This window comes from Camelus bactrianus, chromosome 24, assembly GCF_048773025.1.
Source record: "Camelus bactrianus isolate YW-2024 breed Bactrian camel chromosome 24, ASM4877302v1, whole genome shotgun sequence".
Taxonomy (NCBI): domain Eukaryota; kingdom Metazoa; phylum Chordata; class Mammalia; order Artiodactyla; family Camelidae; genus Camelus; species Camelus bactrianus.
Window position 1 is genome coordinate 13,219,528 of NC_133562.1, and position 72,089 is coordinate 13,291,616.

A 72,089-nucleotide genomic window follows, 5' to 3' on the forward strand; every position below is an offset into this window, starting at 1 on the left:
GTAGATGCACTCATCTATTTATCCAAACCCCTACTACATGTATCTCCAGTCTTCAGAACACTAAGTGGGTCAGAGAGAATGATGGGGCACCATCCATCACAGTCAGCAGCGATGACCCTCCCCTTCCCCTCAAACACACACACACATAGACACACACACAGACCCAGACACACGCACACACATGATTAATCACAATTAATTCCCTCCAGGGTAGGATGCCAAGTAGTTTTAAGAAAAACTAATTTGAATATTAATATTTGGAGATTTACACTTGGATTTAGTATCTTGGTTTGGGTTTTTGATCTAAATGTATGCATTATATTCCCTACTACAGCAGAATATATATCATAGTATATAATATATGAATAAAATACATTATAAAAATAAAATTAATAATTTGTAATTAAAGTTATTAAAACAGTATTATTTAATGACTAACAGAATCTTGTACTATTCTACATATCTCAGCATTCTTTCTACATGTAACCTCTGCCTTAATAAAGACAGATATATGAAAATCTGAATTAAAAAATACAAAGAGATATTAGTTATTTCAAATAAGATTTTTGGTGGCAATTGTACTGGTAGTATCTGTTTATTTGTAGACTATTAAGCACTGTCAGAGATAATTCATAGAGCATCTTAGGAACTCTTTTTATTGGAAAGTAATCAAATATCAATAAGTAATCCATAAAATTCAGCATCTAAAGTTAATTTGAAAACCACTTTTGTTTATAAAAATTCTGCATAGATTTTTAGGAATATGCTTATTACATAGAGTAAAATCTTACATGAAAATATCAATATAGAATGTACAAACAGAATACATCAATAGTCACTCAATTCTACTTTTGCTATTCCTCACATGAGAATTGTTTGACATTTTGTGCTACAAATTCAACTGAGCCTCCTCGATACAATCTGTGAGAATAACCATGGGTTAATGAAGGAACTGATCAGTCTGCGTTAGTCCATAGTGCATGCGGAAGTAGCTATTAGAGACACCATGGAAAGAACAGCTGGTCTGCTCGTTGTGGGGAAAAAAAATCTTGTTTACTGGGTTCATTCCAAAGATGCTAACTACATGGTCCCCAGGTGCACTGGTGGTGGTTGTTTCCTTTACAATCATTCTCAACTGTGATTTTAATGGACTCATATGGACAATATTTACTGCCCAAATTGGACAGTACTCCCTATATACTAATTATATTCAGCACAAATGAAAATCTTCAAGTATTGTTCAGTCAATGATATTCTGATTACTGAACAGCTGCAGTGAATGTTTTTCACTTTTTGTATATTGTATCTTTTTATTCCTTTAAAAATAAATAACTCTTATAAATATAATTCAAATAAACACTAGAAATCTGATGATATCCAAAATGCAGGGGCTGTTGCTTATGGTAAACTCACTATTTACTATACTATTCAATGAAAAATATAGTAATTATTTTAATACTTTCCAGTTATTATTTATTTTGCCACTCTTTCTCAAAAAAACACAATTCTAATATAAGGAAACCCACGGATCAGTTCCAATTTTAATAGATTTAAATAAAATTATTTTTTCTTCTGACTTTATAGACAGTCATCCTTATGGAACTGTTTGTTCTTAACAAATGAAACAATAGAACGATCAGAGGGACTCAATTCAATAAAACAAAAAATTAATTCTGTTGCTATTTTTTGTATCAATAGTAAGAAATTAATAAGAAAATGTAATGCTTTGTGCCTGTGCATTGTGCTTCTAAGAGGCAACTGGACACAAGGTCTTTGAACAGGATCCAGCCTTTTGTAAAAGTACATAGTCCTAAATTAAGGATATTACCTTGATAGTATAAAAATCCAAAGCAACCTATGATAGTCAAATCTATACTATCCTCAAAAAACTTTTAAATAACACAAAGGTGTTCATAAAAATCAAGTCTGGATACAGGTCTCACATAGCTTCTATTTAGAGTCAAGGCTGTGCTTTCTAGAGATCTAATGCCTTTGAGATTACTCCATGAGGGATCTCCAACTAAAAATTCTGTCATCCTTTTCAGGTGATGAGAGTGTGTGTGTGTGTGTGTGTGTGTGTTTCTGGTAAAGAACTCTCCATGAATGGCCCATATCAAATGACCACTGTCAAATTATATAACTAATGGTACAATGTAACAGCTCTACACACAGTCTTTGAACCATGGCCATATTTATTATATAGTCCTGCCTATTTTGCAATGCTCTCCCCATTTCAACAGAGACATTCTTCATCTTAAGTGTTTATGCTAATCAACTCATAATGTACAATCATTCTAGACTTGCAATTATCAGACTACAAAACATTGCTTTACAGCAAACTGTACACCGATAATGTAGAAGTGATTAATCTCTCTAGTATTGTTCATTTGTTGCTATGGAAATACTGCTCCTCTACAGAGCTATTAGTAAACATTATATTAAGACTGCTGCCAATGACAGAGTCAACCTTGGCAAACTCTGCAACAAATGCAAAGCAGCATCATTGCAGTCATGCTCTGCCAGGCATGCACACATCACAGGGGGCTTTTTATCAAGAGGATTTTGTTTCAGTGAAAAAATAAAATTTCTATTATGAAACATACTGATAGAAAATTGACTACACATTGGAATTTATTAAGAATGCAAGCAATTAAAATGTATAAATAATTTATAATTCAAATCATTTTTCTCATTTGTTCAAAATGCCATTTTATATGCATATCCTTATAAAAATTGAGTATTTCTTTGACTACAGTGAACAACTGACACATTTCTTTCTTTCAAACTTAAAATAAAAACATATGATTCTTTCCTTCCTAGAAACACTGCAATGATATAAAGTAGTGTTAATATTTGAATAAAAATTAATGTAGTACATCATATATGAGCTTAGGAGGGGCAGAATCTCATGTTATCATATGTAATACATTTGGTCACATTCGATTGAAGTGACACGTGGGCCGAAATAGTTTTCTCATTTCCGTTAGGACTCATAACAATATATTTCTGTAAATACTTTTCACTCATGGCACAAAGTGAAGAAAAATATTTTCAATTGCCATGAAGTATACCTTGCTGTCAGAAAAGCTAATTTGATAAAATGTCTCTAAACAAATACAGATTCAGCTTATATTAATCAAGTTAAAAGGTTTAGTATATTTTTACTTATTACTAGGAGGTTGTTACGATTGCCACTTGACAAAGTAGTCTTTGAATTTAAGATAATATGCAATAATTTCAAATCAGTGAGCTGAATATATTAGAGAAATAATAGCATTCATTGCTTTGGTGCCTTTATTTTTTTCAGTTTTATTGAGGTATACTTCACAAATAAAAATTTGTCTATATTTAATATTTATATTTACTATTTATGTAAAGTGTTCGCAATGTGATATTTGATATTTGCATGTATTGTGAAGTGATTACCATGATCAAGCTAATTAATATACCCATCATCTCACACGGAGTACTTTCAGTAAATTTCAAGAATATAATACGTTACTGCTAACTATAGTCACTATGCTGTATATTACAATCTTCAGAATTTATTTTTCCTGCATAACCAAAACTTTGTACCATTTAGCCAACATCTCTCTCATTTTACTCATCTCCTTCAGCCCCTGGCAACCAGTATTCTACCCTCTGTTTCTAGGAGTCTGACTTTTTCAGATTCCGCATATATTTGAAATACTGCAGTATTTATCTTTCCATGTCTAGCTTATTTCACTTAGCATAATGTCCTCTGGGTTCATTCAAATTGCTGCAAATGGCAGGATTTCTTCTTTTTTTAAGACTAAATAATATTTCATTGTGTGTGTGTGTATATATATATATATATATATATATATATATATATATATATATATATATATACATATTTTTTTCTTTATCCATTTATCCAACAACAATGGACACAAAGTAGTTTCCACACTTGGCAATTGTGAATAATGCTGCAATGAACATGGGGGTATAGATATCTCTTTGAGATACTAATTTCATTCCCTTTGGATATTTTCCCAGAAACAGAATTGCTGTATCACATGGCAATTCTATTTTTAATTTTTTGACAAGCATCCATACTGTTTTCCATAATGGCTGTACGAATTTACATTTCTACCAACAGTGAACCAGTGCTCAAAAAGTGTACCCAAAGTACACCTTGTCTCCACATCCTCTCCAATACTTGTTAGTTCTTGTTTTTTTGATAATAGTCATCCTAACAGGTGTGAGGTGATATCTTACTGTGGTTTTGATTTGCATTTCCCCGATAATGTTGAGCAAATTTCATATACTTGTTGGCCATTTGTATTTTTTTTCAGTAAAGTCCTTTGCCCTATTGTTGAATAATTTGTTTTTTCACTATTGAGTTGTTTGAATTCTTTATATATTTTGAATATTAACCCTTTATTGGGTGTATGGTTTACAAATATTTTCTCCCTTTCCATTGGTTGCCTTTTCGTTCTGTTGATTGTGTTCTTTCCTTTGCAGAAGGCTTTTAGTTTAATGTAATCCCACTTGTCTATTTTTGCCTTTGTTGCCTGTGTTTTGTGGGTCACATCTAAAAATATCGTTGCCCCAACCAATGTTAAGAAGACTTTTCCCTTTTATTCTTCCAGTAGTTTTATAGTTTCAGGTCTTACATTTAAGTCTTTACTCATGAGTCTAGTTTTGTATATGGTATGAGAGAAGGGTCCAGTTTCCCTCTTCTGCATGCTGATACCCAGATTTCTCATAACAGTTTATTGAAAACTATCTCTTCCTAATTTAGTTGTTTTGGTAGTTTTAATAATGTTAAGAAACAGATTTAATGTTTGTAAACTGGTGTTGAAATTTAAACTGGCTGAAATCATTAAATACAGTGGTGTGCCTCAGTCTTCTGTCATTTATTCTTTCACACATTCACTCATTCATCATTAAGTAAATGTTTGAGTGTCTACTTTAGCTTACTTTTAAGGATGAACTAGATAATCTGCCAGCTCGTAAAGTACTCAGGGTCTAGTAGAATCAGAGAGAGACAAATTAGATAATTGGTGAATCACATGTTCGAGATAGTTTTATACAGGTTGCTTTTATTTAGTCCAAAAGAATAAGTTAGTAATAAACTTAAATTATCTACAACACTACTGATCACGTAATTAGTTAACCATTTCAGAATTTAAAAAATAATTATTTAGAAGTTAATATGAAGGTCCTATTTCGAAGTTTTTAGGGGAAAATGTCATAATAAATAGATTTAGCATTCCAAATTAATAAAATAAAACTGGTTTTCATGATCCACTATTAATTCTACCCAACAGGATAACATTTGTGTTTATCCCCACAATAATATTTTAACAGGTACAAAGCATTGCCTAATCAATAAATTTTTATTATTAAAAGTTATTTTAATATTAACAGATGATAAAATGCCTATTACTAGATTAATCAAAAGAAAATTTCCAAAATCATTTGAAGTTTTATATCACAGGTGTAAATGTTTCAATTCATTACAGTTAATGAAGGATGGTGGGTCCGGAAAAGATTTCATATCAGATGTAGTCACGGTCATTTGTTCTGTTCATTAAATCATTCATTATGTTATCATACTTGCACAAATCCTTCAACTTTAATATGTTAATCCAAAACCAAATCTTTAAGAATTTGTGTCAAATGATACACGATACGTAAAAACTATGTTTTAAATGTTTTACACGTATGCATACACATATATACATACACCACACACATATATATTATATACATATATACACATATATACACAAACACATACAGATAATATATACATGTGATTTCTTGACTGCAATATTGTATTATTTAAAAACTTTTAAGCAACATGCTTTAAGGATTTTGTTCACCTACTTTTGTGGTTTAGTGATATTTACATTTAAATCAATTGTAGTTAATTAATAAAATATAACTATCAGATTTATTGAATAAATACTATTAAAGTCAGCTAATATTTGACAGCAATCAGCCTGAAAGTGAGGAGAAATAAGCTTTCAAGATCTAATGTGGACAGTGAAACTCATTTTCATCTAATAAGCATTAATGTGTGACAAAGTTGCTAGATTCCCAAAGGCATCCTGGAACACATTTCATCTGGCTACATCATTATGGAAATTCTGACCTTTGATCTTAATTGGTCATTCAGATTTTCATGATTACAGTCACAATTTTGGTTAGATACCACCCACACCAGTGTTTTGAATAAAATGTTTGCACATATAGTTTCGGTTTAGTAAATCAGGGTGGCGTGTGACTAAAACTTGTCAGAGGCTGAAAATAACTAGCACTCATGGTGGGGTATTTACCAGTCAGAAAACCCTTCTTGGGAATAAAGCAAGTGAAGCTGTAGGAAACAGCAGATTTTCAAAACTTAAAATAATTGGCAAGCAGGTAGTTTTAAATCCAAAAAATAACTGAGAAATGTCTTCTCACACTTGATGTAACAATGATGATAAATAGCACCCAAATGCAAAAAATGAACACAAGGGCTGAGACGGTGTACCGTCCATTCTTAGACAGGACAAATGGGCCCCATGCAGTGAATAGGGTTAAATAGGTGAAACTCCGTAGTGTGATAAAGAAGAAATTTCATAAATATAAAAAAATTTGAGTTGTTTTAATAGCACTTAATGGTTGGTCAATATGCTTATTTGTTTCATATCTGAGTCGGAAGAATAATACAATTTCATTATATGAAGAAGAGGAAAAGTTTTATACTTTATTTTTGCTAGTTCTCTATGGAAAATTCACTTGACACTATGGAAGTACAAAATATTATCATTATAAAGCATTATAGCTAGACAAAAAAAAAATCTGACTTTCAGGATTGATCTCACACACAGCTCAAATCAAATATTTTTGTTTCTTCCCATTCTTCCTTTAATTTCTTCTCAACATTCCCATTCTCAATGGTTCTCAAACTAAGTGTGGATGAGAAAAGTCTGAGGATATTTTAACAGATATCAAAGTCCTTCCTTTCTTCCTCCTTCCTTTCACTAGCTATGTATTTATTAATCAACTTTATTGAAATATAGTTCACATAACATGCAATTTATTCATTTAAACTGTCCAACTGTGTATATTTTAGTATATTTATAGAGCTGTGCAACCATCAACACAATCTAATTTCAGATTATTTTCAAATGCCTCCCAAAAGGAAACTCTTACCTATTTGCTGTCACTTCTCATTTTGCCATAATCTGAACACACCAGTCCTATGGAACCATTCATCTACTTTCTATCTTTATAGAACTGCCTATTCTGGGCATTTTAAGTAAATGTAATCATGTGATATGCAATCTTGCTATAAATGCCTTCTTTCACATAGCATAATATAGTCAAATTGTAGCATTCTTCTTAGTTTCTTATGGAGCCATAGAGTCCCATATGCAGAGAGGGGCTATAAGGAGAGTGGCAGTAGGAAAATGTAAAATAGCCTTAATGTCATATCAGGACAGCTAGATCCTACCACTAAGTTACTGAGTACCTCCTGACGTTCAGTATGTAGTCTAACCTCCTGACGCCTCAGTGTCCTTTAATGAAATTCAACATTACTTAATAAATAGCTTTAAAGGAATAAGTGAAGAAACAAGTGAATTTAAGTAGTTTTAGTAAATAATCCTAAAGGTTTCCTTCAGTATCATGATTCTATAAATCTTCTCATTGTGGGAAGTATTATTAATTATAATGTGATTGTGATCATTACTCAAAAGCATGATTCCCAAACTCAGACCAATGAAATGTCCAAAGCCTGGGCTCTTTCCAAGGCTTACTGCTGTATTCTGGTTTCAACATTAGTTTTGCCAGTATTATTCATCTTCTGCCTCTTCTCTCTGGATCTTTTTTGTCCTAGACCATATGGATGGTCAGATGAAAGATTTAAGTTTGACAGGACACTTGTGAACAAAAGGGGAGAAAATACAGAGCTAGGGCTCTATTTTATTAGTACATAACTGTATTAGTCCATTTTCATTAAAGTCCAAAAGAGTCTAACACATCCACACTATTTTTGTGTTGAATGTGACAAAAATATGTTCTCTTGGCAGGTGTCTGTTTCATAGACTTGAACTCCTGTCAACTTTTCTGCTAATTTTTGCTTCTTTGTGACAGTTTCTTACAACTAATGATGTAAAATAAGAGCCATCACAGGGAAGCACTCTGCGAACTAAAGTAGCCCAGCATATTCATGCTTATGCCAGTGAATATGTGCATCTTATGAAGTTGTTAATATATGTCTTCAATGAAAAGAAACAGGTTAGAAAATTGCTGAATAATTCACATCAAAGAGTTCTCTCTCTCTCTCTCTCCCTCTAAGTGACGAATAGAATATGTTACTTGTTTAAGGAACTGAAGATCCCCAAAGTGGCTATTTTCACTGTAAGAAATATTTTCATTTTTTCTGAATGGCTGGATTTGAGATAAAGAATATACTAATTCAACATTACTGCTCATTACTTGGAAGCAATTTTGTGTTAAGCAGGGAGTTAGTCTATGATCTATATATTCTTTATTCCTAGTGTTGAAGCAATTTTGAGTATTTCAAGGACAGTTTTTAAGGAAGGATGGACAATTTTTGGCAATCCTGCTTTAACCACTGCACATAAAAGAAACAATAGTTAAGTTCAGAATGAGGTCATAAAACTTCCCCTTGGATTAGCTCACCAGCCAGTGGAAGCCATTAGATTTTACTTGAATTACACCTCATACCTTTTGATAGTTGTAAGGAACATGGCTGCCACAGTGATCTTTCCATCCACACAATCATCCGGGAGAGATGGCAGTATTCCTTTTTTAAAATTAGAGCTAGGCAATTCTACCTCATTTACATCCTTAAGTACAGCTGATTTGGAATGTTTATGTTATTAATGAATATCTGCTCAAAAGAGAGGCTGGCTGGACACTGAAACAGAGGCTCACTTTATTTGGAACTTCAGTTTTCTGAGTCAAAAGTATACTAATATTTACTTAGAGCTCAATGTCTGCTAATGATGGGCCAATATCTCAGAAAACTAAAGGAAAAAAAAAGATTTTCTAGGGAGATTAGAATACACTGTGATTGAGCAACATGTTCCATTTTTTTATGGAAATGCAGGAAGCTAGTTTATTTTCAGACCACTACTTGGTAACTACATATGCAAAACAATAGGAATTAAATAACCTTAGTACAACTCTCCATAAAGTATAATTTTGGTGTTTTTAAAGCATTACATAGATAAATAAATTTTAGTAACTCAATATTTCATATTCCCCATTAAGAAAGTCAAATGCACATTTGTCTATGCAAAGTTCTAGAGAAATAAAACCAACCTCTTTCATGCCTGACTCCATTCACACCATCACCAAAATTAACTACCGCCAACAACAAAAGTAAACAAGCAAGCAAAAAAAAAAATAATAATAATTTGTAGCCTTTGTTCAATTCACTGTTTCTCACATTTAAAGGATCATGGGCATTTTTAGGTTAAATCTATTAATGTCCCCAGAACACTTCAGCTTTTTCAGAAATTCTGTCTTACAGAGGAGTATTCATCAGACACAATCCCCTCTATAGAAATCACTTACAACAGGAGACCAAAATAATAGATAATAAAATCTTACACCCTTTTATTAGTGCACTCAGAACCAAGAAACAGGATTAACAAGTCTCTAAATCCCCACATGCATGTATTTTGAATTTTATCACTTCAGTCTGCCTTTGCCTCTATTTGCCCACCTATTGAAGGAATAATTGAGTTCTTCACAGTTTGATATTTGTCTGGCACTCATCAATTAGATATAACAACTGCTGGTATTCTTGTTTTACTCACTGTCTTTTTTCTAAGCTATGATCTGCCCACTCATTTCAAAGGGCATCTATTACTTAGGTCATCTGAACCAAATAACACATTACCAGATACAATTTCTGTGTTAAATTCCATGGGCAGTATCCCTGATGGTATAACTTTAGGCACACTGATATAAAATCATTCAGTCAGGACATGAAAACAGTTTGTTGGTAAACACTCTGGCAGAGTTAGTTAAGTGATAGTTTTGTACATCAAGCTATTATGTATAAATGTTATTATTAGTAGTAAAGGACTTAAACTCAGAGCTAAAATGTCCAACCTTATTTTCTAAGTGAAACTGAGATATTTGTATAAAACAATCACTCTGTGTTATGAAATTTATCTGAATTCTTACATATTGAGTTTCATTGGAAAAAAAATTCATCCAAATCTAACAAAAGTCACTATAACATAAAAGCATTTAATAATGAAATGGCCTCTCAAAAATTTCTTGCCACTTACTACGAACTTAGGGCATATTCTTTCTAATGGTGTCAAAATATTTGTTGGTTTCACACATGTTTGTGTTATAAATACAATACTATACATAGCAAAGTGAACAAACAAATCATTTTAAAAGATTCAGTATTTTATTTGGTGATTTTGGAATAGTTTTAAAATCATACTCCATCTCAGTGACTACTTAGAATATGACAGTTTGATCTGTTAATACTCACAGAAAAGGACATCAATGAGAAGTTTCCACAATGAATGGAGTACAAGATTACTGACAGGATCTTTTGAAAATTGATGAACTTTTGTATTATTTTTTGCAGGTGTTAAAAATGACTGCGCAAAATATTAAATGTAAAGTGTGTATGAAATACTGCACACAATATAAACAGAAAGGTAAATTATGTCCTTCTGTGAGTATTAATGACTGAATTGTTCACGTGGTTCTAACATCTGAAGTGTAATTGCTGTTATAATTCCAAATATTAAAATATAAAACAAAACAATTTTAATTTCTCAAGATACTATCCCAATACAACATTTTTTGCATGACTTATACTTTGAAAATTGTTTCACTTAAAATGGCTGCATTTAGTTTAATTTAGTTTCCTTGATAGAAAGTGATTAATCATTTGCCATTAAAAATATAGATAATGTTAGAGCAAACTTCAAAGGATTCATTCATTTGTTTCAACAAATATATCTGAGAACGTACCATGTGCCAAGCTCTGTTCTAATTGTTTTTGATACAACAATAAACAAAACTTTCTTACATTGACTCAGATCTTGTGGGAGACTATAAATAGGTAGGTATATCAAAAGATGGTGTAGGCTATGAAGAAAAGTTAAGCAGTTGCAAAAAACAGAGAGATGGTAGTTGTATTAGTCAGGGTTCTCTACAAAAACAGAACCAATAGGCCATATATATACATATGATATAACATACATATACATTAGATATAACATATACACATACATATATATGTGTATATATATATGTATGACGATTTATTATAGGAAATGGAAAATGTAGGCCAAAAAGACCATGCTCTACTATCTACAAGTTGAGAACCAGAAAAGCTATGGCATAATTCAGTCCCAGTCCAAAAGCCTGAGAAACAGACAAGTCAGTGGTGTAACTCACAGTCAGAATTCAAGGGCCCCAGAACCAGCAGTTCTGATCTCCAAGGGCAGGAGAGGCAGATATCCTAATTCAAGAAGATAGTGAGAGGGTTCTCCCTTTCTTTGTTCTGTTTTTGTTCCATTTGGGCCCTCAAGAGACCGAACGAAGCCTGCCCACACTGGTTAATGTTAAGAGCAAAATGTTAATGGAAGAGTTAAGGCCGACATTTCCAGGGCGAGAGCACACTGAACGTGCTGAGGAAGGGTAGCCAAGGCACAGTGTTGTACAATCTCAGGGGAGAAAAACTGGAGATGGAATCAGAGAGCTAACACGCCGTTCTAAGGATTTTAGATTATATACTCATATGCTGGGGGACCACTGAAGTTCTGAGTATAGAGGAGATATTAATTTTGCTTTAAAAGAAAAAAAAAATCTGGTGAATAGAGATATTCAACATATGTCTCCTTATCTCATAATTCTGAATTGGGAGGAAAGGGCAAAAGCAGGGAGACCAGTGAGTAACTCTTTTAATCCACCAGAAGGAAGACTTGACTTGAGTCGGGGTAGTAGTCACAGAGGTACTAAAAACAGTTAATTTGGGGATATATTTTATTGGGCTTTGGTGATGGAGTTATGTGTGAGCGAGAGGGGTGAGAGATTGCTTTAAATATGCTAGTGGGGAAGAAAAAATGAGACAAAAGAGAAGTGTTTTTGTTTGTTGGTTAGGTTATGTTTCTCTAGGAGGAGACACAGTCATAAGTAAAGACAGAAGGAAGGGAACATCGGTAGCGAAATACTAACAAGGCAATATGAGGAAATACTTGGTTGGATGTTATTTTACAACAGTCAGTTTGGAGAAAGGGAAAAAAGTGGGAAAACGAACTTTGAAGGAAGGGATACTTCCTTAAATAAGAGAGAAGGTGAGAGTAATGACGGAGATACAGAGAACTTAAAAGGAAGACAGCGGGAGAATGAAGAGCTGTCCATACCAGATGACCTCAATCATCTCTAAATCTAGAGCAAACAGGGTAGTGGTAGAGATGTGATGCTGGTTTCTACTTTATAGAATTTCAAATAGATCTGTTTTTTTTCTGCTTTAAAATATCATTTAATTAAAATGGAGGCACTGAGTCTACACTCTACTGAAAAAAAAAAAAAAAAAAGAATAAGAAACAGAACAAGAGCCCACTGAGAGAAGGGCATATTTTGCACATTTCTATATAACTGAGAGTAAAATTTCAGTATGAACTTTGGAAAGAATAAATGACCAGAGAGATTCTATGCCATCGGAATTATACAAATGCTCTTAGAAATGCCCTACTCAAGGTTAGGAATCTTGATGTTACTCCATGTAGACTCAATAATCCATAATCTAGTGTTTGTTCCATGACATTTAACCAACATCCTCTTCCACTTGCCAAGCTCTAGGACTTTTCCAACTCTTTCCAGTTCTTACTGTCATGCATTTTACGAGGGAAGGTGGAGGTTAAAGTTCTCTGCATAGTTTAAGAGCCTACATGGTTTAAGAGGAAGCTTATTTCCACAGAATTCTGTGAAACTGTTAAACAATATTTCTCTTGACCTTTTCATCTTTAGTAGATACATGGATGGACAAAAGCAGCAGACATATTTCGTAAAACAGAGTTTTCTGTGGGTGGGGACCCCATACCATCGGGAGCCCTACTGACTAGACCCAATTATGTTCTAGATATCTTTTAAAGTCTCAATGTCCATTTTACTTTTTTCTCTTCTCTATTATAGGACTGAGTGTCTGGGAGGAGGCTTACTATGTAATCTTAGAAAAGAATCTTTATTAATGGTTGGTAGTTGCTAAGGTGATGCTTCTTTCCACTAGTATGTATTGTAAAGAAGTCTCTGGAAGACACTAGCTAAAAAGAAGTCACACCAAACAGTGGTCACTACAGGCAATTTAAAAGCTAAGGGAGGTCATGTTCTAAGAACAGATGGAGACTAGCGCATCTTAAACTATGTCACATAGTCTCAATTTCTTGTAAAGGTATTTAATATCTCATATCTTCCAGCTCTTCAAACTTGCTGCCCAAGTATGTTTCTCTAGGTAAACTCTCAGCACAGCCCTGACCCCATGCACATCTTTGATAGGTATGTGCATGCTAGCTCAGAGGGAAGCAGCTAGAATTTGATATGCTTCTTCAGAGCTGTCGGCTTTGTTCAGTATAAATTTCTGGAGTATGAAACCCTGGCTGCCTGACAGAGAGTTTTATCCTCTCACTGTCATACTGGTGATCACTATCTTCACAATACCAGCAGGGCCATCTATCTCCTCAGTAGTGAGGGACATGTGTCATAGTAACACTTGATTTCATGAGAATCTTTGTCCTGGTAGCTCAGGAGATGTCCTGATTTCAGCTGACACATGTTCTGCTTTGGCGAGGTTAGACCTCTTTCACAGAGAATCAGAAAAGAAATTTGAAATTACACTTGAACACTTAAGTTCTTAACTTAGGAGTATGTATAATAATCTTTCTCAAGATGTAAAGCTTGCAATGAGATGCAAATGACTACAGCAGCTTTCTTTATTATAAAAGTGACCTTCTGATGTCCATGTTCATATTACCTCTGAAGATTTCTTAAATTATTGTATTAAAAATTAAAAAAAAAATGTTACTCCACGGGTACATGTCTGGCCATTGTTGCACAGTAAAATTTCCCAGGACTCTTTTTGTCTTTTTTTCTGCCTATGAACCAGGTGGGACAAATGGTTTAGCTTAGACCCCGTTCACGTTGACTCTAAGTAATTTAAATGAAACATCCCAGGAGTAATTTGTGAAAACTAATCCCCTCTACAAGAACTTACATTAGGTCCTTGGGGAAGTTTGTCACTTTTATTTGATGTTAGAAGAATTTATACCCTGACAAGTGCAGTATCAGGGCATCACTAGTTGTATCAATTTAATTAAGGTACTGTCAGCTTTTCTCTAGTTTGCACAGTTTAATGTCTTAGTCTTTTATAATCAAGTGGGCCAGAAAATTGGTGTTCAGTTTACTAGCCCCAGCTTGTTTCCTTTTCCTAAAGTGTGACTTGCATATTTAAAGCCATTCTTTAGTCATTTGGTGTTAATGTAGATGGATATATATATTTTAGATATCTTTTTGCATATTTGAGACACTATCAGATGGTCTTCTAGTTCTACCCTCTATATATTCAGAAACATTTAAAAATGAAATCAGTGGATCTTTTGTAATTGGATTGACAAGTTTATTAAATGATATATAAAAATTATCAGACTTTTGGGATATAAAATTTTTGGAGACAGCTCTTGTTTCTTGTGGGAAATGAAAGGCTTATATTATTTGAGGTATGAAATATAACAGCATTTTTAAAATTAAAAAATGGTTCTGTTTGGCATTAACTATATTAATTTTACCAAATTAACTAATGTCTTGTTAATTATGTAACATTACAGACAGCAAAAAGTGTGGAAAGAGTATAGTGTAGAAAGAGAATTTAATTTTGAAGTGAAAATTTTTGTCCAATAAAGAGTGTGTTCTGCAATTAATTAGTTATGTAACACACAGAGATACACACTATTCAATCTGGAAAAGAGCCCCAGCTGTCATTTTTACAAAACTTCATAATACAGGCAATTGTAGACAGAGGATGTAGATGTAGGTCTAGATATAGGTTTAGGTATTGATGGATATTAGTATAGGGAGAGAGAGAGAACAGAGACAGAGAGAGAGATCTAGCAGATAGGTAAGATTTCCTGGCCAAAATACACAGTTAGGTCTTATATGAATAATTAACTCTTTCTAGCCTAACTCCTTTATTGTGTGAATTTTAATAACTCACTTTCATTTGTGTGATATATTGCCATTGGCAATATACGAAAGCTGCTTTTTCACTAGAATAGGACATGGTTACTATTATTTTTCTGGTGTGGACGTTTAGTGGTTAAGAGGTATGGCTATACTTAATTTATATTAATTTAATTATTAGAAAGCATGAACACATCTTTATGTCTTTCCTTTGTGAATTACATGATCAAATGATTTACCTATTTCTGAACATGAACTTTATTTATTTTCCTAATTTCTTTTAATGCCATATTAACCCTTGGCCATATTCTACAAATAGGTTTCTCATTTTAAAGTCAATTTGGATTACATACTATGTACTAAGTTTCTTTAGTTCTTATGATGCCAAAGCCAAGTGTGTCCATCTTTTAATTGTGATACTGCTTATCGCTCTGGATTTTAGTATTTTTTCCTTAAAAAGTTTGACACTTAGTTTCATTTTCTTCTATTTTTACAAAAATTTCAACTGTATCTATTTGTTTAACAAGATTTTTAAAATTTGTAGTGTTATGAGAGGTTAAAAAAGAAAAAAAATTAGGTGTCTTAATACAAATAATTAATATGTTGTTCCATATATTGAATAATCTTTTTACTCCCCATTAATTTGTAATGGTTTGCTTTATAAACACCTAGCTTATAGTACTATATTCCATTTGTTTACCCATCTAGTCTTGTTAATTAGCATAGTTAACCTGCTACGTTTTGGTAGATGGTACTCAATCCATCTAGGTGCTCAAGCTGAAAAGTGGGAATTATTTCTGATATTTTGAAATTTTTCTGATTTTACTTCATGCATTCCCTTTCTTGATTCTAATTTCACACCTCCTGCCAAATCATAAGCACAAATCACTGTCACCTCTAGATACACCCTCTTAACTTGTTTCTTAGCTTTCAATTTTATATTTTTCTGCTAAATTCTCCATAGTGTGTCAAAGCCACATTTTCAAAACATAAATTAGTTATACTGCTTCCTTATTTGCAACCCTTTTATTTGTTCCCTATGGCTTTCTTTGTTTACTCTACAAAGTACAAAACACTGTTCTCCATATCCACCTCTTTTCTTATAAAACATTTATTCCCCACTAGTCACTTCCACATTTTTCTTTACTATGTTGGTTACTTTTATTTAGGAATAAAAGTATTGAAGAGAGGAAATATGTGAATGAATTTATAACTATACTTTTAATCAACCAACACATTAATCCCATTAAAAAAATTAAGCACTGAACTAGTAAGCGGCATCAGAAATTGGAACAAAACTAGTCTTTGATTTCAAGTGGCTGACAATCAACATTGAACATGGCAATAAAAAGGCCATCAGGTCAGTTTGAGCACAGGCAGCGAGAAAAACAAAAGATATTTTCTTCCAGACAATAAGTATTTTTTGAGCATGTGTCAGCATTAGTAAATATGCTGAATATAAAGTGGTGAATTAAATAACTAATCCCAGCCCACGTGAAGCCTGTGAGTACTTATAAAACCTATAAGGTAAGCAGAGAAGGGAGCAAGCTAAGAAATTTGGATTTCATCCTGTAAACAATTGGGTGTTGTGATCTGACTTAAACTGAGGAGAAATATGAAACATGTTTGCAGTTTAAGAATATCACCATTGGAGAAGATATATCAAAGCTTCTGATATTAAGAGCACTGAGATGATTAGTGCAAGTAATAAAGGAGCAGAAGGTGAAATGAAAGAAGATGAATAATAAAGATGTTATGAAAATAGGATAAATGGGATATGGTCAGAGATTAACTATAGGGGATGACTGAAACATTAGATTCATACATAATTTCCAGATTTTTGAATGGGTGGTTGGTAAATGAAGAAGCCACGTAGAAAGAGAGGAAATCTAGCAGAAAGAACACATATGAAGAAAATGATGAAACCAGTTGGGGCATAGCCAGACTCAAGTGTCCGTGGGCATCCAAGTGAAAATTATAAGCAAATTTAATAAACGGCACCTATTTGTTATAGAATGACAGCAGTGTGTGATGAGGATTTCTTGTCCACCACCAGGAGGAAGTCTAATTATTGCATATAAAATGGAAGTAAACTTTGACTTGATGCTATTACAATATGACAATGGCCAGAGATCTACGTTTTACTTTAGAATTTAGATCATCACAAGAACTTAGGCTCACTGGGGACTAAGGTTATTACTGCTTTCTCAGCAGAACTAAATTCTTAATTCTTACTAACGAGACTAACAAAAACATTGCTAGACTAGGTTATTTTTTTTTTCCTACTTACGCTTATTCATAATATTTCCCCTTTGTCATTGAAAATAATTAGTGGCAACAAATTTTCACAATGAACAAACCAGTCAGTTGACCAAGAGAATCAATGACAAAGGAAAATTCAGGTGTCCTCATTTATAAGTGATGGAAGAACATTTTTTTTTCCATATTGAAAAAAGACTTAACTAATGGAATCTACACATCTTCCAAAAGGCAAGGCCTAAAAAGCAGTAACCACATTTAAATTTCATTCCTATCCCCTTTTTTGAAGCAGAAGACAGATAAAAAGAAATAAAACTTTATCTCTCTATTCTCTGTTGTTTTAGTTTCTTGGTTCAATGGTCTTCAATTATTGTGCATTGAGTTATGCATGTTAGTCTTTGAGTGCTTTTGGGTTAAATAAATCTGCTCCTAATATTCTTTAGAACTTGTCATTATAGAATTTGTAGTGATTTTTTCCCTACTCTGTGCAGTATATTAAAACCATTTTATGCTTATTTTATGAAAGCTATGAACATGTGAAGTTTAAAAAAATTGTATATATTTATAATAGCAAAGTTGTTTCATCACCTTAGCAAAAACTGTATGTTATACAATTGGACATACATATCTAGAGCATTTTTGACATTAGGTTTTGGCTTATAAATGTAATGTGCTGAATAAGCATGAAAGGAGTTACAGCTGGTATTTGTTTTAAATGACACACATAATAGGCAGAACATCAAAACAGTGGTTAAACTTCAGCCCAAGTGTTCACAGGTCACTTGTCACAATCTACAATGTCATGGTTGTTTGGGGCCAAAAAAAAAGCAGACTGTATGTGGTCATAGTTTCAGATGTTTCTATAATAGTCATCTCCTTGGGCAACAGAATTTCTGAGGCAGTCCAAAAAACAGCAATTTATCAACAATTTGAAAATAGGTTTGTGACATGATGTGTTTTCTTGACAGTATAAATGCAATAACAGACATAGAATAGAATAATAATTGTAAAGGAAATTATCATTGGTAAGTGCTCTTCCCTGCAATTAATTTCAGAAGTCTATAGGAAAATTTCTGACTGACAAAATGATTATGGGTGGGTGGATGAACAAAATACATGTTACTGCTATTGTCCTGTGTCTTTTTCTACATTTACAGAGTCAAAATTAAATGATGCTTACAAAATAGAAGAGTTTTAGTCATTTCTCTTTCAATAGAAAATGCAAGTAAAGTGGGTAAGTTCTTTAACATTTTAGTAGGTTGCAACACTGATTTAAAAACAGATTGCAAATTTGGAAATTGCATGAAGACACCAAAGCAAAGGTTTCCATTTCCTCCACACACACCCTGCAGAAATTTCCACTGTTCATTTATTTTTTACCCTTGAGACTCATCATATTATGAATAGTTACTTACAAAATAGACATTTAAAGACTGCCGTATTTGTATAGAATTTAACAAAACCCAGTAAGTTTAAAATAGACTTTCTGTGTATAATTTTATTTAACAATTAAAAAAACATTTATTGAGTATGTTTAGTATGTGAATGCTTATATAATTTTTCATTATACTTACTTAAGTGAAAACATATAAGTCATTGGCTAAATATCAAAATGAAACAAATTATAAAACTCTTAACTATATGAATTTCAATATACACCTGAATAAAAACTAACTAGATAATCTAGAGTTAACTTATATGAGATATTGTTCTGAATTTGCAGGAATAGATGTAACATTTCCTTATTTCTTTGTGATGACATGATAAATTTAATTTTTAATATTTTTGATTGAATTTTTATTGAGATAATTTATAGATTCACATATGGTTGTTAAAACATAAGGGATCTTGTGTACAGTTTTCTCCAGTGGTAACATCTTGCATAACTTGTATCTACTTCTATTTCCCTCCCATTTCTGCTCCATATCTAACCCCTGGCAACCACTAATCTGTTCTCCATTAAAAATTGTTTTTTCACTTTAAAATGTTGTATTAGAATGTCACAGTACGTAGTATTTTTGTATTAGCTTATTTTACTCAACAAAATTCCCAGGGGATTCATCCAAGTTCTTATGTTATCAATAGCCTTTTCTTTTTATTGTTGAATTGTATTCCATGGAATAAATGTATTATGGTTTGTTAAGCTATCAGTGGAAAAATATCTACTGTTTTCAATTTTTGGTGATTATAAAGAAAACTGCTATGACCATTAATGCACAGGCTATGATCATTATTGCACAGGTTTTTGAGTAAATATATTTTCTTTACTCTGAGATAAAATGCCTAGAGGTACAATTGCTGGGTCCTATAGTAACTGCAAAAGGTAGCTTATAAGAAACTGAAAAACTATTTTTAAAGTGGCTACACAATGTAATATTTCACTAGCAATGTATAAGTTATCCAGTTTTTCTGTCCTCATCATCATTTGGGCTGTTGCTATCTTCTTTTTATTATAGCCACTGTGATAGATGTGTTGTGACATATAGAAATATGACTAATTGTGTGTTGATATTGTATTCTGTAAGGATTCTGAGCTCATTTATTATTTCTAGGAGTTTCCTTTTAGATTCCTTGGGATTTCCCATCCTAAAAGCCATATCACCTGTAAATTAAGGAAGTTTTATTTCCTCCTTTCCAAACTTTAATGACTTTTAATTCTTTTTCTTGCCTTATTGCAATGCCTTAGTCACTCATACATAATATTTTATATCTGAGTTTATGGCTATAGTGTATTGGGTTAAAAAGGAGCATTACTGATCAGATTTTTTTTTAATGCAATGTTCAAATGGTTTTCATTAAAGTAGATTCAACAAAGTTAATTTATATACATATTTTAATTATAAAAGTAATATATTTTTATATAAAATTAAGAGAAACCTGGGAAAAAAATAAAACCCTTATATTCTTACTATTAAGATGTAACCAATATTAGCCTTTAATTATGTATTGATATTAAAAATAATATCCAAATGATTGTTTTTAAAATTAGTGAAATGATGAAATTGGACATTCTTCAGAAGCTGCTTAACTATTTTTTTTTCTGCTTTATGAATTGTCTGTTCTTACCCTTTGTCAAATTTCAAAGTAAAGGCCTAATGTTTGAGAAGAAGTTTTAAAATTGGTCTCTTCTATAATGCACAGATTATCAAAAGGAAACCTATTCAAAGGGAATCAAATCCAGAAGCTTCAGTTACTTAGTTATTTTGAACTGATCTGAGCTACCTTTAGAAACAATCCTATTTGTATCCTAGAAATCTTTTAATATTGTTAATCACCTCTGTAATATTTTCCTGGTTAAGACACATGTCACCAGGCAGAAATATACCACATTCTGTTCATAAAGAGAAGTACAACCATAAATGGATAATTAATACATTTTTCTTTATATCAAATATTAAGAACATATATGTATTTATTGCTTACTATATGGAACATTATTTCAATACTTTTAATAGTTAATATTACCACTTAAAGCAATAGAGTTATAATTTTTAAAATATTACTACCTACTCATAGCTCTATAATAAAAATATTGTACAATAGATTATAATCTTTATCCAGAAATAAAAAATATAATAGACACAGGACAAAGCACTGCTAGATACATCATAGTCAAACTTGACAAAGCTGAAAAACTGATGGAAATTAAAGATTAAAAACACCATACTGAAAGTAGCCAGAAAAAAAGTCACATTAAAATACAGAAGTAAAGTGACACAAATAAAAACTAACTTCTCTATATTTATTACTGATGCTGAAAGAAGGTTTACAGGGTAAGATATACAAAAATAGCAGCAGTTTGGAGAAAAAATTGAGGATTTTTATAAACTAGAATTTCTTTAATGACTGGATCTAAGTCCCCATAACCTGCCCACCCCACAAAATTATCTGCTTTAATTTGATTAAGTAGTATGTTAAATTAAACATTGAATTTCAGTTTCTCTAAACCATAACTTAGTTGCCTTGAACAAGTTTTGAAAACTCTATGAAAGTTACTTTTAATCTACTAAGGGAATTTGTAGAAGCTTAAATGGGATAATGTACATAAATTACCTAGCATAGTTATTGATTATCATTAAACTGTAACATAAATCCAGTTTTTTAATTAAATAATTTCTAATTTGTTATATTTGTTTTTATTTAAAATTTTATATTTTATATGCTCCTAATTTGTGTTATCTTTCAGATGGATGGATAGCAAATAGATACAGTGCACCTATAAGTTAATGTTGCAATATTAACACAGGGAAAACTGCATAAAACCAAATGTGTATGTTATATTAGTATGAAATATATCAGAATCATTGAATCAGTTCATATTAAGGTTAAAAAACATTGCTCTTATCTATTTGACAATTCCATGCTAGAGTCAATATCCTGAAACGATTAGAGTTCCGAAACTAATGGGGGCAGTTTTACCAGATCTACTATTGACTATGCCACCTGAAATCCCTGTGCCATAAAAATAAACAAATATGAAGAGTATCTCTGGAAAAAGTTAAAAAAAAATGAATGGGGTGAAAAAAATCATGGTTTGAACCTGTCTTCAAATATATCTTCAGAGAATTTTTATGGTTCAAATTTTATGACTTAAAACATAAAATTAATGGATTCATCTAACAAACATCCATGAGCTGGGATCTATTCTTAAACCTCTGAATGTTTTAGCTTAATTACGTCTTTTATTAAAATGACTTTATTCTAAATGAGAAAATCAAACCTACTACGTATATGTACAATTTGCAATTCAATTCTGAAAAAGTTCTTCACTAAAAATAATTAGGTGGAAAATTATCCCCCAAGTGTAAAGCTTAAGTAGGTATCACACAGAAGCTTTTGCTATATGATCCCTCTGCTATTTTCCCTTTAACAAGCAGATAAAGAACTGGGTCTTAAAATGTATTAAAACAAGCAGAAATGAATGACTAAAATTACTGGTGATTTTCTGCAGTCATAGAAAGGCAAACAGTGATAATAACAATTCAACTTTTATTTTCTTTCAATAAATGTATACTGTGTGTGCAGTAGGTGCGTAATCTGTTTTTTTTTCCATTTATGCAAATTTCCTCCTCTAGAAAGGCACATTCTTTAGGTATTAAGACTTCCGCTTTTATACAACTCTATTTGGCTTTTATTAGTATAGTTACATTTTTTTTTTTTCAGCTTGTACAGGGTTGTGAAAATTATTTCTACCGTTTCAGCCGTATGTGTTAAATAAAGGAAGAGTTAAGGTAAATGAAAGTTACGAATGTCCCAGAACTTTAACATGCCTTATGTGAGAATACTTCCTGCCCCTAACTGGTCTCACTTGTCCTTCCATGTTTTCTAATTTAAAGAGAATGTTAATCTGTTTGCTCCATGTAGGGGCATTAATTCAAGCACAGTTATTTGTGGGGAGTATCACTGTGTGATGAAAGTCATCTCTCTTATTGTTTTTGCTTTCTCCATTCGTGTTTATAGAATAAGAAGATCCATCATTTTGGGTAAGATGGGTTACCTTCTTATTTCCCATCTGACTTTTTTCCCTGTGGAGCTGCTACCCCTCAATACAGGCAGCTGAATTCAGTTAAGCCTTCGATATTATTCTTCACTGCCATCTGTTTTCTCCTTTTACTCTAACATAGGTTGGATTGAGCATGGGACAGGAAGTAACATTTTTCCCCCTTCCTATTATCTTACCATTTACAACGGCAATAAATGTCTGCTATGCTTCATATTAGACATTTACAATATGAGAACATTCTAGTTGCTTTAGGAAATGCTGCCGGGTGCAGCGACATTGTGTCCTAAATTACATGTAATTATGGCAGGGTACATTATATTGTAATGGATTGACTTTTGGGGGAGGTTGGAAAAAGAGTCTCATGAGAGATTGAAATTGAATTTCTTTAACTTTTGAGATAGCTAAGGTGGCTATAAAAATGCGTGACAGATTAGGCTACCTCCAACAAAAAAGGGACTCAGAGCCATAAGATAATCTAATTGATAACTCATCTGAAGATAAAATATATGTATATTAATTTATAAAGCTTATATGTTTTCTGATTGAAGGTACTTGTTTATTTTAGAACTCAAAATTCTTTGAGTCCAACTGAATGATAGGAAGTCATTTATACTGTTCACACATAGGATACATTTTTTTCACTGCATTAAGCTATCATGCATATGAATTTTATAAAATTCTATTATAATGTGTGAGCAAAAAATAGGACCCAATTTAGGAAATAGAATCAGATTGGACCTTTGACCTAAAAGTAAATTAATAACCTGTTCAGAGGATCTGGGCAACAGCTAATGTGTCATGTACCCTTGTCCCAAGTGTCTACAAAGAAACAATGTTGTGTACAAAATAAGGAGCCATATATGACTACAATAGTTTTTCCCTGAGAGTTAATTGATATTTTCCCCTGAATGATAAACTCTACCAATGACTGACCAAGATTTAATCATTAAACCAAACAGATTAAGGAAAAAAAAAAATTGGGAGAAAAGGCAGAGAGACTCTTGTTCCTTTCTCCACACATCAGCAATGCTTTTGCCTCTTTGCTGGCTTTCTACCATCACTCATCCTCTTTCTTTTCCCCCAAAAGGAGAAGAAAATAGCATTCATGTCAAATTGCAAATATTGAGTCATACTTAACAATGATCGGGACCACTGTATGTATGTAAAATGTCCACGCTGTTATTCATGACCGCCTCTTCAAACTCTAAAGCAGGCTGACTTCCAGAGGAAGAGTCTGATTTTTCCTAGAAGTGACATTATACAATTAATAGAAAGGCAGGAGGCCCTATTTAGTCCTTGAGCATAGGCCATAGGCCTTTCTCTTTAGATATGCAAAGGTCTGCTTTGGTGCTGGAAACACTTAGCAGAGTAAAGTTAATGACAAAGCCCATTGTTTTCTATTGTCCACGATGCCTCTGTGTATAGGTGTCTATCTCTCTTGGGCAGTTAATGTGGAGTAAAAGCCAAAAAGTACCAAACAACTGAAATCTCACCCATGTTCCTAAAAAGAATGACAATATTTCTATCGTTCTTCAACTGACATCTTTCTAAATGTATATCCATTCAACACTAAAATCTGCAAAATAATTCTTAGATTGTGTTTGCATCATCAGTTACCAGAAAATGGAGTAGTTTTCTTTAGAGTAAAATGATCATGGTGGAATTAGAGATCAATGCATGTATTACATTTTGTGAAAACTTGTAACTATGAGATTGTTCTTGGATCGATCAAGAATTAGAACTTCATTTTTAACTAACTTATTCTTTTGCATTAACCTTTTGAATGATAGTGTGTCATACGCTATGTAATTAATAATGAGAACATTGAATTATTATATCCTCCTGGCTCAAAACATGTTTAGAGAATAGGCTTATTCTTGGTACCAGATAGGTATCGGGTTTAGTGGCACAAAATGGAAAAACAAAACAAAACAAAACAATAGTGGCTGGAGTAAGGAATCATTTATAAAACATGTTAATTTTATTAAATGTTTTATATACATTATGCCAAACTGTACCGTTAATAATCAACCTTTCTTCTGTGCAGACACACAGCTTCTTAGTGAAACATCTCTTTTCATAATTTTGAAATTAGGTTAGTCCTGCATATTTTGTGATCCCAAGAAACCTGGTCACTGCTTACTGCCCCAGCAGTGAGCTCCTGATCTTAGCTGGGCAAATTAGATTACCTCTGCCAGGAATAGTGAATTAAGACACAGAGGCTGATGTTGTATATCAGTGCTGAAGATGCAGCAAAACTGTCAAAGGAAGTGAAGCTGGAAGAGAAGAGCAATTTAAGACTAGAGTCAAGGCCACATGGGAAACAGGAAACTTGCAAGTATTTACCCCCAACAATTACTCTGTGTTTACTGTATCTCCCTAGGTTTCTTCTGTTCATCTGCCCTGTTTTCTACCACTTGCCATCAATTTCTCAAATCAATCCAATAAATTCCTCTATATGTGAGCTAATTTGTGGGATTTTTAAACTTAACAATGCACAAGTGTCCAAATAAAAAGAGAGATAACAAAAAAATTCTGAAAAAAACGTTTTCTTCATTTATGTATAAAAATGGATATATTATCACACTATATAAATTTCTGAAGACCATATCAATAATATGGTATTCTCATTTCTTGCGAAGTAAACAAACTCTTTTTTATTTAATCGCTGACTTTTAAAATTACTCTTGGAGTTTCCTTGGGGTGTGTTATTCAATCTTTCCGTAAACTTTTTTTTTTTTTTTGTAAGGAAAAAAAACACAAAAAATGCATTGAAAAAATGCCAGATATTGGAATTGCATCTGGATTTTTTGATACTAAAGCCCTTTAAATGAGAATTTATGGAGAATCTGAAGAGAACGTCAGGCCAGACTAAAAAGCAAAGTTAATATTTAATATTTAACGTATATCAAAGACATGTAATTGTTGAAAAGACAAACGGTACTGTAAGGCATAACAACAGAAGCAATAAAAAGAGAAAAAAATGGAATCACAACAACTTAATTGACCCAAAATTAGGCAGAAGGAAGGAAAAACAAACAAAAAGAATATAAAATGGATGGGCCTAAAAAGGAAAGAAATATAGCTGAATGCATAAACCTAAATATATTTTTGTTAAATTGATATAAAATAAATAAAAATTCAAAGGAAAATGATGAAAACTATAACAATTATATATTGTTTAAAAAACATCCTTTATATATAAGAACCACAGAGAGATTGAATATAAAAAGATGGGAAAAAAATGTACCTCGTAAACACTAACTGCAGAATTGCTGGCTGAAGCTATGTAATAGCAAAGAAAACACAAAGCAAAGGGCATTATAATTGATAATGGATATTTCATAATGATAAAAATGTTGATCCATCAAGAACCTATGATAATTATAAATTTACAAACACCACTAACATATTGGGAGATGTAGCAACGCTCTCTCAACACTTGATTAAGCAGTCAGACAAAAACATCACACCCACAGAAGATTTGAACAACATGTTAACCAGCTTGGCTTGAATGTGTGTGTGTGTAAACTGCATCCAAAAATGACAGAATTGATGTTTTTTTAAAAGTACGTTGAACATTTACGGGAATAAACCATATGCTGGGCCATGATGACAGTCCCCCTAAATTTCAAATATTTGAAACTATTTAGAGTATATTCTATGACATTAAAAAAAAAAAAGTGAAATTAAAGCAGGAAGGGGAATAGCAGTTCCCAAGGCCTGAGAGAGAGGGGAATGAGCAGTTGCTATACAATAGTCTAGAGTTTCAGTCATGAAAGATGAAAATTTTCTAGATATCTGCTATTCAACATTGTGCTTAAAGTTAACAGTACTGTACTATACACTTAAAATTTCATTAAGAAGGTAGACCTCTACATGTTTTTTACTAAAATTTAAAAACATTAATAAAAACAGAGAAACAGCATTTGCTTGGAATTTAAACCAATGATCTCAGCTTCTAACTCAAGAAACTAAGAAACAAATAAATCAGAAACAAAACAAGTGAGTCAGTCTTAAATAATAAAGAGTAAAAACAGATTAAAAAGAACACGAGAATCAATGAAATAAATTACTTTTTGCAAAAATTAGTAAAGTTGAAAAAATCATAAGCAATTTAATCAAGAAAATTAGAAGAGAGAGAGACAAGGAGAGAAAACACAAATAACTGCTATTAAAAGTGGGAAAAAAGGACATCATTATGGGTTTAATAAAAAAGTGGATGCCCTAAACAAATTTAAACCATTAAATTTTATAACCCTGATGAAATTGGAAAATTCCTTTAAAATATAATTTACTAAAGCAAGTAATGGAAGGAGAAATAGAGAATAGAACCCTACATTATGGAACCCATAATAAAAAAAAAACAAAAAACCAACCTTTTTTCACATAGAAAATTCCAAGATGGTTTCACGAATGAATTCTTGTAAATTCCTGAAATTCACTGTAAATTTACAGTGTGTGTGCATGCTTATGTAAATTTTATTCTTCAATAATGGTAAAATCTGTACTGAAAATCTAGTTGAATAATTGACTTAGTAAATAAGAACTCATAATAACTAATTTCATATATGCTAACTCAGTTAAACTCTAAAGAAGCTTAGGTTCTCCAGACAGTTGCATTAATTTAACTTATTACAATCAAAATGCTATTAAAGACTGGTACAACTAGAATTGCAGAAATGATTGGTAAGAATGTCATTATGCTGGAATCCCCATGAAGGGCCTACTGTCAGAATGAGCCCATCCTGCAAAATAACAGCTTGCTCTGTAAATTAGATAACTGCACAATTTTCTTCTTTTGTCTATTTTTAGAGCTATAAAAATCATCATAATCAAGTTCCTGCTGTGATCTTCTGAAATATACCATTGAAAAGAAGTATACATTACTGTCTGTTATTCCTTAATGTTAAACTGTGTGGCCAAAAAGCAAATCAATCTGGAGTGGAAAATGGTCCACATGCATCTCAATAAAAGCAGTTTTATCTATTTGCATAACAGTTTATACATTCTCCTAATGACGAGGTAAGTATGTGTGAGGCAAGGTAGCATTTGAAATAGTCTATAACATAAATTATTGGGAGAATGTACAATATTTTCTAGTAAGTTCTTAACAGTGTCTTCAGCTAGAACTGTTAATTTATATGAGAAAACAATGTAGTTCTGTCCATTAACCATGTTCATTGCCAATATTTTTGTTTCATTATTAATTTCATTTTCTGCGGAACTTACAAGATTAATTTTTAAGCAACTGCTTTTTTCCTTCATATGTTATAAATGGAAAAATTACTACATGTAAAAATCCTCTCAAAGGCTTTGAGAGTGGAATATATACATTCAAATGTTTCACTTGATCTGATAATTACCCCCAACTACACATCCATGCATGAATACACAAATGCTTAATTACCTTTAGTAACTAAAATTAACTATTTTGGAAGCTCCATGTCTAAGTACAGGTGGATTGAATTTTCTAATAATGTATCCAGTTAGCTGATAACACATGTTGATAACATATTATTTGAAGATTAGTATTTCTAGACCCTTACTAAATGTTTTTTGCCATAGAAACCAACCACTCATCTATAATTCAGGTCAAAGGAAAGCCACTAAAATGTGGTGAATGAACAAGAATTGCTGCTCAGCTCTACTGGAGATGGTTTAAAAACATTGGAAATGTGATGGATTACAGAATACAAAATGAAGACATTCCGGAAACATGAAGAAATGAAAGGTGGCTGGGTCTCAATGGACGGACAGAGGTATAAGGGCAGGAAACAGTAACTTAGGAAAGTAAAGAGCTGGCAGCTATGGATAGTGACAGACCATGAGAAAGCATTTCTCTCATTCTCCTGTCTTCTGTTTGGTGTCATTGCTAATTCTCCTATTTCTAAATCTTTACACCAAAAGGCAAACTTTTTTGTGAAAACCAGATCTAATGTTAAAGTTATAACGTGAATTTAAAAATTTTTCGCACTAAACTATAAAGCACAAGGAAGAACATCTTATTTAAATAAAAAGAGGGTATTATTTCAAGGTAGAATAGTGCAGTGAGTTTTTTTCTCTTCATATCAACAGCCAATGATGACAGGCTAATTTCTAAACAGAGGCACATTTTTACACAATGTTGACAGAGAGTCATAATGTGTTCACAAATACCATTATACATATACCATGAAGTTTATTTCACAGCAGATACTCGTTTGCCAGTCTTGAGAAGGTGAAACACTAAGCTGTAAATTTGGTATTTCCAGCTAGTCATTTCTGAGCGCCTTAGAGAACGTGGTGACGCACACTGTCGGGAGACCACCTTGTCACTGCCACCGATTGTGTCACTGTTGTGTCCCCTGTGATAGAACAATCATGTCATAAAGATGCAAGACCTAGGAAAAGCCTCGTACCCGTCCTCTGGATGTCACAGTGTTCTGTGTAATGCGTTTTGTTGCCTCTTCAAGGATCTAGTTGACATCAGGTGCTGCTTTATTTCCCTACTTATCTTGACCTTCTTGCTTTATTTACATCTTTTCAGCCATCTTTCACGTTGATCTACACATGTATCACTGCGACTGGCAATCTGAGGGAGAAGAAAGTCATCACCTACTGGAAGCGTGCAGATACAGCAAGTTTCCAAATTTCTGGGGAAAAAAAGTCCCAGCTAGTTACTTCATCCATTATAATCAGCATCCCTACTGAGTATTTTTCTACCACTGAACTTCTGGCCAAGCACTCTTCTCCACCAGTGCTGTCTTCTTACATATTCAGTTAAATCCTTGCCTTGTAAGAGCTGTTATCACTTTCATTTTCCTTCAGTTAAGGTTCTTAGTCTCTATGAATCCATAGGCAGCCTGTGAGGTCCTTTAATGTCCCCTTTTCTGCCTCACATGTCCTTATATTCATCACTGTTTCTTCTATCCTCACTATTGGGCACCCACCCAGCATAGCCGGAGGGATAACAGAAACAGGTTTGAATAGGAGCAGGTTCCAAAAGGAACTGTTAGATTGGTCCAACATCTGCTATACTTCCACTTCAAATTTACAAAATAAACATATTACAACTAAAGGAGACTGAACTTTTGAAAAGAATAGTTACAAGGATGGAGGCCCATAGAAATTCCTTGATGAGCAGAGCCACCTGGTGAGGGGTTAGCAAACCAGAAGTGGCCCAGCTCTGACAGCAACAGAGGCTCCCTAAACACAGTAGCACAGGCACAACCCAGAGACAAGAGTTTCTGCACACCCACTCTAAGGCAAATTCGTCCAAGTCAGCCAGTACTCCTAAGGAAACACGCCAAAAATAATGAGACATGTGAGGGACAAGGGCATTATAAAGAGAAAATAAGAACATTAAAACAGAGGAAAAGGAAAAGTAGACAGCAGAATACACATTAAAATACATATTAAAAGCTTCAAAATGAAAGGAAAAAAGGGACATTATTAAAAACATAAAGCAAGAACAAGTGAACATGACTGGATGTATATAATGAGTATGAAAAATGTACAAACTCAATCTTATTTTGTAGACAAAAGACAAGTCATACGAAAAAATAAAAGTATGGACAAAATTTTATCAGCAAATGTAGGCATTGTCATGGCACTGGCACTAAAGTCCACTTACTAGAAAAACCTTCAATCTTGAGCAAACAAGAACAGTTGATCACCTTAGGAGTTCTACATATCCAAGGAAGCTACAAAGAACTGTGTGGCACTGGATTAGAGTTGGAAACATCAGCATGAACACACATTTATTTAGCTTCATATAGATCCAGCGCATAGATACTGGGAAGGGCTAGGAACAGTGACATCTTGCTAACGACAAACGTATACAAAGCCATGATGCTGGTTTCTAACTAGCATTCTGCAATACAGGGAATCAGAGCTCTTCTGAGAAATGTATGATTCTATAGCTGGGACAGGGAAAATGTAAAATGACACTAAGCATCTTGTACCAGAAAGTCAGGGAGTACTAAAAAGCAAAAGGACTAGGGCACATCAAAGAAACACAGCAGCCAGCTTGAAAGAGCTTTCAATGGATAAAGCTGGAACAATTCAAACAAAAAGTTAATAAAGTATCACTTGGGATTATAACACAAAGTATAAAATAAATATACATAAGTCCATACTGATATAATAAATTATTACATAAATAGGGAGGTACTGAGTAACTCCTTAACTATTCTCGTCAAGAGATGATGCAGCATTTAGTGACAGATTTCCAAATAGTAATGTGGAAATGGGACGAAAGTAACTTTAGTGTGGAGCAGTCTTAACCAAGTAATCAATTTAAACATTACTTGGCATAAATCATGTTGAAATGATGTGATAAGAAAGATACTTCACCTCTGTGATATTCTCCAAAATCCATAGCCCCAGTCTAGTCAATAAAAAAAAAAATTTGGAGGCAAGCAAAATTCAAGATATTGTACAAAATATATGACCAGTAATCCTAAAATACTTTCAATGTTATGAAAAACAGGGAAACATGATAATTAAACACAGTATAGCATTCTGGATTGGATTCTGGCACAGTTGGAAAATGGTGAAATCCAAATAAAATCTGGAGGTTATTTTATGATAACGTACATTGTTGTTTTACCAGTTTTGACAAATGTCTCCTGCTAATATGAAATGTTGACATTGTGGGGAAACTGGATGAAGGGTATATGAGAATGCTATACTATTTTTACAAAGTTTTAAAAAATCTAAACCTATTCTATGTTTTAAAAATTTATTGAATTTATATCTTGTACATAATCAAGATTCTTAATTTGAAAGCCAGCTTGAATTTGTTTTGCATATAATAACATACTGTTATGAATTTAAGGATGGTTGAATTTTAAGATTCAGTGGTAAAATGAAATCAATCAAGGCTAGACATATAAAATCTGTGTCTGCTTTTACGTCAAATTGGGCTTTAAACTTTATTAGTACCAGTCTCTTTTTTTTCATTTGTAAAAATGTGAAAATATAAGAACTAGCTGTTTTCTAAAGCCCTTCCTACTTTATTCATTTTGTGAAACATGATGGTAATGATGAGTCCAGTCTTTTTATAACATGTGCTAAATAATTATTAAAATTAATCATGTAGTTATAGTTTGATATGATCATCATGTACTTATTTATAATTAGTTAGAAAATAAAAACACTGAATTTGTTGTCTTGTAGCACATAATAATTTGCAACTACTGGAAATGCAATAATTTTGAGACAAGGTTATAGCTTATATGCATTAGAAAATTAAGCTGAGTATCTGAGTTTATATTCCTCATTTTCTGTTTCTCAGACAAAAATATTAGGAACATGTTCACTATTTTCTAGAGAACCATTAAATAAGCAAGCAACAGAAACACTACATGACAGAAGAGCTTATCAAACTGTGAGGATATTTAAAGTCAGGCTAATAAATTATTGACTATTTTGTTTCACCAATATGGTTAATTTCTTCTTGATTGAATATGCATAGTATATGTGTCTGTGTGTGTACTGACATGTGAGAGAGAGAGAGTATAAAAAATAGAAGGTTCAATATTATTGAAACAAACTTATTTGAGCATTTTTAAAAATATAGGTATGGCCCTGTCTGATTATATGTGATTTTCATATATGGGAATACAAATTCATATATATTTTATTAATGCAGTATACACATTTGGAGCAAAAGACTTGGGCAACATCTGGATCTGAAAGGAAACTTGGAGAATGCAGTTTTGATATCTACATATTGGAATTCCTGTGAAATACTGATAGTTTATAGAAACACCACAACATTGGAAATCAATGCTTCCCTGGAATAACTCGGAATTAATAAGCTCTCTTTGCAGAAGTAATAGGCTCTCCTTCATAAACTCCACATATGACAGTTCATTTAAGGGTCCTCTTTTTAGTCCTCCATATAAAATCACCCATTTTCAGGTGGAAAAATATTAAACTACTACTTTTTTGTGAGCCCTATATGAAATCAAGAATGGATTAGTAATGCAGAAGGCATTTATATAAAGATGACATTTATTTGTTTTGTTGTAAACAAAACATTTAGCTTCAAAATCTGAGCCAGTTACTTTTTGAAGAAACAAATTCTAAGGTTGGGCCATGACCTCGCATTCTCATAACTCTCTATTCCCCAGCAATTTTTTTTTTTTTTTTTTTTTTTTTGCTGATTTTTCCTCATATTCCAGGTTTCTTCACATTACTGTTTCCCATGGCTCAGTTCAACACGGGTTTTTGTTTTCATCTACTTTCACTCCCTGGTGATCTCATCCAAATCCATTTAAAAATATATAGACTTATGGCCCCAGATTTCTCTCTCTAATTGGGCCATTTCCCCTGAACTCCACATATCTTTATCCCAGTCGTCTACCTGAAAACTCCATTTGATTACTTAACAGACATATTGAACTTAACATGTCCGAAACCAAACTCCTTATCTTCCTTCCCACGCTTACTTAACCTGCAGTTGTCCCCATCTTGGTGAATGCTTTCAAGGTACTCAGACAGGGAAATTTAGTACCATTCTTGACTCACCGGTTTCTCCCATCCCTTGTACCCACTATTGCAGAAAATTCTATTGGCTCTGTCTTCACAATACATCCAGACTCTGATCTCTTTTCCTTGCTTCTCGTTTTACTTCCCTGCCCTCAAGTCATTATTTCTTGCCTGGGTTATTGCAATAACTTCCAATTTCATCCCCTTATGGTTCACACTCAATAAAGCAGCCAAGTAAGATCCTGTCTCTCCTTTTCTCAAACCCTCAGAATAAAACGAAAGTCAGTGCAAATTATCAGCCCTAGAGGACTCAGCTCCTCTTAAGTCCTCTGATTTCATCTTCACTACTCCTCCTACCGGCCATTCGACTCCAGTCACTCTATTCCTCCTCAAACTTTCCATCTCCAAAATTAATTCTTCAAACCCAATCAATAATTTTGTTTTTAATTTTATTTCCCCTTTGCTGGGTCTTTTGTAAAATTAAAATAAAACTTCAAATTGCTTTGCAAAACTCTGTTCCTCGAAAACAAGCAGCATTCTCCCACTTCCTGGGGCTTGGCTGCTCTCACGTCTAAAAGAGTTTTCCAGTATATATCTTCACAGCTTGCTAATGCTCTTCTTTTGTGTCTTTAGTCAAATGCCACTTTCTCCAAGAGACTTTCTCTGACTTCCCTATATATAACTACAATATTCTCTGCACTCCCAATTATGCTTACCTGCTTTATTTTTTTCTGTAGTACTTATTACAGGGCAAAAGCATATATTTTACTGATTCATTATGTTAATTTATATCATCTCCACAAAAATATGATTTTTTTTTTTTTTTTGCTGGAAGGGATTATTTTGTAGGTTTATTCATTGCTTTAACACTAGTATCTAAAACAGTACCTCCCATGTAATAAAAATGCAACAAATCCATGATAAACAAACATGCTGACTAAGTCCAAAGAGGGTGTTTTTTTGAGTGATTAAGGGATTAGAATATGTGAGGAGAGTATTCTATGAACTATGACTCTGGAACTGTTGCCTTTTCAACTACAGTAGTCAGCCTTTTTCAGTTGTAGAGAAACCAGTAAAACATAGGGTTGGAGACTGGGTTGATTCAAACGCTTCATTTTTTATTTCTAAGCCCCAAACCCTCAGAAAGACATTACTGGAGAATTTCTCAGTCTAATTTATAAAAAGTAAAATTAGTATCTTTGATAAATCTGGAAATTGTTTTGTGCTAATTGTCTAATTTAGTATTCAGGTTGGAATCACAAGGTTTTTTGAAAAATGGGTCAAAAAAGATAAATTAGTTTTGTTACTAACAAGAATTCTGAGCTAAATAGCAGTTTTGCTCTAGGCTCAGTAATTAAATCTCCTCGGTGTGATATTATGTTGCCTCTCTGTTTAGCCTTGTTCCTGTGCTAATTGTCCTTAATCTATTATTGATCATGGAAAATTTCTCCCTAACCTTCCCATCATCTAAATCAATTTCTCAAGTCCAATCAATAATTCTCTTTTCAGCTAGATTCCTTCATTTCTACACTGCTAAGTCATTCCCCAATTTAAATAAAATTTCAAATTATCTTGTATAAAATCTGTAGACAAATTAATAGATCTCACTACATACACCATTTCAGGAAACAGAAAAGGAATTGGGTAGATGCCCTTCCTCTGGTTAACTTTTCAAGAATATAGTGTATAATTCATCTCTTGTTTTAAATACTCTTCATTTTAACATTTATATCCTCTGTAATATATTTTACATTGAACCTAGTGGGACAAGTAAGTAGTGTGTTCCATCAAAAGGGCTTGATGAAAAATTTATGTGAGAGCAGAGCAGTTAGTTACGAGGACACTGAAAATATCTACCATGTAATCTTGCCCAGGGACTCCAGTCCCTTAATTGACATGCACAGATATCAGTCAATTTAAGAAATATTTATAAGCACATGTGCAAGTATACACATTATCTCTATTAGTCAAGTGAAAATCAGTACATCACGAATGAAATATAGACTAATAAACACCTCATAAAAACTGTTATCATTTTAGTATATGTCATATTATTAATATAACTTATGTTAACATTGATGCCATCTTATTTCATTCTTTCATTCATGTCATTCATCTTATTTATTTTCTCCACGTTGAATCCTTTACTAGCCATAGAAAGAGAAAACTGAAAGCTGCTTAGAGGCATTCTAGATGCTTTCATTTATAGTTGAAACAAGGGAACAGTGGCATTGCCTCCCCTAAGTGACAACTACATTTAGTAGCAGATTTGTCTAAAGCATGCATGTCCTTATTCTTGTCCAATGTTATGATCTATATACACATAGACCCTGTTTCTTGCCTTCAGCTCACAAATGGAGAATTCACGGATTCCTCTCTCTTTCCCCTTACTATATTTCCTGCTGCATTTAAAACATTTTGCCAATACTTTTGTCACTGTATAATCTGTTGTATGTATATAACATTGTATTTTTCTAGCATACTGCAAGTCTGGTGTCAGTTTTAAACATTATTTCTACTAAAGAACTATTAAAACTATACAGAAAACTTTCAGAATTTCATAGTGTTTAATATTTTAAATAACAATAAGTAGAGGCAGAGTTACAATAGTGCACATTAAATATTAATATAAATTGTGTGAATACCCTAAACAACATTTTGACAAGTTCAATACTTGATTTTAAAAGTAAAAAGGAGACAATTAAAAGCATAATAGTGTTAAATCAAGGAAATTTCACTTAGCAATTTAAAATGTTATTATTTTAGCAATATGAGAACCATTTCAGATTGCCACACTTGCTCTAAAAAATAAGAAATAGATTTTAAACCTAAATACAGAAACTGTATATTATCATAAAAAACATTTTCAGAGATAGGTAAGTACAATAATATGCAAATAAATATTTTAAGTGTAAAATGTTTCCTAAAACAAAATATTCCTTTTTAGAGAAAAGAATAGATCACTAATTCTTTATAAATTTTGCTTCTAACCATAACCCTTAAATGCACTCCATGAGATAATTAGAATGAAACAGGGTACAAATGGAAGCCTTGTAGCCCCCCAGGCATATTTACTGTTATAATAAAATGTCTTCCAAACTCAAATTTTAAAATTTTTGTCTCAAATTAATATATTGGTCCATTTACCATAAAAAAATATTTACAGATTCTTTGAATCTTCAGCCTTAAAAAAACAGATCCTATATTTTTTAAAGGAGCAGAATAGCTTGTATTTCAAAATCATGGAAAAAGAAATATGTGAAAGTGAGTATCACGTCAAGTGTTACTATACAATATCTTTTGCATTTAGGGCATCCGTGTGCAGTAATATATTCCAGTGCTTCATGAAGGATGGTTTATATGTTATTGTTTTATCACTGCCTTCCAAATGTTCAAGCACTAGTGTAAGAGTATTCCTATGCACAATAACTGATTAACATAATTATTACTCACCTGGTTGGCTCTATATATTACTTTATGTAAAATACTGTTGAACAGGTAATAAATTAAAAGAATTAAAATCTAAAATATACAAAGTATATCATTTAAAAACCTCCTTCTTCCATTCTTTATCTGCCCAGTTCTCTGCAGTACCGCATTCCCCACGTAATCAACCGTCACCAGCTTCCTTTCTAAGTATCTTTCAGAAAAATACAAGGATATGAAAATACTCTCCCCCTCCAGTACTATGTTGTTATTTAGACTCTTCTGTTCCTTTGTTTTACACTAACCGATACTCTTTCTAGGAGTCCATTATCACTTTTAATAGCTGTATAGAATTCCAGATTATAGATGTAACTCAATTATTTAGCTAGCTTCAATGATAAGATTTTGCACTTTCACATACTTCTTTTTCCATGATTTTGAAATACAAGCTATTCTGCTCCTTTAAAAAATTCTCCACCGCTTGATCTAGGCCAGCCTTTGCTGATACTTCTGTCAAACACAGAATGCAGTGGAAATGACTCTGTGAGACTTCTAGGTGAAATTTAAAGAAGAAATACATGTTTCTCCTCTTTCTTCCCTCTCCATCTCTCTTCCTCCCTCTCTTCCTTTTGCTCTTGCTTTTCATTTATCTTTGGATTCCCATAATCATATTTAGAAATAAAAATAAGTAGAACACATTGAGGGAAAAAATCATTTCACAGATTCAATATCTAGGGTAAGAAGAATTTCTTCTTGAGCAATTTGCTTCAAAACGTTCAGGGTGCTGCTCTTGTCCTTTTTTTTTTTTTTTTTAATATAAGCTTTATTCTTTTTGAAAAGTTCCACTGGGTTATGGTAAAAGTGGCTAACTAGAGAATTATTGCCAGAATTCATTCAGGAAAAAAAAGCATTTTATTTAAAGGAAAGAGAAGTATTATTTCTGATTTATATGTAAAGACCCTGAAAATGGAGATTAAACAGATACGAGAAATAGAAGAGAGAGTGGTCAAAAACAGGACTTATTCCTGTAAAAAAATATGGAGTTTTGCTGAGGGATGAGTCCTCTGACTCAGTGAATAAAGTCTATGAACCAATAAGCTTGCAGAAAAGAGACAATGGAAAGTCCCATTTAATTAACACAAATTAAAATGCTAGCTTTGAAACCATTTGCACTTGAAGAACCCTCAGAATTTCGTGAATTATTGTGAAAATGATAATTAAGTACTCCTTCCAGTGAGAACTTAATATAGCGCAGTCTTCCTTGGCAAAATATTTTATGTTTAAAAGAAACAGATGACAGATGACTGCTTGTCTTCTTTGGGAACTGAAATGCTTTTTCAGTGGCAAGTTACAATTCTCCTGCCTCCCTTGGAATCGTCACTGCTCATTTAAACTACATGCTTGATAACTTTTTCAACTTACCTGAAGGGTACTTCTGTTGTGAGGCGATACACTGAGGCCAAATCAATCTTCCTAATGGTTAGGTGATGGTGCCACCTCAGTTGGCATTACAGGTTATTTAGCATAAACATATGTGTTCTCATTAAGAGCCATCTCTTCTGAAAACACAGTGACTCACCAGTGAAAGAAATTTTGTCTAGAAATCTGAAACTAATTTCTACAGTGCCCTCATTCTACATGCCTACTTGTAAGATTACACAAATGTCACTCTTAAAAGAAAATTATGTGTATAAATAACACATATGTTAACTTGTATGATTTTCAACAGCATATCACATAATTTATTAAACAACAAAAAAGTCAAAATTGGCCTTGAGTGTTTTCTTCCTCATGAGAGAGTTCAAATAACATATAAACATCATTTAACTGATGTGAATATGACTTTCTTAAAGAGATAAAATAGTTTATACTTTGTATTTTTCTATTTTCAATTTCCCCTGTTGCTAAATGTTTATGGTCAGAATTGATGTCCAAGCTATTCAAAGGACTGTTGCTCTGGTGAAAAGATGGAAATAATCACTTAGCAGTCCTCAAGCCTGACAAATAAGATATTTTGAAAGACACTGGTTCAACAAAACAGCATGATATGCAGAGAAGTGTAGATGTTCAATCAACATTTGAAAGCATATTTAACCTCAGTAATTATCAAAGAAAGACAAATTTTTAAAAATTAAATAATATAATTTATCTATGTAATTGTCAAAGAGTAAGTGAAGTAGATACATATACTCTAGGGGTAGAAATAGAATTATAGTACAATTCTTATGAATGCAGGCTTCAGTATATAATTATTATAGATGTTCATATATTTTGGTGCAGTACGATTCTCCCTACTACAATGAACTAAGAAGGCAACTGGTTATAATATTTAAAAAATCTGGGTGGACTAAATGCACACTAATCAAAGAATTGTTTAATAAATTATAAATATCAATAAAATTAAACATTTTGAAGGTATTAAGAATCTCCTTTAAAGACCAAGTAATGAATGACAAGGAAATGCTTATGACATTCTGTTAAATGAGAAAAGTGTTATACAAAACTCTCCCTCTCTCTGAGTGTGTTTGCATGCACCTATTTACATGTATGTCTGCATTTGTTTATATGTATGCATACATATTTACATATGAACTAGGAGAGTATATTTCAAATTATTAACACTGGTTACCTCTAGAAGTCATAGGAACAGTGATTATAATTTATTTTCGTAAGTATAAGATTTTGTTTTCATAAATTTGTCCCTAGACAAACATCAGACCCTCACTGATGTTTTAGCAGCCCTCATTCTAGATTCTCCAACCGTGTCTCACCCTAGAAAGCAGAGTCCACAGGGCTCATGTTTCATTTCAGAGATATACACTGAGCTGGTACAAGCAGGCTGTGGGCAAGGTCCCTGTGGTGTATCATCCCAGTAAAGTGGAAAGGAAGAGGGATCGATGGATGGTTAGGAATGAGGAGCAGCTTTCCCCATGTCACCATATTTTGATAAGGATCTCTGAGAAGCCCCACATTCTAAGTTTTGACTTGTTTCCAGGTTGTTATGAAAGGATAATTGTGAACATAAGGTGATAGAGTATATTGTGGGAGCCAATGATTGGGTTAACAAATTGTAACAGATCCCAGCCACTTATTTCCTTAAAGAAGAGGTGCTTAGTAACTGCCTGGAGTTTTTAGCAATGACCCAGGCCCCCGGCTATAAACGCTGGCTATAAACGCTGGGCGTGCCTGCTGTTAGTCTTCTATCCCCCAAACAGCCTTGGGCTGGAATGGTAAAAAGCTGCAGACTCAGAGGTGAGAAGGCTGGTTAGCCAATGATCCCATGAGGGGGCAACCTAAGACAGGCACAGCCACCTGAGTCCTAGTTGTTAAGCAGCTGATTCTCATACGTTTAGCCTTGATAAGCTGAAAGGCTCAACACAAACATGATTCACCAAAAAGGGTCTTCTGACCTTGAGCCAAACACCAACAATAAACAAAGCCCTTGTACTCGTTGTGATCCCACCCTGTTCTTCCCTAAATTCCTGCATTCCTCCTTTGACTGTACTCAATAAATATGGGAGAATTTGAGAGGCTCGTGGAGTTGGCTCCCAACTCCCTCTCGCTCTCTTGACTTTTTCCAGAGTCTTGAGTAATTCATTCCATCTCGGTGGGACTTCTGCTGGCCAGAACCCACAACTGGTGACGTACCCACAGTATATTATATTTAAATATTTTAAATATTTACACATATTGGCTTCTCATTGACATAAGAGGTAGAAAGATAATATGTTAAATACATTAAATTCATAAACTCTAATTTTAAGGCAATTTAAAATACTCAAGGAGTAGATTACCCTGGGAAAGGAAAGAGTGAATATTCAACCCTTAAAGTCTAGAAAAGCTTGAAATCCAGGCTTTGTGTAGAGGGAGGTTTCCTAAATTATTCCCGATTCCGAATAACACAGCAAGAGCTAAACCTGGAACACTCAGATCGTAGAATTCCTCTTTGTGCCATTAAGGATCAAGTCTGAAGACGAAGGTCAACCAAAAAGAAAATGCTTCAAGAGAAAGCGGCATTCTTTAAGAGTCTGAGACATTATGGGTGAGGAAAAGAACGAAAAGGGAGTGAGGAGAGTGGTTGGCATTGTAGTAGAAGAGTGAGGGCACTGTTGAGGAAAAGGCAGGGGCTCTGCCCTTGTCCCTGTTCTCCCTTCAGACCACCGCTACGAAAATAACCAAGAGCACAGCGGTACAAGGTGAACCTTGAGACTGAGCTTCTAGGGGTAGTGTTGCTTCTCACGAGGCCTGGATAGCTTCAGGACTTCCAGGAAACCTCCTCCCTTATTTAGAAATGATCAGAAAGTAGCTGACCTGGGAAATGGCAGACTGAATGTGGCACGCAGGAGTGGCTCGACAGAGATGGAAGATGTGGCAGAGACTCCACATGGGCTGTAGGTGGCTTCAGTACAAGCAAAGGAACAACAGAGAACAACCAGGGAACGAGGCTGGTTTCCCTGCATTATACTAACAAATGACACTGAAGAACTCTGCTCACCCCACCGCATCCAAGTCATACCTCACCACTCATATCATCTACCTGGACACCATTTTAGAGAGGACCTGGGCAAACAGGATATTGGAAATGAGAAATAGTAAGCAATTATCACAGAGAATTCAGCACTAAACAAAAGACATGATTGAAATATTGGATTGGATCATGTTTTAAAAGATTGAGATTTGACATCCATATTTTAATTTTAACTATCTTGGTGTAGACAGTGTTATAGTATATTCAGTCTGCTGCTTGGTTTAAGTTCATCTGGGATGAACTCCACAAATTGAGTTATCTTTTGATTAAAATTACTACAAGGACGGTTGCTCCAAGTTCTACCTCTTCTCTATTTTAACCTCTTATTAAACCTAGGGTTTTGCTAATGAGCATTATAAATGGTAGAAATGGATTTTCCTTTATGATGTCAGGATTGGCTACATGACTTCTGGGGACCAGAGCAAAATGGAAAAACAGGGGCTGTTGTTCAAAAATTAAGAACGTCTAGACAGTGGACTGTCAGAACATTAACACCAACAACGGGGCCTTTTTGAACATGGGGCCCTTCATGCCCCCATAAGTCATACATCAGTGAAGCCAGCCTTGAATGAGGTTATAAATAAAATTAAAGATTGTTAAAGTGAATTCCAATTTGAATAAATAAGTGGAGTAGATGGAATAAAATTTTCTTTCCAAAGCAATCCAAACAGTGTGTTGATACTCTACCCTCCAGCAGGAGGAATCTATCTTCTCATCCCTACCACCTTTGAGCTGGACTTAGGGCCTTACGTTGAAGGACAACAGTATGGAAAAGGAAAACAGTAACTTTACTGAGAGAAACCTGAGAGAAGCTACCATAACCAACAATTAAGGTAGATGCCATCCACGGCAAGACGTGGATGTCATGTGCTCCTGACATGAGGAGCACTGGATGACAAGGGAGTTTCACCTCCGGTATTTTTTTCCAAAACCTAGAATAACGCACGGCTTATCATGAGATATGCACCAGACACACTTAAATTTAGGCACATTCATGTGACCAGTACTGCTCAAAACTGTCTAGCTCATTAAAAAAAAAAAAAAAAGAAAAAAGAAAAGACTGAGAAACTATCGAGAACTGTGATAAACCAAAAGAGACCAAGGGGATATAATAACTAAATGCAATGTGGGATCCCGGCAAAGGAAAAATACACTAATAGAAAAATTGGTGTAATTGAAATAAAGTCTGGAGTTCAGTTAATACTAATGCACAAAACTTGGTTACTTAGTTGTGACAAATGTACCAGGGTAATGTATGATGCTAACATTATAAAGAACGGATGATAGGAGTATGAGAACTCTGTATTATCTTTGAAACTCTTTTGCAAATATGAAATTATTCAAAAATTTAAAAAAAAACTTATTCAATACAAACGTTTTATAAATTAGTTATTTGTAAATTAATTATTTGTAAATCAATTATTTGCAATGTATGGATTGGCTTAGAATAGTGACGAGATAGCTCTTTACCCTAGCATGAACAAGGTATAAAACAAGATATAAAATCCTAATGGGCTCTGTAGAATGTACACTTATGAATAACACTCTAATGGTGTAATCACTAAATAGGAGTCATGCATCTCCGCCATTTGCCACCTGAAGTTTAGAGAATTCTTGGTATCCTGATTGATGGTTGCTGAATCCTACTGCTAGAATATCATCACATTTGCCTCAGCAATCCTTTAAGGACTGATGCTTTCAGAGCAAAGTTCATTCACAAAGAGGGTGTTTTGCTAAATCAATGTCATTTATTAACTTGAATTCTCTTAGATTTATCTGCTTAAAATCACATGAAAATCTATTGCTAAAAATTATTTTGAAAAATCTACCAGTTGACAATTAGATTTTGATTTACCCTTTTAAAGGAGTCTTAAAACAACCAACATGCAAAACATATTTTATCCAGTCATTTAGAGTCATTTACTTTTGTAGTTTCTGAAAAATATATAAAATTTCTTTACTAAGACAAGCTAAATAACTGTTAATTATAGGTGCTTTTTTTTAAGTAAAGACATTTTTGACTGAATAGTCTAAGAAACGGGAAAAATGGAACACACTGTTCATTCCAATACATCTTTGTCAATACAATATTTTTAATAAAATTTCATTGACTTTAATATGTTGAATCAACAGCATGGAAATTCACATTTAGTTAGTTCAATTTATGGAAAGTGTTTTCTATAAAAATTGATTAGCAAAGCCTTCTCAATGTCAAATCAATTAGTATCATCAGACGTACTTTTCCTCTGAAATAATATAACTTCATTTTCTTCACTTTAGGCAAACATACATTTACTGGCATACTATGGAAAACATTTAGGAAGAAATGATTAAACCTTTAGGAAAGATTGGCATTAAAATGATGAAGATATAACTTATATATTAATTTATATCAAGTTATAAAAATAAGATAATCAACAGTCTTTTTCATTTAATGAATAATGACCTAAAGCTTCACTTAAATTATGTAATCTATGAAGTAAAGTATAAAAATAAGTGGCATTATTAGTTACAAAATGTACAAATATATTATATTCCTTTGGGAGGAATATTAAGTGTTAATCACTTGTAAAAAGACAGAAATAACTCCACTAAATTCTCTTAATGTCATCATCAAATTTTCTCAATATAGTCAATGAAAGATAAAAAATTCCACGGCACTAAAATGAATCGGTCCAGTGGTTAACATGTAATTCTATTTTCAGTTAACAGTGGGTGGAAAATGTTTAACATTTGTAAGATGAAAGAAGATGAGGATTAACTGTAATTAGAATACATATTTTATGAAATTGTTTGATCAAATATATTTTAACTACTTTATTAAATAATGCACAGAGATTCTGTAAGAAAGCATATGAACTGTTATCTCTGGGTTTTATCCACTGCAAAACAGAAGGGGAAAAAAAGAGTGATTCTTGAAACTCTTCTAGTGACAAACATATTGGTATCAGTAAAGTTTTCTTTTTTCTTTTTTTTTTTAAATTGAGTTATAGTCAGTTTACAATGTGTCAATTTCTGGTGTGTAGTTTTCTTTAATTATGAGACTAAAGATAAGAATAACTGAAAAAAAATATTGCTTACATTGGAATATGTGCCAAGAGCCATGGTTTAATATTCACTATTTCTTCACAGTGTTCTCTTTGCTTTGTTCTCAGAAGACTCTCCTTCATAACAATTAATTCTTTGACAATTATGGGACATGGAAGAGGTACATTTAGCTGAAAACTGCCATTACTCTCGCCGGCAACACCCTGTGTATGATTTTCAGTGATTCTCACAAAGGTTCTAATCCCCCATTCATGAGGCCAATGCTTCACTTTTAACAGAAATGCATGTAAGACAGTGAAATATAGGAAAGATATTTTTAAAAACCTCAATTTTAAATAAAAACCCCCATACTTCAAAATTTCCATTTCTTTTCTGCTGTAGAGTTTTTACTCCCCAAAACAACGAACCACATATTTTTAAGTGCACATCTATATACAATGCTACATATAGTAGCCCAAATATAATAGGAAGGAAACAGATTTGATAAGATAATCTATCTTCACTCAGTCACTCCACACTTGCCTCTCTTAACCAACTCCTCCCAGTGATTCTCACTTACAAGATTCTTTCTTAGCTTTCCACAGTAAAGTAACAAAAGTAGCCAAGAGGAAGTCAGCTATAGTTACCTAGCTTTCTTTAAGATTATATAGTGGTCGGATCAGCTTGTGTTTTCTGATTTACTGGTTTTTGATTTAGTGTCTGACTTCTAGACTATACTGTCTGACTCTTAAACAGCATTTTGAAAAAAAAAAGTGTTTATTACTATTAGACTAAATGTCCTATCTTCAGGTCCATTTACCAAATAAGAATAATCTCTGACTATTTTAACGTCTTTCATTTAGCGTATGCTCTCTGACAAGGGTGATATAGCAAATGGCCATAGGAATAGTAAAGAATGCAAGATAAAGCAAAGAGCTGCACTGTATTGAACTCCTGATGCTTTCCATACATTTTCCTAAAATATCATCCACTATATTTGAACCTCTGGAGCTTTCAGATCTTCTTGAAATTATTCTCGCATTTGTATTAAATACCTAAAAGTATTAGTCTCTATAAATTAGAAATTTAACTATATATATTTTTGTCTCAACTAAATCATAATACTAGCAGTAATTCTTTTCTATTAAATGGCTATTTATCTAAACCTTTCTTGTCTGTCCCTAGCTGATTTGCCTACAAAGCAGCCTTAGAATTTTTGTTTATGATAAATTTAACAAGATATTTTTAAAAGACTAAATCATCTTCACTTAGATTTCCCATAAAGAAATATTTTCTTTCTTCTACACTGTTCTACCTGGTTTCTACCAAAAAATATTTTCCATTATTATTAATTCTACTAAGTTAGGCCATCAACTTGCCAGTGACTAGTGAATGTATGTTCAGAATCATTCATGAATTCTTATTATACAGAGCACCCACAGTGTCACTTCAATACACTTTGTGAAAATGGTCATTTATAATAATGACTCAGAATTAGTATTAACATGATTTTGTCTTTGATTGTTAGTGAAATCCTCAGGTGCTTGTCGTCATATGATTTTATTATCTATTTATACTAGTCATAGGGTTCTAGAAAAAAGATCTATTCTCTAGGAAAATTATAAGTATTTTATATGACAGAAGTTTTATAGGATATTGTGATTTGACATGAACATGTACAATTAATTCTTCATCAGGAAGTTGATTTCCATTTCTCAATACTTGAAAAATATTGCAAAATAATACACTAAATACACTATGTACTTAGAAGTATTTGATTAAAACAATACAATAAAAATAATTTCCCAATTATTCTTTCTGGTTTCCCTAAGTTTAGATTTTCAAAAGAAGCAAGAGAAAGGATTGTTACTTAAATTTCCTTTGGTCATAAATACCAAAGCATTACCTAAATTTAACTGAAGTTTCACTAGTCAAACTAATGGAATTATACATCATAGAATATACTAAGCAGAATATAATAAATGGTCTGAAAGTTCATATACCTTATCTTTGGGAGAAAATATAATCTGAGAAGAGCTCAGTTAAAGCTACCATTTTCACCTTCTAAGAATGCACAACGAGGAGGTGCCATAAGAAAATAAATTTCATGCTGCCATTTTACTATTTCATTTCTGCTTTAGGATTGAGCTGACACCATGTTAAACCTTACAGAGGACAGAGTTATCTTTAACTCCTCCTCAATTCTTAGTCTCTTTTCTTAAAAATGTACTTTTAGGAGGTTTAAACATTTGAAACAAATAAGAACAGAAGTCAAACAGTTATGCCAACATTGTAAGAAGAAACAGCATACAACATATTTAGACTCTGTGTGTGTTTTAAAATTTTTTTTCCTTTTGTTTTTATTTTAATAAATTTGAGAAAAAAATTTGATTAAAATTTACAGTGAAATTGGGATGAATTTAAGAAAGAATTTTTAAGATACCTAATTCATATTATAACTATTTGCAGGAAGCAGATGATCTTGTAATAACAGAGAAATCTAGACACTGGAGTCAAAGGGGTTTACCATAATTATTTGGGATCTGGAACTTAGGTACAAGACAGTTATTCCCAGTCACCTTAAGGCTTATATATGGATGGTTATGATTGCATGACATTTTTATCCTGAAAAGATATCTGGGCAATAGGGTTAAAAGTTGAGGAAGCAACTAAGATATACTTAAATAGGTGAATGAATAGGTACATTTGGTGAATCCATATAATGGAATACTATTTATGATTAAAAAATGGGTCATCAAGGTATGCAAAGATATAGATGAATTTAAATGCATATTGATAAGTGAAAGAAGCTTACCTGAAAAGCCAACACATTCTAATATTCCATTTATATGATATTCTGGAAAAGGTAAAATAATAGGGTTGGTAAAAATCAGCGGTTGCAGAGATTCAGAAGGATTAAATAGGTGAAGAGCAATAGATATTTTATGTTAGTAGAAATCTTCTTTGTGATATTGTAATGGTAGACACATGACACCATGCAGTTCTCAAAACCCATATAACTTCACATGACAAAGAATGAACCTTAACATACACAACTTAAAAAAAAAAAGTCATTTAGTAGGTCAAGGTTCCCAGGATGGCGTGCACACTGTGAGAAAGCAATCTAATTGTATTGCAAATGTACAAAACTCCTCACTGGAGAAGTGAAGTTGGTACGGTAGAAGTCAAGAGCATCTGTAAAACTAAAGGCAAAAGAAGTTATACACAAGCACTGTACTCTAGCTGATAAAGTCTTTCCACAGAGGCAGAGGTTAACAATTATAATGCTGCCATACATGTATCTTGCTGTTGAACAACTGAGCAAATGGATCATGGATGATGTGAGTTAGATTTTCTTACTGTTGGAGTGGTAATTTACAGACAAGCAAGGGGAAGAGGCTAGAATTATTCCTGTGGTAACTGAATAGGATTGAAGACATCTGTTAGAACTCATGCTGAACTTAGTAAGTATAGAGATGGGACATTTATAAATATTTTATAGATATGTGTACATACATGGATTAGTATATATGCATATATTCCTTTGCTCTGTCCACTGACATGGCCTAGAAGCAATGATACTCCAGTAGAAAAAACATACCTAGCACCCAGATCTTGATTTCTAATACCATTCTCCAATAAAAGGAACCAGGGAAACTTGGATAGACAGCTAGTTCTAGGACCAGCATAGGAAATACACAAAGAAACTATGGAGCATCTTTTAATGACAGAAAGTAAGGAAGTACTCAAAATACAATAGTGAGTTATGCCAGAAGGACACAGGAGACAACAGAAGGAGCTCTGGTGGCCAAAACTGGGCAATTTAAGCAATAAAATTAATGAGACAGTACTAGATTACAAATCAAAGCATAAAATTAATGTCAATGGGTCTGCACTAATTTAAATAAACAATTTAATATATAAATGGAAAATAAGAGACAAATTTTCTGTGCAGAAGAATGGCAAATAATTTATATAAATACTCTGCCCTCATCAGGGAGGAAAATTAGTCCCTACTCCTTGTGCATGGGCCTACATATAGTGATTCCTTCCAAAAACCACGGTATGGAAAGGAAGAAAAATGACTAGCTTCAGAGTGGAGAAATCTGGCAAACATTAACTCATCCAGGCGATCAAGGCCAACGTAAACATTGATAAGTTATGTTGACAAGATGTACCCTTAATGCGAGTGGTGAGAATTGCACTTTACCTCTGAGTTACTCTCCTCCTTTACAAAACACACACACACACACACACACACACACACACACACACGCACACACGCACAATCCCTGTGTAATCATAACTAAAACATCAGATACACTGTGACTGAGGGATATTCTATAAAATACCTGGCCAGTACTCCTCAAAACTGACAGGGTCATTAAAATACAAGGGAAGTCTGAGCGACTGTCACAGTCAATAGCCGCCTAAGGAGACTAAACATAATACGGTCTCCTGAAAGAGAAACAGGGCACCTGAAAATTAAAAAAAAAAAAAAAGGAAATCTAAATAAAGTGTAGATTTTAGTTAATTACAATGTGTCAATACTGGTTCACTGACGGTGACAACACACCATGCTAAAGTAGTATTTTAATAACAGGAGAGGCTGAGTGTAGGATAGACGGGGACTCGCTATTTTTAAGTTACTTAAATATTTAAGGCATTTTTCTAAACTAAGGGGGATTTATTGAATATAGAAAAAGTATATGGGTTTCGGACATAGGAAGTAAAGACGAGCAGGATTTGTTGGTATATACAACATGGAGATTTGAGGAAATACAACTTGGGTTTTTGACTGTGGGCCAAAAAGATGAATTGAATTGTCTTGCCAGAGTCCATGTGTGTCTAGGCTATCTAAATGGAGATGTTAAATAGTTTCTACTGGCGATATGAATTTGAAATTCCTAGACAACAAATTATGTAGAGAGTTTAGGAGTAAGCCTTAGTAAATGCTACAGTTTAGTGCCTGGATTGATCATTCCAAGAAACCTGAGAAGGAGAGAGAATAGTGGACAACCGAAAACCAAAATGGCTAACAGTCCCAGAAGAAAATATAAAAGAATGTCATAAAGAGGAACTAGTTAATAGCAACTGCTATTAAGAATTCAAGTAAAAGCTGAAAAAAAATATGTCCATTGGATGAAGCAGCAAGCTGCTGACAAGAGTCATTTTGGCAGAATAATGGCTGAATGGTGGGGATGTCAACCAGATAGGCTAATGGTGAGACTGGTTCAGCTCAAACCTCACTTGGAGGTCCCAAATACCCTTCACCTGTCATTTTTACATATGCAATTGCACTGAAAAGAGAGCAATAAAACCTGAGTTGAGGTTGACAGGATTAGAGGAAGAACTTACCTGAAGTTTACTGAGAACTCTTTGTATAAAAATGTCTGAAGAGATAGTTTATCTCCTGGCATTACATTTGCATCCATGGCTTCAACTGTTATCTATATTTCAGTGACTCAAGCTGACAATTTTCATAGTCCATCTATTCTCTTAAGCTTTGAACTACCTACATGTGTCCTACTGATAAGTCTTACTTAACATGTCTAAACAACGTTACAATGATAACTACATTTGCTACTATTTATTACTTTCTTATGATATGGAAAACAATGAGTTGACATTAAGCATAAATTATTTTTAAGTTTTATGAGTACTCAATAGTGAAAGCATTTCCATTTTACAAATGAGAAGAGTGAAGTGTGGATAGACTAACAAATCTGTCTGACATCTCAGCGCTACGTTAGTGTTTGAACCAGGAGTCACATATGTTTACTTCCAAAATGCTCACTATTTTGATGGTGTCATATTACATTCTAAACAGAAGATACTGTTTTATTATTACCAGACTTTTAGTTCCTCCTCCATTCCATATTTCAGTTCATAGAATCTTCCCCAATCTAATCAGTTAAGTCTGAAAACTGGCCAAGATCATTCTCTCTTCTTTACATTCAAAGTCAATCGCTGAAAAAAATATCACCTATTCTCTCACATATATGCCTTTTCTACATTTTCCCCACCACCCCGTGCCACTGCCAAATTTGAGGTTATAGTTTCTTTTTCTTGAATTATATCAGTAGCCTCCCTCTTGGTCTTTCTGTCTTTAATCTCTTCCACATACCCAACGCATTCTTCATAGAAATAAATACAATCTCTGTGTGTGGGTCTCCTGGTGTTTCCAAGTGAAATTTCTCCATTGTGCTCAAGAATAATTGAAATCTCATAGCCTGACACAGAGGCTATCATCTGGCCCCAGTGTAATTTTCTAGCATTATATTTTACCATATACATCCAGGCACATTTTCTTTAGCCATCAGGAATTATTTTAAATCCCACGGACATGCTGTGGATTCCCATATGCCTAGAACATTGCTAATTCTTTTGCCTTGGCCTGAAATACCTTTTTTCCCCACTTCTTATTTGTCTGCCTCCATAACTTTTATTTTTCTTTAAAAATGGAACTTAAGGATTATCTCCTCTTAGAATTTATTTTTCCTCTGCTACTGCTGTGCTGCGTTGGCTGTGACAGCTGCAAAGACTGTCCCTGTTTTTGATCACCTTGACAGCTTTGAGGAGAGTTGGTCAGGTATTTTTGAGAATATCCCTCACTTGGAGTTCATCTGATGTTTTAATCATGATTGTGTAGGTGTTATATTTTCATTTGGGGTGGGGAGTAGGAAGACCACAAAGGCTAAGTTTCATTCTCATCACGTCACATCGAAAGTTACATTCTCATTTTCTGCGGTACGTTTCCAGTCTGCTCATACAATGATTTGAATTTTTTAGTTAATATTACATTTTATACCATTTTCCTCTTTTGATTATGAATTCTGAGGACATACAGTAGCTGCTCCACTAATTTTTGTTTTCCTTAAATTAAAATTAGAGTGGGAATTTTAGAAAATGCCCCAGATATTACAAGAAGCTTGAAGTTAAGTAATATATAAATTGTTAAAAACAAATAATCAGCAGTGAATGTGTTTCCCATCAAAGTACGTATAATTTGAATCTAATTATCCAAGGGAAAGAAAACATAAGAACAAGAACAACGATGGTAAAATGCTCATTATCAGTAAGAAAATGGTAAAGACAATTCTATCAGTCATGCCATCTAGTAGCGGCAAATAAAAGCGTGAAGAGTCTTACTGTTGCAATGAATGCTGAAAGAATTACTATAATCTAAGTCATTTTGGTGACACACAAAAAAGCTTATATTTATATATTAACATGTGTTTCAAACTGATGACCCAATGATCTTTTGGTGTTTAAAAAATACGTTTATTCTAAAAATACTTCTATTTGAGTCTAAAGTGAACTAATTATCCAATTGAAATCCAGTTTAAAACCCATCATTAGATAGTGAAGTTGGGGAAAGATGACAAAGGGATAGGAAACTGGAAATAAGAAGGTAGAAAGGAAAGATAAACAATAACTAAAATAGAGAGGGAGAATAGAATCCACTTAAGGGAAATCTCAAACTTTCAGTAAAATAAGAGTTGCTAAAATAAACTGCTTATTCATTATGGAAAGGAGGAAAAGTAAGTATCATGAAGCTTCTGAGCAGATTAATTTTCGTTTTAATTTCAGGTCAGAAGGTTTCTCGGGGCTTATGCACTGCAAAGAAAGGCTCTTGTGTTGACATGGGTTAGAAACCTACTGAACATCACAGCTTAGCCCTGTCTGCTTTAAATGTGCTCACAGGACTCACATTAGTCTACAGTTGAACAAAATCAACTAGCACAAAACCTGTTTTACAATAAAGTGTTGACTATCTCATGTAATTTATTAAAAACTGTACTGAAAGTAAAAACAAAAAACAAAAAACAAAAAACAGAATGGGTCAGAATGGTTGAAGTGTATCATCGGTCACCCTGCAATCTCATGGCCAGCTGGGAGCTGCTGTTCCTGCCTAGCGTCACCAGGGGGTATCTTTTCCCTAGCCTGGGGAAAAAAAAAATCAAAATTCAAAATTCAGAACAATTTCTACTGAATTTATATTGCTTTTGTACCATAGTGATGTTCAAAAAGTGTGAGCAAAACCCATCGTTAAGTCGTGGACTCTCTTTAATTGTTTGTTAATATGATAATTTCTTATCCATAATAATAGCCGCCTGCTTAACTGAAGATGTGCAACCCTTGCCACACAAAAGGTTATATACAGGACAGCAGTGTGGAGATTTGTCTTCGGTGACTATAAGAGAAAAAGCTTCTAAATCCTAACAAAAGTTAGCTGCAATTGTAGATATTAGGTAAGTGTCACAGTCTTGCTGTAGGGGGAAAAAATACAGACTAGAAAAATAATCTTTTGCCCTCATCCTCTGAGTGCCTGCCATGTGGTAGTGGTCTGAAGGTCCAGTGCCTTCCTTAAGTATATGAATATTCCTTATTGCTTGCATACTTTCCAGTTTCTGTAATGCTTTCCTTCATGCACCTTCTCCTATTTTTCCCTAATCTTAAAGGTTACAAGGTCATTTGATGGCAAGCACCCAAAATATCAAGCGTTGCCTTAAAACATTTGTTGTGGGATAAACTTCATAAACTTAAAAAGATTTGCTAATTCAGGAAACACACACACACGCACACACAAACAAGTCTTTTTAACTACAACAATTCTGATGATAGGACAATCAATTGCTTTCATGGCACTACAGCATAGATCAAAATGTATCTTGAAGGAATTTTAAACAGAATAATTCTGCAAGAGTAAAATTAGAAAATACTGACATCTGTGCAACAGAAATTTCATTTAAGTAGATACTGAATTTATAATTTTTTTTTATATTTCTTGGTGTTAGTCACAATTTCCTTTTTAAGTGAGGTATTTAAGTAGTATATTTGTTAAATTATGGGCTAGACAAGTGTCCTATGATAAGAATGAATTTTTTTGATGTTTTATCATCGATTGTTATTTGATTTTACTGAAAAAACTTAATGGTAAAGAGAACTTTTACGTAATTGTAGAACAACTGTTATTCAAGTTTAAACTGAGGTTTCCTATCAGTGATCTTTCCCATCAGATGAGGTAATAATAATACTACTGATCAAAGGAGTAATAAAGAAATTTAATATATGGAAATGTCTGCATTATTTTACTGTAAAAAAAACAAGAAAATACTTTGGAGAATAAATGAATTTCTTCACATAGGACTATAGGCATATTATCCATGTAAAAATAACTTATTTATTGAATACTGATATAAAAGTAGTGAGAGAGCTTAGGGAATGTGTGTGGAGACATGAAAAAGTTGATGGTAATTAGTCAAATGTCTTAAAGGACAGGATTGAAACAGTAAAAATGCATGTTTTGAGGATTTATTATCTTATATATATTTATATGTTTTAAATATATATTCACATAAACATAGGTTTTAAATATTTATATTTATATATTTATATAAAGATACATACATACAAATGTAATATAAATAAGTCAATCCCAGGCAGTGCTGATCCGGAGCCTGATGGCTCTGGAACCCGGCATTACATTAGAATCATCTGGAGAGCTCTGAATAAATACTGATTCCTGGAACCTACCCTTAAATATTCTGATTCAGTTGTTATGGGTGGACTTCATACACTGACTTATTGTAAAAGTTCCATTCACTGATTCTGATGAGAAGGTGGTATGAGAAACAAGATTCTTGAATAACTTGGAATAATCTATTATATCTATGTATGAGAGTGTGTGAGTGTATGTGTGTGTTTGTGTGTTAATTTGCAGCTGTTTTTTTTCTGCTTTTTGGTTTGGGCTGGTAAGCTATTTAAATAAATCCAATGGTGACAGCTGTCCAGCAATTAGGAATCTCCATCTTATAAAATAATCTTACTAGAAAATCATCTTGTTTTTTGTCTCCTTATAATCAGCTGTTAAAATTTCCATAATTAATTCCATGCTATGCAGTTTTTAAATTGGCAGATGATTATGTAAAGGAACTATAAGAGAGAAGGCAAACCATACTTGAAAGGAGATATTTTACCCCCTAGAAAACCAGATTTCAATTAAATAAATAAAGCCTGCTTCCACTGTTCAGTAAATTATCTTTTATATAAGTTCTGTTTCTTAAACCAGTGCTGAGATCAGAATATGCATAAAATATTCTTTACTCTGTAGTATTTTGCCAAATGAACATGTACACTCTTTGCTTTTTGGAATGCATAAGTTGAGAAAAATTCAAAAATGAATGTATTTTATCCAAATTAGAACACACATAACTCCTTTTATGCTTATAAAATGTTTTGTTGTTCAAACTTCTCAAGACCTGTGAAGTGGATTTAAACCTAAGAAACAAATGTCTAATGATAATAATGCTTCTTAGTAAAATTTAACCAAATAAATCACCAAAAATCGATAACAAGGATATTTACTGAATACTGATTTGCATAAAAACCTTTACATGGCATGAAAGGAATGGGCATCTGAATAGTGATGTATGCTATTTTACTAGATGCTTTGTAGTTATTTTATTTTGACTACTACTCAGGGATTGATGATTCTCCACCACGGTTTTCAGGAAAGGTGGCTTAGTGAACCGTGAAGAACCCATAAAAGACAAAAGACTGAGACTTGTCCTCAAACATGTGAGTGGGCAAGTGTCTGGTAATGAAAGGATTGTACCCTAATGTAGCACAAAGTGCTTTCATAATATTCATATATTAGGCAGTTGCCACAATCACAGTAAAGCTTAATATCAAATTTAAAAGACATAGTCAATAAGTAACAAATTTCCAGATGCCAATACCTACGGATCAAACAAATAATTATTCTACTTTATTTTCTACGGAGATGGGCATTACATGATATTTAGATTTTACCAAACCGATTTTAGCCTTATACTTAAAGTTTGATTACTTTTTCATATGCCTGAACATAACTAGATGCCTCATATTTATGATAAGAGGGATCGGATGGTTTCTCCCACAACCAGGTATACAGCTTCAAAGAGAGATGCGTTCTGTGCCTCTTTCTAAGGTTTTTTGTGGACAGTGTGATTGACAGTGATCATGTCATTCATAATTTCGTGACCTCATTTCAGTAACACTAAACATCAAGCTGGTATAATTTCTTATATAATCTTTGCAAGCATTCCATATTTCATGTATCACATTAGTATAGAAGCTTGTTTTTGATAAACATACACACAAATTTCATAAGGACTTACTGAAAAGCAGTAACTACTACTTTGTAACAGTACTTGACAATTATAATCTTTTACCCTTGTTTTTTCCCAAGAGTAAAGAAAAAATTTAGCACTAAACTGCTTGAGCTTTAAAATGACTAAGGTTCTCCTGCAATGACTATTAAAATAAATAGGTAAAAACTTTAAAATGAAAAATAACTAACAAAAATCTTCCTCAACACAACTCAAGCAAAGGAAAAAAAAATCTTGATCCACAAAAAGAATTTCACAAAGCCATAGTTTGCCTGAAAGTAATGATTCAAATGTTGTTCCACCAGATGTGGTGGGTGATACAGACGGGTCTATGCATACACAGGGTTGTGCGTGATTCTGTGAATTCCTGCCTTAATGCCATCCATTTCTAATCCATTCAAGGGAGCAAATCCAACAGTGCATGACTGTGAAATAGAGTCCACTGCATTTTTAAAAAGTGTATCAGGCCCACGTTTTTGTTTAAAATCAGTAACAAATTACTTATGAATAGTACAAAGCTAAATTTAGTACCGCACATGCCATGAAACTGTGAGACAAAGGCTCACTCTCAGAGACATTATGAGCTATTCTGTTCTCATCTTCCCTCTCAATGTGGTGCTTGGAAATAAACCCCGGGAGCTGGGAGATGTTCTAAGACCTAGAACGGTCTTACAGAGAGACAGACTCAGAAGCATCATCATTAGTGGCAGTTAACATCTAAAACCAGGAGCTGCTGATCGTGATGACTGCCTTGCCAAGGGGGACTTTTGAAGATACTGCTCTACGAGCTGTTAATACATTTTATGGGCACCTCTCCAAAGGGACTGACATCAGAATTTTGCCATTGGGAAGAACAGAGGGAGTAGGGATGAAAAGAGAATTTCAGTCTATGTATCAGTTCTGATCCATTAATAGTATTCCCAGAAATGCCATATTGAAGTTGTATATAGGCTTACTGTGAAATGAGTACACACACCTAGGTCAGGGGAAAATATGAAATGTCCTAATCCCAGAAAAGTCTTTTTTACAGCTAAACATAATTAGTAGGATAACATTAAATATTTGAGTTCCAAAAATAAATAAATTGGTGACTGGTTACATACAGGTTTTAATGAATGAGTTTTACATTTTATATTTTTGATGAGTGAATTTCTGCTGGACAATCCAGTGAGCTCAAAAACACAATTACTGGAACACGACTACCACAAGCCATGAAAAACCTTCAACAAGTCATTTATCCTCTTTGTGTATTAATGTTCTCATCTGTAAAATGAGGCTTCAAATCACTCTAACAGACCTGTTGTTACAAGTAAATGAGTGATGTAGTGGAAAAAAATCACTGGACTGAGAATCAGATAATTTTGTGTTAGTTTTTGTTCTACAGCCAAGTAGCTGAAGAGTTCAGACAACACATTCGATATATCTCTGGCTTAGATCAATATCCTCCTCTTCCTCCTCCACTACTTCCTCCTCCTCCTCCTCATCTAGGACTTTCTGGACACTTACTATGTGCCACTGTTTAAAGTATTTTAAATGTATTGACTTATTTTTACCTCCATAGCAGACCTAAAAAGTATATAAATACAAAATGAAGTATTTTCAAACTATAAATATTTATAGTTCTGTGATCCTGACTTGATTATATCCAAATGGAACAAGTATTCCCTTACAGAGACAAATCAAGCAATCAAAGTAAAATACAGAGAGGGAAAAAAACAAGATTATGATTATATGCTACCAAAATAGTCATTCAGTGAAATATAAAATCATTTGGACTTTGTCATTCCTAGGTAAACATCAAAGTCTACTTTGTTAATTTGTTTTCTATGATATATTGTCCATTGTTCTAAACTTCTCTTGATTTTTTTAATATAGAAACAATATTGAATCTCTATTAGACTTTCAAATTCATTTATTATCACCTTTAAATTTCTAATACATTTGTTGGCATAGAATTGATAGGATCCCAGATACTGTTACGATAAGCAGAGGGTTATATCTATGGGTTTACAAAAATTAAATAGGTTGCCAGATGTTAGAAAAGGACATATAAGTTTTAAGAAAGAAAAACAAACTCATTGGTGTCTAATTAATCATTCTTCAAAATCTGACAAGAAAACAACATTACATGGTTCATTTGAAACCCCAAACAGATAAACAAAGAAAACATACCCTAAAGGTAGATTTCTAATGACCAATAAATCACAGTTAGATAATTAACTCCTCTCTTTTATAAAGGATTCTTTCAAGGTGATTGTCCTGAAATTTCACCATTTCTGAAATGAGAAGTGTTTTTGTACATTTATCTGTCTCTACACAATTTATTGACATATATGATAGGAATTGAAAATCATCACAATTATAAGATAATGTTAGTTTTAGGTACAATTGAAAAAATTAGAAGGAAAAAAGCTTAAATCAAACAATATTTACATATGTAAAATATAAGTAATATAATGATGAATTAAAGGAGGAAAGATTAAATTAGAGACAGCTGAATCAAATCTTTAGTACATTTTTATTTCTTAGAGAAAAAAACGAAAGAAAGTGTTTGACCTGAAGCTAGCGTGAAAGGGAAGAAAATAACTGGGAGTCTGTTTTATTTTCAAATGCAGTTAACACCATCCACTAAGCTCTCTCCAGTCCTGGGACTGGAGGGAAGGAGTGGAGATAATAGTGGGTGAGGGGCTGTGAACACCAGTAGACACCCGCCATATTCATTGTACACTCCAGCCTGAGTGTTGAGCTTCTACTTTTAAAACAACCAATAAAAATAGCTGTTGAGACAGAAAAATGCACCATGTCCAAAGAAAGAATTGATGATCCATGTTTATCTACAAAACAGAACCACTTGTCAATTTTTATTCACGTCAACTCAACTCATATGTAAATTACCTTTAGTACAAGTTTAGTACATTTTAATGGATTTAAAACTATATCAAATAGGAACAACAAAATTAAGGGTTTTTAAGAGATCTATAAAAGGCTTACTATTACTTTGACCACATATACCAATGAGAAAGAGCTCTGTGTGACTGTGGAAACTCTAAGGACATTTTTTCTGCATTGGTTGGCAAATAACTGATAGCAAAGAGACCCCTTACAGAGCTTACTGGTAGGAATTATCTTTGGAGCTGCAGCATCTTGGGATGGCTTACTTCAAACTTTAATTCCCTTAATTGGATTTTGCTGTGAAGTGAGGCCAACCTACCCAGTGCTCTACACTCTTGGAACCCTGCCTTGACAGATGGTGTTAGTAATTACTACAATCATGACACCCCAACTTGTACCTTTCACTTAAAAGTCACTTCTATTTATTAAAGCTATACCAGAAAGAGGAGCATTGGGGCTACTATTTTAAAGAAAATACTTTTTTTTCCCCCACAAAACACATATATAAAAATTAAACACTTAGGAAAATTAATGAAGTTATTATTGATGCACTACATAAATAATATCTTGAAAACTTTGGAAAATACAAAGCAAGTTAAGATAACATAAAATTTATGCTTCAATATAAAACAAGTATGTATATAAAATCCCTCATTATTCCAAAGAAAACTATTGAATAGTAATTTAGCCAATAAAACTGTAATATTAAAAAAAATTGATCAGTAAAAATTCTATTTGCAGTAGTTAATACAATTGAAATACAAATACACGTTTAAAATCACAGATACATGCATGTTCATATATGTGTCTACATGTGTATGTGGAAGTCTTTTTTATTCTATCAAATTCATATAATAATTTAATTTGCACTTTTGTGTTCATCATCAGTTGTGTTTTGACTCTAATCCAGTTTCTAGAGCACCTTAGTCACCTTTACTTCCATCTAAAATCTTTGAGCTCTTGTATTTTTAGAATCCATATACGATACTATCATTGAAAATTTGATCCCAAACTACTATTTTCCATTCTTATAATATAATGTTTTAGTATATATTTATTAGTATTGTCCTGAATGCCAATGTAAAGTTTCTTAAGCAGAGCAGATCACTATGATTTACATATATTAGTAAATATACCATACTCCATTTACTAGTAATAAGAAAGTAGAAATTGTAATGGAAGAATACACATTTCCACTAACATAGTAATACACCTTTGAGTGAATAAAATACATAATTTGTTACATATATTAGACTATATGCCAAAGGTTATAACTGACATGTAATAATGGAAAGCTATACTCAGCAGCTAAATGGGATGATCTTAATTTTACATGAATTTCCACATGTAATAAAATTCCAGGCAAGTGAAATCATAAATATTTTGCTTCAGAAAAGTATCTAGTTTGTTTAAAAAAATCACTATTGTAATTATAATATTATTATTATATATTATTATTATAATAATATTAAATGCACAAAAGAGATTAGAGTTGTGCTTTTAATGCAGTCCTATGCATTGTCTGGAAGAATCTCTGAAAATTAAATGTAGGAGGCATCTTTGATTACTGTTGATTATCTAGGCTATTTCACACATATTTGTAGAGACAGACTTAAGTTGTAGAACACTGTTCCCTGTCAATAATAATAGAAACAATTCTTTTCCATACAAATGCACATGGTGTTATTTCAGAAAGATACATTTGATTTTCCACTGTTGGAAAAGTTGACACCAATCATTATCTTTTAATGTATTATTTGATATTAACCAGTTGTTCATTCATAATCAAATTCATATCAGCATTCCTGATTGTGTGTGTGTATGAGTGTTTTTTTTTTTTTCTGGTATTATTTGCTTGGCTGTAACAACTTACTGATTGCTTCATTAAATAATGAGTCAAATCAAATATTTGACATGTGTGTAAATTATAGTTACACGAGGGTCATGATTTCATTTGTTTGAAATTATAATTAAGCAGTCATGGATGACCAGGATATTGACACTGATACCATCAAAATACAGAATACTTCCATCACCGTAAGATCTCTCATGATGCCCTTGGATAGCCATATGCATTGCTATCCAGTCCTACCCCTTCCGTAACTTCTCACAACCTTTTAATCAATAATCTGTGCTCCATTTCTAGTTTTTTGTCAGTTCAAGAATGCCATATATATGGAATCATAGAGTATCTAACCCTTTGAGAAAGGCCTTCTTTACACAGCATAATTTTTTGAGATTCATTCAGGTTGTTGCATGGATCATTACATCATTCCTTTTTATTACTGAGTATGTTATATAGATGCACCACATGGTATGGATGTACCAAAATGTGTTCACTCATTCACTAGTTGAAAGACATCTGTGTTATTTCCAGTTTGGAGCTATTAAAAATGAAGCTTCTATAAACATGTGTGTACAGGTTGCCTTGTGAATATGTTTTCATTGTTCTGGGATGATTGCATATGAATGCAATTGTTGCATTGTATATCAACTGCATATTTAGTTTTGTTTTTTTTAAGAATTGCCAAACTGTTTCCCAGAGAGGCTGTATCATTTTATATTCCCATCAGTAATGTATGAATAATCCAGTTTCCACACATTTTTGCCAGCTTTTAAAAAAAATTTAGCCATCCTGATAAGGATGCAGTGATATCTCATTTTAGTATAAAGATAAATTTTCTGGATTGCTAATGATGTTAACTTCTTTCCATGTGCTTTTTTGGGCCATATTTATATTTCTTTCAAGAAAATATCTATGTTTCTTTTGCCTATTTTCTTAATTGAATTGCCTGTTTTTTAGGTATTGAGTTTTGAGAGCTCTTTATTCAAGATGTTAGTTCTTTATCAGACTTATGATTGTCTGAGTATGTTTTCTCTCAGTCTTTAGCTTGCCTTTTAATACTCCTCATAGGATCTTCACACAGCAAATGGTTTTAATATTGATGAAATCTATCAATTTTTCCTTTTACGTATCCTGCTTTTGGTGTTAAGTCTAAGAATATTCTGACTAGCTCTAGTTCACAAAGCTCGTGTCCTAATTTTTTTCCCCGAAGTATTTTACTGTTAGATTTTACACTTAAGTCCACTATCCATTTTCAGTTAATAACTGTATAAAATGTGACATTTGAGTCAAGCTTGCTTGCTTGCTTGCTTGCTTGCTTTGCCAAAAAATGTCTAATTGCTCCAGCAAAATTTGTTGAAAGGCTGTATTTCTACTATTGAAATGCTTTTATATCTTTGCAAAACATCAGTTGGGAACATCGTGTAGATCTTTTTCTGAGTTTTCTGTTCTGTTGCACTGACCTATGTGTCCATCCTTTCACAAGTGCCAACTAGCTTTGATTACTATAGCTATTTAACACACCTTGAAATTGATTTGATTGAATCTTTCCACATTCTTCTTCTTCTAAAACATGTTTTAACTGTTCTAGTTCCCCCTTTTCAATATAAATTTTAGAATAATTATATGTATATGTCTACAAAAACTCTTGCTAGGATTTTGATAAGAATTGTATCAAAAATGCTTATCAGTTTGGAGAGAAATGACATCTTTACTTGGAAAGTTTTCCAATCCTTAAATATGTATCTCTCTTTATTTAGATTTTTAAAAATTTCCTTCATCTGCATTTGCTAGTTTTCAGCACACAAATCCTATGAATGTTTGTTAGAATTACATCTAAGCATTTTGTTTTTAGTGATTGAAAATGATGTTGAATTTTTAATTCTGGAGTCCATGTGTTCATTGCTAGTACATAGAAAGATAATGTTTATTCCTTATTGCTCTTTTTTCTTTTTTTTTCTTTTTTTGGTATCCTGTGACCATGATGGACTCACTTATGAGCCTTGGAAATTTATGTTGCTGATTTTGTTTTGGTAGGATCCTTGTTTTCTACATTTGCAATCACGTCCTGTGCAAATAGAGAGAACTGTATTTATTTCTTGCTTATCTGTATGCCAATTAGTTACTTTTTCTTGGCTCATTGCACTGGCTAGAATTATTACCACAATACTCAATAAAAGTGGGAAGAGCAGACATCTGTCCCCAACCATAGGAGGAAAGCATTCAGTTTTTCACTACTAAGTGTAGTGTTAGCTACAGCTTTTTGGTAAATGTTCTTTATCATATTTAGGTAGAGTCCCTCTATTTCTGTTTTTCTGAGAGTATTTATCAGGAATAACTACAAAATTTATGAACTGCTTTTTCTGCATTATTTTGTATAATCCTTATATGTATGATTATGTGATCTTTTTCCTTTGATCTATTGATGTAGTAGATTACATTGATTGATTTTCAAATATTGAACCAGCCTTGCATCCTTGGAATAAATTCCATCAGCTGTACAGTTCTTTCTTTATATTGATGAATTATATTTGCTACTATTTTGTTAAGAGTTTTTGTGTCTATACTTATGAGAGAATATTTGTGGTTTTCTTTCTTTCTGTTTTTGTTTGCTTGTTTTTGGATTGTCTTTGGTTTTGGAATGAGGGTAACATTAATTTCGTAAGTGAACTGAACATTATTCTCTCTTTTACTTTCTGGATGAGACTGTATAGAATTTGTGTTAATTCTTTTTTAAAGTTTTTATGGTATTCTCCTGTGAAATCATCTGGTCCTGGAAACTTCTTTTTGGGAAGTTTTTATATTAAGAATCTAGTTTTTCTTAATAGTGATAAGGATATTCAAAAGATCTAGCTCTTGTGATGTGAGTAGTGATAGTCTGGGTTTTTTTTTTTTTTTTTTTTTAAAGAATTGCCCCTTTTCATCTAAGGTCTCAAAATTTTGTGTACATAGTTGTTCATATTATTCCCTTACTTTTCCATTTGCTGTTCCACAGGGTCTGTAGTGATACTCCTTGTTTCCTTCCTGACATTAATGACGTGCCTTGCTGAGGGTTTCCTTAAGTTCATCATGTTTGTGGTTCACTCGGCTTCCTGAATCTTTTGCTCAACTTGAGGAGTTTTTGATCTTTTCTTTTGAATACTTTTATATCTCCATGCTATTTCTCCTGTTCTTTGAGGATTCTGTAGAAATGAATGTTAGATTTTTATATTCCAAATGATCCCTGCAACACTGTTAATTTTTTTCAATTTGTTATCTTCCTATTATTCTGTTGTTTTTAAGATTTATATTCACTCTTAAAGTATTTGTTTTCTCTTTACCCAGATTTCAAATATTGTGATGTGGTATATGTTTTAACTGCTTTTCTAAAAGGAAAAGATCTTAGTAATTTATATTCATTTCATCCTTTTTTTTTTTTTTTTACTTTTCTTGATAGAAATTAATGTAAGGAGAAAACAGGTATAACATATTTTCTAATATGCTGCCTGAATAACTTCCAGACAATAAATTGAAATGTATCACAGTTGTCCAGCAAGACGAGAGAGCAATTTGCACAGATTAAAACAAAAAAGGAAAAATACAAACTGGAATCTTACTGAAAAAAAGTGATTGAAAGCCTTGAACAATGTGTGAAGAGGGTGCACACATATGAAGAAAAATGCATCAGAAATTTTTAAAAATCAAGGAACAGTATATAAAAAAGTTGGGTTCTAAAATTGTTTCAACTTTACTCTTTACTATTGAGTGTTAAAAACAAATAAAAACAACATCAAATAGTTTATTTTGACTGAAACCTGAATTATACTTGAAGTGCGAGAATAGTGCTTATGTGCAAAGGAATTTTTAATGATGTTTAGTTATTCTTCAGAGCTCTAAATACTGAAATACAATCTCAGTTAATCATATTAAGTATTTTTATGTGTTAAAAAATATATACTTTCATGTAGCGTAATCCTGCTTTTTCTATTATTTTTTAAAATTTGCTGGGGATAACAAATCCAATTTTCCTAGAATAGTTGTAAAGAGAAAAATTTCATAGAAGGCAGTAAAATAATTTGAGTCTGCATTTCTCATATAGGAACATTCAACTCCATTGTTGGTCTGTGCAAGACTGCTTAGCATAGCAAAAATCCAAAACACTTTAATAATCAATGATGTTGTAATACATACAATTAATTATGGTACATCTACTAAAGAGAACTATAGAGATAGTTTGCTGTCAATTGAAATACTGTGTAGAGATATGTTTACAGACACAATATTTTAGAATTCTATTGCCTTGTAGATATATTCACAGAATAGGACATAAAATAATAGAGTTTAAACTACATTGTGCAGTTTTAAATATATATATTTAACTATATAATATATAGAATACACACGTTTGAATAATAGACACCTGAAACAGTGCCACACATTGAAAAAACAAAGTCTATGAATCAGTATGCCAAAAATTGGTAGTAGCCAGGTGTAGCATTACCAATCATTTGCATTTTTTGACTCAGTTCTAATTAAAGGATGTTAAAATAACAAACACAAATACTCATGCAAATGTTTCCAAAAGAAAAAAGTCAAAGTAACTGATGGATATTTGTGAACTATAAATGTAAAACAAAGTAGTCAATTCAAAAGTAAAGCAGCATTTGCCGGAATTGTAAAGTGCGTCCATTGATTTCTAATGTCCCTACGCTTACTATTTTCATTCTTTGAATTCAGTTTCTTCCTTAATGCAGTGACTATTACTTTTGGCAGTTTGATAATTCTCAGATCTTCCATTTTATCTCCCCTGAAAACTTCCATTACGCTAGATCCTAAATTCTCAGAAGCTGGGAGAAGGAGTTGGAAGCAGTTAGTGGGAGGACTTTTTAGAAATTATCAAAATATATTTTAATATAACTCAATTTGTCATCACCACTGTCAATTCCTCATCTTCAGAAATTTTAAAGAACTGCTTTGCCACATTCTGTACGTTTCACTGAAAACCCCCCAAACTGAAGGTTTGTTTTTTTTTTTTTTTTAGCTTCATTGTGTATAAGTATTACCTGGGCTGCCTGTTAAAAATAAATAAAGATAAAGAGTCTCCGCCCTGGAGATTCCATTTATGGAGAGCTGGACTCAACGCTAAGGACCTGAATTTTTAATAACTGAAGGATTCTCATGTGAGTTACTGGCTGATCACATTTAATATAGTATCGCCAATCATTGTAAATAAAAGGCAGATTAAAGATGGTTGGAGAAGTGAACTGCTTCTCTAAAATGTTTGGTTAGAAATATGCTTTCATTCTCCCATTTGCACAGTTTTATAAAATACTACTGATGCTATTATTTTTAAATGAGTTGGGGGAAAAAAACTAACAAGCGGAAAAGTGGTACTTTTTTCAACACTTCTGTGAAGTAAATTAGTTTTGATTATACTCCAACTTGTTTGTCATGATCGATACTCGTGTGGTCATTTTTTCTTTTAAAATCATCTATTTATAAACAATTGTTTTTAAGTTTGAGAATGCAAGAGGTACATTAGTTTTATGCCAGGAAGACCGCAGGAAAAAATATGGAAAACCTAATATTTTTCCATCAGCCTTAATTGCAAAGCAAGTTTAGCAAGACTGAGAATTTGTTATTTAGTGCCATTTAAATACGGATACTTTAGCCTCAAAAAAAAAAAAAAAAAACAGTTATAATGTTGGCAGTGAACATGGCAATTATTCAGGGGAGTAGAGGGGTATGGAGATGAGAATGGTTTCACAAAACCATTTCAAAACTTTAAAGGAAAAAAGCCCTGTAATTAAAAACACTCTTTTAACAGAAAGGTGCATTTATTTAAATTTAAAAAAATCATAACCTTTGAATAAGGATTTGCTACTGAATGTCTTAGCGCAGGTGTTCAGGTGTTCTGTAGAAACGATTTGTCAAGACTAATTGGTGGGTTACGTTACCTTAAAAATAGGTAGTTATTTCATTGATGAATAGAAAAGGAGGTGTGTGGTGGAAGTTTAAATTCTTCTCAGTATGTTAGATTAAAAAAAAAAAAGACATCCATAGATTACATAACCTCCCTGTATATTCACAACTGTAATTTAAAATAAAATAGGTGACATCGTTTGATTTTGCAGTTCCTTTTATGAGAAAGTTTTCTTAGGTTTTAAGGATATAAGGAAGCCCTTAAATTAAATCCAAAACTGATGTAGCATAAATAAGGAATTTTTCATGATTGCAGTTTTCCTGAGTGCCCTCCGCTCTATAAATCTCATTTACATTCAGGGAAAATATCTAAAATAAAGATGTCTTTATATGTTTTATCACATTGGTTTGATTACACTGCATTCTTGTGTACTGAGCCTGTAATTCCCAAGCATCTTATCATTTGCCATGTACGGACCTTATGAACTGGCCTTATACCATTTGGGCTCAGAAGACTTCTAAGTCCTGTGGTATCTTTGCTGATGGCACTTCCTTACCTCAGTGTATGATGGAAGTGTGATATAATATAGCAAGATATTTGTTAGAGGGCAGCAAACTAAACTCCTTATTTTATACTTTATATATGTCCAGAATCAACTCTAGTGTCCAAAATGGTACTATGAGTTCCTATTAATTTTTTATCAGCTACTAAATTATATAATCAGTGAGCTGAAAGATTGATCCAGTTATAATCACTTAAATTGAAAACTGTGTTCAAATCTTTCCTACATCCAGTCATATTCATAAAACCCAGTCTTACAGATTCACAAACAAACAAAATAAACAAACTCAAATACGGAGAATAGATTGATGGTTACCAGAAGGGGGGGAGGTATTGGGGAATGCGGAAATGGCTGAAGACAGTCAAGGGGTACATACTTTCCGTTATAAAATAAGTAAGTCATGAGAAAAAACAAAACATGTCAGAAATGTTTCTTTGTGGTTATGAGGACATAAGGCAGTTTTCATAGTTAATTCCCAAGAGATTAAAAACTGAAAAGCATGTTTATTTTAAATTTAAATAACCTAAATGACAATTGAACTCTGATATTTTGTATCAATTTATGTTGTTATGAAAAGTGTATAGAAGATACTGTACATAAGTTTCTCAAATTTCTATTAAGTTATTGACCTTAATGATTTATTGAAGTTCTCCATACTTTGTGGATATTAATTCAGCTATGATGAAAATGTTTTCTCCCATTCTATCTTTTATCTTTTTACTCTATGTATGGTATATTTTTATCATATATGTGATTTTAAAATATGTTTAAATTTATTAATATTTTAACTTTTGCTTTTGAATACTGCTTCATATTTTTGAAAATCTTTACTTTCTAAATGCTGTATTATTCTATCCCCAATTTTTCAATTAATAGTATCCTAGACTTTTTAATACTTTGTAATTTGGCTTTTATATAGTTATTTATTTTAAATATTTTGGATTTTTAAATTTTTAATGATCTGAGTAGGAAATTAAATCATTTTTACTTTTCCAATGGTATTTCCAATTTTCCTATCATATTAAAAGTCCCTTCATTTTCTCAGAGAATTAAAATATAACTTTTATCATATACCATAACCAAACAGATTTGGTTTTGACCTTGTAGTCTCTGTTTTCATCAGTTTGTTTATTACACCACAGTTTTATGACATATTTTACAATCTAATAGAGAAAGTTATCTTGTTTAAAATTTTTCTAAGGCCAGGTATGTACCCAAAGTAATTTAAAACAGGTTCAAACAAATATATGAACATTCATGTTCATATTCAAAACAGCCAAGAAGTGGAAACAACTCAAACATCCATCTATACCTACGTAGATAAACAAATTATTTTTCTTGTTTTTTTGTTTCTCGTTCAATTTAATTACAAATACATTTGTCTTCTCAGCACTGGTGAAAGAACTACATTTTTCATCTCTTTCCCTAACCATTTTGTCCAATTTAATGGATTTAATTAGTGGTATGTGCTTAAAGGGCCCTTTAATCTAGAACACATTAATACATACAGAAATTTTAATAGTGAGAGTGCCAGATACTATTGATCCTTTAGTTTCAATTTGCTTTTTTGTTGTTGTTGTTGTTATTCAAGACCTTAGTAAATTTATCTTTTAGCAGCTGGGGTTGAAAAACTTCGATTTCCTGGATTTCTGAACTCCACTCCATTTTATTCCTGCTTGTATACTAACCCTTTTCTGAGAGTATCATTTTCTTGAACTACCTTGTCAAATGTAACCAAGGGCAGCCAACACATAGTACCAACACTATTTTATGGCCTCTAGACTTAAAATTCATTATGCACACAATTCAGTTCCAAAGTTGTCACAGGAACATTTTCCAAAAGATTCAGTGCTGTGTTTAAAGGGGCACCATTCTTCCAGATGCTGACTCCCTGCTTAACAACCAAGCACTACTGTGTTGGCTACTATTTAATATATATATAACAATATATAATAAATAAATTATATATAATAAAGTAAAACAATATATGGTATCTTTCTTTTATTTATTTATTTATTTTGGCAATGTCCACTTACTGTTACAATGTATTCTAATCTCTCAGGATGTGGTACAAACTCAAAAATCTCCCTGGCTCCCTTATTGATTTTATACAACAGTATCCCAATCTTACAATGTTGTCTCTTAGATAGAACCTAAACTGAGTATTAAATAGGCAAGCCCCACATTTTATGAGGCCAACTGATTCCAGATGATAGAATATGTCTTAAGAGCAGAAAACCTCATGGAGGTGAGGCCATCAATATCGTTATTTTAATGAAAACTAATTTTCTTTGCTAGAAGAAGGCCTTCTCTACGATACCATAATAATGAATACTTCCTAGGCATTCATAAATTACAGTTAGCATAGCATTACAGGAAGTAAGATATTCAGAATGAATGTCTTTTCCCTTAAAAATAAGTCACTGTCTATCACTCAAGGGTCAAATAAATGTAAGCAATCTGTCTCTAGGTGACTTGATGGTCTCTTTGGTGAACTGTGCCATGGCGTAAAATAGGTTGACCTCTGTCCTTAGGAAATTAGACACACATTGAGGTGGTAGCTGTATCAGTGTCGCAAAAGAAAATCCGATTTAGTTAAACACACATGCAACCTCCATTCCTGCTACCATTCCCTCTTTGGGCAGGATTATGTGGTACAAGCACTGATGCTAAGGAAAGAAGCTGAATGACAGCCAAACAATCGGACATTGTATTCTCATAATTATTTCTAACCTCCTTGCAGTGAGTACTCTTTGCAAGCCTGCCTGTTGTGCGTAAGTATCTCCACATTCTGTACCCATTCCAAAAAGTCAACTGGCATTACTCTTGCCCTGATTTCCTTATCATCAGCCTTCTAATTTTGTTCTTTTCAAGTTCTTGACCACTTGGCCAAAATGTTGGCCACTGCTTACGAATTAGTGCAGGATCTCTGGCTATAATCCTTCCAGTCAGAGTGAAAAACAAGTATACTTGGTGATAGATTGCCTTCTAGGAAGACTTTTCCTTCCTATTGTCTTCAGGCATATCCTTAAGTGGAACTTTGATGCTACAGAAGTCAATTTCCAGATGATGTCAGCACAGCAGGAAGAACCATCCAAAAATCAGGTGTAAGTTTTTAATTTGTTTATTTATTTCCTCAGGCTAGTCATACAGAACAACTCATAAGGCTATATAGGTGTGAAGTATCTATTGAGTGAATCTTAAAGAAGAGTTTACAATGGAACACTAGTCAGCCATAAAAAAGAATAAAATAATGCCATTTGCAGCAACATGGATGGACCTGAAGATCATCATTCTAAGTGAAGTGGGCCAGAAAGAGAAAGAAAAATGCCATATGGTATCACTTCTATGTGGAATCTAAAAAAATAAAAATAAAAAATAAGGACACAAATGAACTACTTATTCATAACTTAGATGACTGATTTCTTGAATATGTGTTAAGCACATTTGATTGTCCTTTATGATTGGATTACCACATTCTGTTGATTCTTATTTTGTGGTTGGCTTTATTCCTTTGATAACTTGTAAGTTTAAAAAGCTAAAGCTTGAATCTGTTCTTAGAAACAATGATCAGGACATATATGCAAGCTAAAAAAATATATCCGCAGTATATTATATGTATCTATTTACATGTAATATAATGTATGTGTGCAGTCAAACTGTAATAATTCTACCTCATAAAACTGAGAAAGGAAGAAAAAAGAATGGTTTATGTACAGCCTGAAAATTCAAAACTGGCAGTCTAATAATCATTGTCCAAGAGCCAGTGAGAACTGAACACGTCTCATCTCCAGAAACTCTTACTACTAAAATTGAAATGGAAGAATCTAGGAGTGTATTACATTTGAATGGCAAGAAAAGAGGAATCAAAAGAATTAAAAAAAATACACAGAAGTAAACTGTGACATAAATAAGAGGCACAATCTACAAGGAGTGAGACTCAGCAAGAAAATATAATGCCACGAACTGAAAGATAAATCAAACTTATTGTTCGAAATTTGAAATGCTCCATTGAATAACAGCATAGAAGAGAAAGTATTTTATCAACATATGCCTATAATTTTATATTTAATTTTGTAAAATTCCTTTCTAAAATTCAGTTCTCTTCAACTGACTTTCAAAATAATAATAATTAAGGAGGAAGGCACGCTCCCTGCTGGGATTGTTACTGTGTGCTTGCTAGTTCCTCGCTGTGAAATTGGAGCTTTATTAAAGCTTCAGAATGCACTGTAATGTCTTTAGTCAAAATAGTAATATGACAGATAAATTTTAAGACTTATTTTAAGATTATTTATGGCACTTGTAGTGGGAAAATTACATGTTTTAAATGGACGCTAATATTTTTCATAAAGGTGCCTTAAAACCAGTATAGGCTTTCCACAGGATCTAGAACTAGTCCTCCTGGACATTTTTGTCATTTGCTGGCTGTCTTTCCCAAGTTAAGTTACTTCTCTATATCTTACTTTCTTCACTTGAAAATACAGACATAATATTACCTACATTTGAAAATAGTAATATTTTATATTTACTGTCAATAGACCCATATACAGAGTATCCTGATGATTCATGGTCAGTTTCATGGATTTATGGCATAGAATCTATCAGGAATATTTACCAAATGCTATAGATAGTTCTCTTTTTTTACATCATTGCATTTGCTGGAGAAAGCAATTATTAACTGGTATCTTATATTGCTCTTATCTCCTCCAAGTACCAAAACATTTTCTACATATATTTCCATGGTCAAGAATTCTCCAATCATCAGCAAAATACAAATAAAAATCACAATGAGATATCACCTCACATCTGTCAGAATGGCTATCATTGAAAAAACAAGCAATAACGAGTGTTGGGGAGGGTGTGGAGAAAAGGGAAACTTAGTACACTCCTGGCAGGAATGTAGATTGGTGCAGCCACTGTGGAAAAACAGAATGGAATCTCCTCAAAAAATTAAGACTAGAACTTCCACACCATCCAGTCACCCCACTCTTGGGTATTTATCTGAAGAAAATGAAAACTCTAATTCAAAAAGATAATGCACCCCAATGTTCATAGCAGCGTTGTTTATAATAGCCAAGATACAGAAGCAACCAAAGTGTCCACCAACAGATAAATGGAAAAAGAAAATTTGATATATACCTCTATCTATCTATCTATCTATCTATCTATCTATCTATCTATCTATCTATCTATCATGAAATATTGCTCAGCTATAAAAAAGAATAGCATTTGCCATTTGCAACAATATGGATGGACCTGGAAGATATGCTTTGTGAGATAAGTAAGACAAAGAAAGCCAAATACAGTT